The 62,829-nt window shown below is 40.7% G+C and overlaps 2 protein-coding genes across 2 annotated transcripts; both read left to right on the top strand.

Annotated features, from left to right (window-relative positions):
- The first annotated feature begins 21,362 nt into the window (after positions 1-21,362).
- LOC134439923 (uncharacterized) lies at positions 21,363-26,528 on the top strand. Its single transcript, XM_063189849.1, has 8 exons — positions 21,363-21,443; positions 22,941-22,970; positions 23,392-23,688; positions 24,385-24,687; positions 24,778-24,903; positions 25,290-25,308; positions 25,748-25,785; positions 26,479-26,528. The coding sequence occupies exons 1-8, from the start codon at positions 21,407-21,409 to the stop codon at positions 26,526-26,528; spliced, it is 900 nt and encodes a 299-aa protein (XP_063045919.1). The 5' UTR covers positions 21,363-21,406.
- Positions 26,529-38,215: 11,687 nt separating this feature from the next.
- Positions 38,216-41,633, top strand: LOC134439728 (uncharacterized). The gene is made up of 7 exons (XM_063189637.1): positions 38,216-38,284; positions 38,541-38,588; positions 38,896-39,192; positions 39,769-40,071; positions 40,528-40,560; positions 40,666-40,776; positions 40,907-41,633. The coding sequence occupies exons 1-7, from the start codon at positions 38,260-38,262 to the stop codon at positions 40,987-40,989; spliced, it is 900 nt and encodes a 299-aa protein (XP_063045707.1). The 5' UTR covers positions 38,216-38,259; the 3' UTR covers positions 40,990-41,633.
- The last annotated feature ends 21,196 nt before the right edge of the window (positions 41,634-62,829 follow it).

Raw genomic sequence — 62,829 nt, 5'->3', positions numbered from 1 at the left:
AGTTTAAAATCAGACTGTTAGATAAACATGCATTTACAGAATCACAATCTTATCACAAGACACTGAGTAGTAGGTCAACTAATGTTGTGCTTTTTGCTTACAGTTAACATTATGCTACAAAGTATGCGATTTAAATTTCACATACCGGTTTGAGAGGACAGGTCCAGTGTACATGTAAAAACTGTTTTGAAAGAAAAATGTAAAATTTTTGATAACTCATGCTTTGTGTTAATAAGAAGCAGTCCTGTTTGAAGTAACAAAGTAAAAACATCTCCTTGGCCTAACAGTGAGAATTCTGATTGCATTCATTTTTGATTTTTTAATTAATAGATATGTGCATACAGCATCAATTAACCCAACCTTACATTACATTATCCTGTAAAGTGCAAATGCAGTCAATACACTCTGGTCATGTGTGTATGGGGAACACAAACATTCAGTTGCCTTCACTACAGGCAGGTTAAATAAGATTTGTTTGTGAAGCTAAGAAATGAAACATACAATCAAGACTCTTTTCCAAACATGCTGTTGAATGTTGGAACAAAGCAATGGGTGGAAATTCAGCAGGTCACCAAGCTGTACACATAAATAGACAATATGAACATTTCTATTTTCACTTTCACTTGAGCTGTTAAGTTTAGCCAATAACTAATTTTAGATCTCTTATTTTGCACATGCATGTTTCGCTCTACCTGATTTGCAGATAATTAGCCATACTTTTAGCCACAAACACAATCAGTATTTCATTGCAATAGAACATTTTGGCCCAAATGTGCACGGTAACATCATACTCACCGATCATCATCAGTAGGAGCTCCATTTCAAAGAGCTGATGAGCTGAAGATGACAATGACCACAGGCCTCAATGACCAGCACTGAAGAGGAGCCAGTTCTAGCCAATCATGTTACAGCATTAGAAATAGTTCGGACAGGAAGAGGTTCAGAGAGGGTTTGTTTGTGCTATTAATAACACCAAGTCTACTTTTACAATCTCCTTTATTAAAACGTTTGCATCTATGTAAAAGACCTCTTCCAGTGCTCTCTGGGGCCTTCACCGATTTCTAAGGTCCCTTCAAGAAAAGCATCTAACCAAATATTGCTTCAGGCAAACTTAACCTTAAAGGTACTCTGTGTGAGATTTTTAGCTGTTTATTTCCAGAATCCATGCTGCCCATTCACTAACGTTACCTTTTTCATGAATACTTACCACCACGATCAAATTCTAAGTATTCATTATGACTGGAAAAATTGCACTTTTCATACATGAAAAGGGGGATCTTCTCCATGGTCTGCCAGTTTGAATTTCCAAAAATAGCCATTTTTAGCTGCAAAAATGACTCTACTTGGATCATACTAGGAAATATTTGTTTATTACTTAGTAAACTTTCATGATCAAATTTGACAATAGGTAGCCCAGTTTCAACGAGCAGCATAGTTGCAGTACCCTTTTTGACCATTTCCTGCACAGTGTACCGTGTTTCAAAGCCCACCACACAGTACAAACATACAACACTTTAAGTGTCGATAAAAACATTATTTAGGGCCTTTCCCATTACTAATCTCTACCCCTTCCCTTACGCCTTCCTCTTGCCCCTCGTGCTTTCAAACGAAGCCGCAAGGTGTAGGGCTTGAAATGCAACCCCTATGGATTGAGATACCCCTTCAACAATCATGGAATGACACTCACAGCTGTCACTAATTTCATGCATTAGGTTGACGTTAATAGCGTTTTTTTTTTTCATGTGCGTTACACGCAGAAAAGGGCCATCACACATTAGGACAATATTAAACTTAGTACAATGGAATAATTAATACCACTTTAAAACCGTCAATTGCAGCAAAAATACTTAATCTTGTGTGCTGTTGCGGATGCCGCGGCTTGCCGACAATTTTAAAATGCATTCACAATGGATTCAGTGGATACACAATGGTCGTAGCCCTCCGTCCGTGGATTGTGCTGTCGGAAAATCTCCGCGCGGAGGGGTGGAAAGCCCTTCGCCGTACCCCTACCCCTCTGTCTGAACGTGAATCAAGACGACACTACCCCTACACGTGGACGCGCAAAACGGAGGCGAAGGGGAAAGGCGTAGGGCTAAGGGGTGTAATGGGATTNGATCTTTACATGAAAGTTTACTAAACAAATATTTTCTAGTACATTAATTAAGAATATAGGCCTAGTAGAACTAGGACTATATTTTAGCGATGGAGCTTTCATTTAACACAACAGAGCAAAATGACAGCCAGCATCACAATGGTTGAGACTAGGACCGTTACGATACACCCAACTCACAAGTCAGTTTGTATCACGATACACCGGTTCGATACACCCCACGATATCCACAATATAATTTTTGTAGGTCTACTAAATGATGCAGCAGAGCAGATAGTAGCCTACGACTGCAACCTGTTCCCCAGGTGTTGTGGAAGACAGTAGGTGAATGGAATGGTCTCTTCTGACCTCTTCAGACTCGTCAATCAGGTCCAGTCGTATCAAATCAGAACAAAAGTTAAGTCTAACCATTGTTGAAGATTTATTTACTCAATATGCACAAAAGACAACACACAACGCAGAGTTGCAACCCGGAAACCTGCCCTGAGATGTTTCAAATCGCACACCCAAAGCAAGTAACACAGAGGGTCTTATTCCTGTCTCTTGCTATCATGTCAGGCCCTTCTAGCATGTTCCATTTCCTCAGTCAATCAGTGTCATAATGTCATGGAAACTTTTACTATTGACACATAGTTTTTGTCATCTTACTTATTTGTGTGTGTGTGTCTTCATGTTGAAGTTGAACTATAAAACGTATGCTTACTGATTTGATAATGCTGTGTTGATGTTCATGTACTTACAGAATGATGATTGGCCTGCACCCCTGACTTTTGCTGTCCATCTGAGTCCCACACTATGTGAGGCGTGTGTAAATGTCCAGGAGGAAACAACAATCCAACTTCTCAGTATCCTGCTGCTAAATGGTGAGGTGAGGTTTTAGAACCATCTCCAAGGACACATCATAATGACATCACAGACAAGTGACCCTATTGGAATAGAGTGGCCGACATCACAGACAAGTGACCCTATTGGAATAGAGTGGCAGACTAAAGCTAGATTTATGCTACGGATGCCTCTGCGTCTGTCCGTTTTCTGTCTATGCGAGTCCACGCCCCCCTCTCAGAGGCTCTGCACCCGTCGTCGAGCGCCTCGAAAAAATTTAAACTATCCGTCGGACGGACGCGGAGTACGCAGACAAAAAGGCGCTATGATTGGTCGTCTCGCTACTTCCTTGTTCTGTTCTTGTGGCAGTGCAATGCCACTAGTTTGCGAGAGCAGAGCTGTATTCTGTTAAAAACCTTGTGCCTAATGTAGCGTACCTAGTGTAAATGTGTGTAAATACACGAAGCTACAAGCTAAGTAACAAACAATGCATCAGTTGAACACTCGTGGCACAATGCCTGCGGTTTTACTACCGTTCCTCCACCGAATGTAAACACACATCGGCAGAATCAACAGTCTTTACATGCTTGCACTTTCTGCTCGTGAAAACAGACTGGGTATGTCAAATAATAATACCAGTGCATTGCCTTTGCAATTTGTGTGAAAATACCTAGATAACCGGGATAGAAAGCAACCTTGCTTAATAATGACCGCAGTGCTTACAATGTAGTGCAAGTAGCCTAATCGCGCAATTTCAAATGTGGCTCGCGACGAGACCTCGGACCTTGCAGAACTCGCAGATGCATGAATACAATGTTGGTTCGTGGCCACTCCCACGCGAGTTTTGACGAGCGCAGTTGCAGAAGTCTAATCTGACCTTAACATGTATCTGTTCAAGAGACTATCATCCTAAGGTGAATCTGGTTTGAATCCTTTGCTGAGCTTATACCACTTGTAGGGTAGTATAAAGTTGTAGGAGCTCTGGAACATTGTCTCTCCCTGTCTCTCTGTCTCTCTGTCTCTCTCTCTCCCTCCCTCTCCCTCCCCCCCTCTCTCTCTCTCTCTCTCTCTCTCTCTCTCTCTCTCTCTCTCTCTCTGTGTGTGTGTGTGTGTGTGTGTGTGTGTGTGTGTGTGTGTGTGTGTGTGTGTGTGTGTGTGTGTGTGTGTGTGTGTGTGTGTGTGTGTGTGTGTGTGTGTGTGTGTGTGTGTGTGCATGTTGAAGTTGAGCTATTAAACCTATACTTACTGAGATGATAATGCTGTGTTGATGTTCATGTACTTACAGCATGATGACACCCCTGACTTTTGCTGTCCATCTGAGTTCCACACTATGTGAGGCGTGTGTAAATGTCCAAGAGGAAACAACAATCCAACTTCTCAGTATCCTGCTGCTAAATGGTGAGGTGAGGTTTTAGAACCATGTGTATTCAGGTGATTTTTTAGAATCATCTCTAAGGACACATCATAATGACATCACAGACAAATGACCCTATTGGAATAGAGTGGCAGATATCACAGATAAGTGATCCTATTGGAATAGAGTGGCAGACTAACATGTATATGTTCAAGAGACTACCATATAAGGTGAATCTGGTTTGAAGCCTTTGCTGAGCTTATACCACTTGTAGGGTACTATAAAGTTGTTGGAGCTCTGGAACATTGTCTCTCCCTGTCTCTCTGTCTCCCTCCCTTTCTCTCTCTGTGTCTGTCTGTCTGTCTGCGTGTGTGTGTGTGTGTGTGTGTGTGTGTGTGTGTGTGTGTGTGTGTGTGTGTGTGTGTGTGTGCGTGCGTGCGTGCGTGCATGCATGCTTGCATGTGTGTGTGTGTGTTCATGTTGAAGTTGGGCTATAAAACCTATGCTTACTGATATGGTAATGCAGTGTTGATGTTGATATACTTACAGCATGATGATTGGCCTGCACCCCTGAATTTTGCTGTCCATCTGAGTCCCACACCATGTGAGACGTGTGTAAATGTCCAGGAGCAAACAGCGTGTGTAAATGTTCAGGACGAAACAACAATCCAACTCTACTCCTCAGTGTCCTGCTGCTAAATGAGTGTCTGTATACTCAGGTGAGGTTTTAGAACCATCTCCAAGGACACATCATAATGACATCACAGACAAGTGACCCTATTGCAATAGAATGGCAGACATCACAGACAAGTGACCTTATTGGAATAGAGTGGCAGATTAACATGTATCTATTCAAGAGACTATCATCCTCAAGTGAATCTGGTCTGAATCCATTGCTGAGCTTATACCACTTGTAGGCTAGTATAAAGTTGTAGGAGCTCTGGAACATTGTCTCTCCCTGTCTCTCTGTCTCTCTGTCTCCCCCCCCCTCTCTGTCTCTGTCTCTGTCTCTGTCTCTGTCTCTCTCTCTCTCTCTCTCTCTCTCTCTCTCTCTCTCTCTCTCTCTCTCTGTGTATGTGTGTGTGTGTGTGTGTGTGTGTGTGTGTGCGTGCGTGCGTGCGTGCGTGCGTGTGCGTGTTTTTGTGCCTTCATGTTGAAGTTCAGCTATAAAACCTATGCTTACTGATATGATAACGCTGTGTTGATGTTCATGTAGTACTTTGTACATACAGCATGATGATTGGCCTGCACCGCTGACATACTATGTGAGACGTGTGTAAATGTCCAGGAGCAAACAGCGTGTGTAAATGTTCAGGACGAAACAACAATCCAACTCTACTCCTCAGTGTCCTGCTGCTAAATGAGTGTCTGTATACTCAAGTGAGGTTTTAGAACCATCTCCAAGGACACATCATAATGACATCACAGACAAGTGACCCTATTGGAATAGAGTGGCAGACATCACAGACAAGTGACCTTATTGGAATAGAGTGTAAATGTCCAGGAGGAAACAACAATCCAACTGTACTCTTCAGTGTCCTGCTGCCAAATGAGTGTCTGTATACAGGTGAGGTTTTAGAATCATCTCCAAGGACACATCATAATGACCTCATAGACAAGTGACCCTATTGGAATGGAGGGGCAGACATCCAAAAGTAGAACAAAAATAACGACAAAAATAAGAAACACATCCCCCCAATGCCTAATGAACAATATACAATCTTTCTATAATTTAGTAATAACCCAATGCCTACATGAACAGTGCAGTCATTGTATAATACAGTGTAGTCATTGTAAAATTCAAAATTTAAAAAAAAAAATGAAATATTAAACGATTTAATCTTAAACAGTACCAGTAGGCCTATTTTTTTGTTTAGAATGCGACTGACAAAGGGGGACATGCAGAGCAGTGTGGAAAGGTAATGAATTTTATACTTGCGCGCCATAATGCGTGCTTCCACCAAGAGACTTGGTGTCCAAGAGACTTGGCTCCGTACTAGTCTGGGGATTGTTTTCTGGGGTGCGATTTCAGCGGCAGGATCTTGCCGACCAATCCTCCCCAGAAAACAACTAGGACTGAGTACCGAAATTCAATTCTTTGATGGAACCGAATTAAAAGCTAAGGTTCTACTTGGCATCGAAACGTGCCTTGTCTGTCGGTTCCACATTTCGGTTCCTGAAGTCTGACTGTCAGAGCCATCAAATGTGTTTTTAAGCACGCGGCCATTTCAGCCAACCACAAGTGTCACAAACTGACCACGCTCCTCCTCTTCCCGTTTCGCACCTCATTTAAACGATTGATAAGACAGCTGATTTTCATCCAGCTGATTGTACTACTTGAGAAACAAAAACATGCCGTCGAAAGTGTGGCTATATTTCAGGAAAGTAGATAAGGAAGGAGCGCGCTGCAATATCTGCGATAGACTAATATCATGCAAGAATGGCTGTTCAAACACTGCTCTTGCATTCGATTAACTTGCGTGCAGAGAGTTGCAGCATCTTTACAACGGCAACACCGTCAACCTCAACCATGACCTCGACTCTTCAGGAAGATGTCTCTGACTCCTTGGAAACATGTTTTTCCATGAAAAGAGCTAACTTAGAAATAACTGGTCTTGTGTTGGGGACGTACAAATGTAGCCTATTTAGACCGTTGGTTAAATTCGAGGGAACAAAGAACAGCGACAAAAAAGATTTCCTCTCTATCCGGCTGGAGAATAACGCCATTGTTTACTTGAAGTAGCGGCCGCTTAAGGTTAAATAACTGTGGATTGAAAGAACATAAAAACGTTCCGTAAAAAAACTGTAAAAAGCTAAGAATCTCAGCTTTCGAACAAGCCCTAACACATGTCTGTAGGTCTAGGTTAAGGAGATCGCTGGCTGTTAGGAAAAAAAATGACGAGATAAAAAAAATGGTTGGAAAGCGCTATTTTTTCACTTGCAACAGCGGCCGCTTACAGTTCAATAACTTTTGATTGAAAGAACATAAAAACGTGCCGTAAAAAACTGTAAAAAGCTAAGAATCTCAGCTTTCGAACAAGCCCTAACACATGTCTATAGGTCTACGTTAAGGAGATCGCTGGCTGTTCGGGAAAAAATGACGAGATAAAAAAAAAAAAGGTTGGAAAGCGCTATTTTTTCACTTGAAACAGCGGCCGCTTGCAGTTCAATAACTTTTGATTGAAAGAACATAAAAACGTGCCGTAAAAGCCTGTAAAAAGCTAAGATTCGCAGCTTTCGAACAAGCCCTAACACATGTCTATAGGTCTACGTTAAGGAGATCGCTGGCTGTTCGGGAAAAAATGACGAGATAAAAAAAAAAAAAAAAAAAGGTTGGAAAGCGCTATTTTTTCACTTGAAACAGCGGCCGCTTACAGTTCAATAACTTTTGATTGAAAGAACATAAAAACGTGCCATAAAAACCTGTAAAAAGCTAAGATTCGCAGCTTTCGAACAAGCCCTAACACATGTCTATAGGTCTACGTTAAGGAGATCGCTGGCTGTTCGGGAAAAAATGACGAGATAAAAAAAAAAAAAAAAAGGTTGGAAAGCGCTATTTTTTCACTTGAAACAGCGGCCGCTTACAGTTCAATAACTTTTGATTGAAAGAACATAAAAACGTGCCGTAAAAACCTGTAAAAAGCTAAGATTCGCAGCTTTCGAACAAGCCCTAACACATGTGGTTCATGTGACTTCCTACCTGTGCTTGGCAGGTGTATATCATTAGGAATTCCTGTTTGAGCAGTTACCCTGAAGAAGGCTTGCGCCGAAACGCGTGGGTCTCTGCTCCCATGTTTTAAAACTTTTAGCCATGTTTCAATAAAGGCTTTTTAATATTTTTCCACAAGAAGAGTGCCTTGGACTCCCTTTTTTGACAAGATATTGTTTTTTCCCCAACACCAAAGAGCACCTTCAAGATTTTTTCTGAACAATTCCCTGAGCACTTCGGATTTTCTCTTCACTTGAAGCCCTAACACATGTATGTAGGAGAAGGACCGGTTGTTTTTACCACTAGAAAGGGGCAATCTTGGGTCTCTGTTTTGGTAAGCTGTCGACAGACTGGGTAGCGTAGGCTACATTAAAAAATCATGTCAGGCAGGCTTGACATAGGATTGGTACCAGAAGTGAAGTTGCACAGTACAGCAGAACCATTTTAATCAGACATGATTACATTTATCAGTATCAAAACCGTTTATTATACTTGCCAAGCCATGCCGAGAGGACAACTTGCAGCATGCAATTAATCATGAATGCTGTATAGAATTAAATGCCTTTAACCCGCCATTGCTTAAGTCACGATGAGCACTGCCTTGTGGCAGGCAGGGAAACTCATGATTTACAGACCCGTTACGCCATCTACTGGCCACTTTGGGTAACTGCAGGTTTAATTCAGGGTTTCTAGGAACCGAAAATGGAACCGTTCTGGTACCGGAACCGAAACGAAGGAACCGGAAATGGAACCGGAACCGAAAATTGTCAATCAATACCCAGGCCTAAAAACAACCAATAAGCGAATAAGTGCCCCACGTAGGAGGCGAAAGGGGGAGGACGCTCGTGACGATGACGTAAACATCTGCGCCAGAGCCATTGGTCGTGATTGGGTGAGAGCTGTCCAATCATTTCAAACCATAACTGAGTGCAAACTTCCTGCTTCCTGCAATCGCGTCAGATCACACAACCCCCAGACCATGAATACGAAATGAAATGGTAGTATTATGTGGTCAGGAAACCAGGCTAAATGAATTCTTGACAAAAAGTAATTGTCAATGTTGCTCATAGAATACAAGGTGACTTGTTAGTGACTTGGAAAAAATGAGACTTGGACTTGGACTTGACTTTGGTCCGACATGGACTTGGACTTGACTTGGTCAAATGTGTCTTAACTTGTGACTTGACTCGGACTTGACTGGAACGACTTGAGACTTACTTGTAACTTGCAGGATTGTACAGGTAGCTGTTAATACCTGCTGGGCATTGCTGCCTGTCCCACCTCCTCCGGTGCCCATGGGTCAGTGAGGGAAAATAAGACTTATGACAAAAACATCTTTATTGTATCAATTACTAGACAAGCATAGGGAATACATATTCATAATGCATGCACAGGATGTGCCTTCCTCAACCACCTTCGCAGGTAGCTGAAGCCTTACGCCAGAAGCAGATGTCGTCAGGTGGTGTCCAGCCTTCTCTGCGGTGTTTCGGCCCTGAACCACAACACCGCCAACTCCTGCTAGTGGGCCAACAGTGAGTGGCCAGTCTCACTGCCCATCTTAGACCAGGAGCCCAGAGGGGTCAGCCTAGTTGGGAAGGTTACCAATTTTTATTGGTACTACCATGTCTGGCATGGTCCCCAGATAGAGGAACGGCACGTCTGCCGGGTTCCCTCTGGTGGGTGTGGCCAGGGGGGGTGTAAAACTAGCACCCCAAAAATGGGCTAGATTAGTTGGTGAGGTTACCACTTGAAACCTGTTGCAAATTGTTTGCCATGGTCCCCTGATTGAGGAATGGCCACTGCCAGATGTTTTTAGTGGTGGGCCGGGCTTGCCAGACATCATTAAGTGAGGGGTGGAAAATGGGCTAGATCAGTTGGTGAGGTTACCACTTGAAACCTGTTACAAATTGTTCATCATAGTCCCCTGATAGAGAAATGACCACTGCCAGACATTTTTAGTGGTGGGTTACCCCCGGCAGACGCCCCCGAATGATGACACCCCCATTATGGGCTAGATCAGTTGGTGAGGTTACCACTTGAAACCTGTTGTAAATTGTTCATCATAGTCCCCTGATAGAGAAATGACCACTGCCAGACATTTTTAGTGGTGGGTTACCCCCGGCAGACGCCCCCGAATGATGACACCCCCAAAAATGGGCTAGATCAGTTGGTGAGGTTACCACTTGAAACCTGTTGTAAATTGTTCATCATAGTCCCCTGATAGAGAAATGACCATTGCCAGACATTTTTAGTGGTGGGTTACCCCCGGCAGACGCCCCCGAATGATGACACCCCCAAAAATGGGCTGGATCAGTTGGTGAGGTTACCTATTCAAACCTGTTTAAAAAAATGTCAATATGGTCGAGACGAAATATTGGGACGAGACGAAAGCGATTTTTACCGGCGGTGGAGAAAATGGAAACAGAACTTTGCTTTTATTTTTATTTTTATTTTATTTCAAGTTATTTTAGTTTACATAATGTTTATCTTACTTTACTGTACAGCACATTGAATTGCATTTATGTATGAAATGCACTTTACAAATAAAAATGCCTTGCCTTGCCTTCCACACCAACACGATGGTAGACAGGACGCGGGAGCTGCTCTGCATTTGGAAAATAGAGCTTGAGCAGAATTTTGACGGCAGTGGCAGGTAGTGTCCTGTTGAAATGAATGGCAAAGTAGCAAACTAGCATTGTATATGGGGAGATTTTGAACAGGACTGGCTGTGCCAACACTGTCGGTGCGAAAGGCCGAGTAACACACCGCCTGATACCCGGCTGTCTTCTCGCTACTGACACGCCACGCTCTTGTGTGTATCTGGCCCTATATCCCAAAAACGGGCCACAAAGCTTGCCCAAAAACTTGGGCGCACACAAAGCGACTTCATGTATTATAGAGTACAAACTCACAAGATTTATTGCAAAAAAGGTTGACCATCTAGACAGTGAATTTCTCAAGGACTGGTGAAAATTCGAGCACTTCTTTAAATTTAATGAGCAAAACATAAAGTCGCCTGTATTAAAAGTCGGTCATTGTAGAAGCCTTGGCCTCCGAAATCAAATCTTTTTATGTACCAATTATAGACCATTAGCACACAAAATTTGGTGCAAATCTGTCCACTCTTTCAAAAGGTAAAGTATTTACACAAAATACCTTTCTGAGTGGCCAGCAAAAAATAATAATTTCAATCAAAAAGATCCATGTCACTTTTTTTCTAACACACTGTACGGGATAAAGGATCTGATCCATGCCACATGTACAGTAATATCCCATCATCTGAAGGCCTCAGATCACCACTCCAGATTTTTTTTTCAAATCTAAAGTGGCCAATTGATGGGATTGGACTGTCATTTGGATCGAGCTGAAGACTGCTGAAGGTTGGTTCAAACATTTTCTATTATCATTTAATATCATTTTATATCATTATATAGTCCTATCTTTCTTTGCCCCTTATTGTTGAGCTCTACATTTATGTATGTATGTACGTGTGTACTAGGGCCGTAATGATATTGTATCGAACCAAGAAATTGTGATACACAGATTCACAATACTGTATCGCGATACAAGGAGGCAGCATCATGATACGCCCTTTTAACGTTTTGATACCGGTCAGGCCAGAAAACAACTACATGATATGAAGTGATAGTGCTTCCAAACAATCATTATTATATAGAAACTTTTAAAAAGTAACAGTAGCCTCTTGTAACCTGTTCTACCTATAAACTATCATAGTTTTTATTCATTAAGTTTATAATGTTGGCAAATGTGAAATAGTGTAGTGTATCGAACTGTAGCTTATGAATAGTGATTCAAACCGAATCGTGAGTTGAGTGTATTGTTACACTTCTAGTGTGTACATATCTCTGTATATCAGAAGGTTGCAAAATCACTGCCTGAAAAAAACCATTCTTCCAGATGGCTTAGGATCTAAGAGACTAAGTATTTGAATTGATAGGCCTGAATATTCAATTCTGTTGGTAATTTGAATCGTTATCTTATCATCATCTATCTTGCTTCAGTGTGCTGAGATGGACGGTGAAAACGAGGTGGGAGAAGAGCCAACAGAAGGCAATGGCTTTGAAGAAGAACTGGCACAACAAAGTATGCCACTTATCATTGGACATAATGAAAATGCAGAGGTGAGTACTTTATTTGACCACTGGCTATTCTTCTGTGCCCTCATTCTGTGCCCTCATTTATTCACAAAATCATAATTAATTAAATGTACATATGTTGTATCTGAATGGGAAACATTCGACTTCACTTCAGCCTTTTTCAGGTAAGTTTGTAAACATGTGGAATGTGTACATTTACAGTATAAATAGCAAATACTCTGTTTGTACATGTTTGTGTGTATACAGTAGTGTGTGTGTGTGTGTGTGTGTGTGTGTGTGTGTGTGTGTGTGTGTGTGTGTGTGTGTGTGTGTCAGGGATGTGAATATGGGAATAATTATTGTCAAAAATCTATTTCAGAAAAGGTAAACTAAAGCCACTGAACATCATCGAGAAAGATGACACCGACTTATTTGTGAAGTTCTTGATCAGCCTGGGCAACAGAAGTAGCCATGTGGATATTGAGACAGCTTCTGAATTTGTCTGCCGCATATATGGACAGAGAAAAACACGAGACACAAACGAGGCACGCTACCTGAAACTGATGGAGATGAGTGGAAACATCAGTAAGGTAAGTTCAGTTTTCTCAGTACCAGTTCCGTACATGCACAACACCCTGCCCAACCCCCATCCTATGCAAAAAATATACCCCTCCAGGTACCCCTTCACTGACCATGTTCAGAAAGCACCTGAAACTGATCTTTTGTCAGAGGCATTTGACTGCTAGTTACCACAAACACATGTACTTACGCATGCACGCATGCACGCACGCACGCGTGCACACACACACACACACACACACACACACACACACACACACACACACACACACACACACACACACACACACACACACACACACACACACACACACACACACACACACGTTGACCTATTCCTCTCATTTGAACAGGAGAGTCCACTGGCGAATGTGAAGAGGGTTGATTGTGCCTTGCTGCCACCATCACGACGAGCTCTGGAGATGCATGTCCTTAGAGCACGTTATGTGAGTATTGTCTGGACAATGGCAACACTGCCATGTCCGACAAATGGCTTGTCAGTGACCGACTATGGGTGGTGTGTGAAAGATGGACTGTTGCAGCCAAACTGGTTCAATGGACCATCTATTCCACAACACTTATTCTCAGTGGGTACCAAGTCACACAGTCAGGAGGACAACACAGAGGCAGAGTCCTCAGATGAGGCTTGGAGTGAGGAGTCTGAAGACTCAGACCAGGAGGACTAACACTATGGTTCACTGTCTCATACACACCTCGATTTAGAGGTAAATTAATATTGTTATATGTTGTGCTGTACTGCTATGTTACACGTTATGTGTTCATACTGTTTGTTAGTTTTACTTTCTATGGTTAAGCAATTTACAGAAAGCAGTTCCAATAATAAACTGATTGAATTGAACAATAAACTCACTGTCAATGTGTTCATTTGTCAAGTTTGTCACTTTGACTGATGTAACCATACACTCTGTGGTCACGGGGATACTCATCTACTGGAAATGTCAGAGGATCATTATTGACAAAAGGTTTCAACTGGTAACCCCACCAGTAACCCCACCAGAATTTTACCCATTAATCGATGTCTGATGAGCCCCATCCACCAACACAAATGTGTGTAAGTCTGCCCCACCAGCTGATGAGCCCATTTTTGGGTGTCGTCATATGGGGCCGTCTGCCGGGGGTAACCCACCACTAAAAATGTCTGGCAATGGTCATTTCTCTATCAGGGGACTATGATGAACAATTTACAACAGGTTTCAAGTGGTAACCTCACCAACTGATCTAGCCCATTTTTGGAGGTGGCATCATACAGGGCTGTCTGCCCGGGGGTAACCCACCACCAAAAATGTCTGGCAATGGTCATTTCTCTATCAGAGGACTATGATAAACAATTTACAACAGGTTTCAAGTGGTAACCTCACCAACTGATCTAGCCCATTTTTGGGGGTGTCTTCATTCGGGGCCGTCTGCCGGGGGTAACCCACCACTAAAAATGTCTGGCAGTGGTCATTTCTCTATCAGGGGACTATGATGAACAATTTGTAACAGGTTTCAAGTGGTAACCTCACCAACTGATCTAGCCCATTTTCCAGCCCTCACTTAACCCTATCCAGACTGGGGGGGGAGCTAAAAGTGCCCGCAGCAACTTTGATGTTGTATAATTCCTGAACGACTTAAGCTATGACTACGAAACTTTGTGACTTTTCCTAACATTTAGTTGGCTACAGTTAGGTACCGAAAGATTAGGTTTATCATTTTTGCCGTTGCCATGGCAACGGTTTTCTGACAGGTATGCCTGACCAAAAATCACTTAACCATATCTATGACGCCATATATTTTCATATTTTTTTGTTATTCCCATTAGCATCAGATAACCTAGTGAGCATTTAAGTGGTTTGAAGCATAAAATCATTAAAATTTAAGTGCATTACCTAAATTTGTTGGAAAATCCATTCTGGCGAGATTTTGGGCATAATATGATAATGATGTCATAATGACGTCATAATACCAGATAATTACACAAAAATGATGTCATTCATAGATGTCCATATGTAGATCATCTCCCCCAAGTTTCGTAGTCATACTGTATTCCGTTCATGAGTTATGAGGGGGGGGTCAAAAGAGCCCCCCCCCCCAGGCCCAGGAATGCCAAAAAAGCCCAGTCTGAATAGGGTTAATGATGTCTGGCAAGCCCCGCCCACCACTAAAAACATCTGGCAGTGGCCATTCCTCAATCAGGGGACCATGGCAAACAATTTGCAACAGGTTTCAAGTGGTAACCTCACCAACTAATCTAGCCCATTTTTGGGGTGCTAGTTTTACACCCCCCCTGGCCACACCCACCAGAGGGAACCCGGCAGACGTGCCGTTCCTCTATCTGGGGACCATGCCAGACATGGTAGTACCAATAAAAATTGGTAACCTTCCCAACTAGGCTGACCCCTCTGGGCTCCTGGTCTATCTGCTTCTGGCGTACAGCTCACACCAACAATACATACGTTTCATACATTTGATAAGCATAAAAAAAAGGAAAATAAGGCAGTTGAGCTGTTTGGTGTTCGTTGGCTGCTGGCTTTAACCCCTTCCAAGCAGCTGTGCTCGGGTGCGTTGGTTGCTGGGGCGGCAACAGTGTTGAGTGAAGTGCCGAATGCGCAAGCCGGTTGGGAGATAGGCTTGCTGTTCCCTGCAGCTGCTGTCTGGGGGTTAGGTGTTCTTCCCCCAGTTTCTGTCCTTCCTCCGCAGCCAGAGCCAAAAGCTCTCTTTTGCCGTGTCCAGACCAAGAGCGAACTACGCTGCCTGGTAGTGTGGGTAGCAGAAGAAGTTTCGCCTTGAATACGCTGTATTCGCTCCAGACGCAGCATTGACATGTTTGATTCAGCTAATCACATAACGGCTCTGGCTTGACAGCCTGGGACAATCGGAGATATGCACGTTCCGATTGGTTGTCGGCGAACAGCGTCAGAGCGAATTTGCCTGCGATTAGATTTAGTTTAATCTTCAAAATTCGCTCTGGTCGCGCAAGAAGCTTCGCTACTGGCGAATTCGCTTTGGTAGCGCAGGTCGCGTGCCCTCCATAGAGAAATAATGACTTCCGTCGCTTCGTTCGCTCCGTTCGCTCTTGGTCTGTACACGGCATTTCTCCGCCTCCTCTGCCAGTTCCTTTGTTGCCTTCTTAAGCCTTCTTCCGGTGACTCCCACGTCCTTTAGGAGGCGTATAGTCGACAACCCCATAAAGCCTCTGCATCCAACCTCCACTGGGTAGATGGTAGTCTTCCAAACCACCTCTCGGCACTCAGCAGCCAGCTCAGAGTACTTGGCTTTTTCCGCTCGAAGGCAGTCTCGATCCCTTCCTCTATTGGCACGGTGAGCTCAATGAGGGCCACCGCTCTTGCCTTTGTGGACCACGCCACTATGTCTGAGATGTGGTGGTAATCTCTGTGGGAAACAGAAGCTTCCTGTCCAAGTCGACCTTCATGCTCCAATCCTGGCCGGGACTGAAGGGCCTTGATGTTTCTCTTTGCCTGATGCTTCTGATCCCTCCTTTCGCGACAAAGGTGGTGGGGTCCTCTGTCGGCTATTCTGCTATCCTGTCTGCACTCCTCCAGTACTTCAGCTAGCTTTCTCAAGACATAGTCGTGGCGCCATCTGTAGCGGCCTTGTGATAGCGCGATTTTCATGCAAATTAGTGACTTGGTCCCATCTCTGATAATTTTCACGACACACCAGATAGTCTCTCACAGTACACTAGTGTTCCCCGGCACGGTTGGTTAGATATAATGCACAGACCTAATAGCTCAAGTGTTGTTGGTTGCAACTCTTTGATCTCTTCAATCATGCAATCATCCACACACAGTACTTTTAAAATCAGGTCTTAAGAAATGGTAACACTGTGTACAATTTAGTCATTGATCTTGTGTTTTTTCATGTCCTTAATCCCCTCATAGCATGTTTTGTTATACCCTATATCTTTATTCTAATCATTTTCCTTTTCAATGACAATTCTTGTCCAATGACTACAGATGAAAAATACCCTTATAGTTGTAATCATGCGTAGTGGTATGCTATGCATGTTATACATATTTGCATCCGGTATATAATCCTTGTCAAATAAAATAAAATAAAAGTATAGGCCTATGTGACCCCCTTCACCCCTCTCAGGGTCTAAAAACAAACTGCCCCTGCATTGTGGTTTTCGCACCCTAGTTTCACATAGTTCTCCATTTCTTTGAAGCAACAGCGGTAGGCCTATGACATCTTATCTCTGCTAGTTGCACACGCCTTTACCCTAGAACATCTTGTTTTGTCTTTCACAGCATCATTTTTTTTAAAAAAAAGCAGCTTAGTTTGGAAACATGTACAATTCGTACATCTGAGTGGATTCCATCATGAACTCCTCACTCTCCTCCGGCACTGTCCCCTCCGCCTTCAAACAAGCAAGGGTGACACCACTACTGAAGAAGCCTACACTGAACCCTGCTCATGTCGAAAACTACAGACCTGTCTCACTGCTTCCCTTCCTATCCAAGACGCTAGAAAGGGCAGTTGCAAAGCTGGTCACCAACTTCCTAAGCCAGAACGGATTACTGGACCCAAAACAATCTGGTTTCAGAAGTGGACATTCAACTGAAACTGTGTTACTCTCAGTGACTGAAACTCTAAGGACTGCAAGAACGGAAGGACTATCCTCGGTCCTCATACTACTAGACCTGTCTGCAGCCTTTGACACAGTCAACCACAAGATCCTCCTGAGGATACTCAGAGCCATGGGAATCACAGGCGTTGTCCACTCATGGTTCAACTCCTACCTCTCTGGACGCACCTTCAGTGTGTCATGGCAAGGGAAGCTGTCTACGACTCACACCCTCTCCACAGGCGTACCCCAAGGATCAGTGCTGGGACCCCTTCTGTTTGCAATATACACCTCCTCCCTGGGACGTGTCATTCAAACACATGGGTTCTCCTACCACTGCTATGCTGATGACACCCAGATGTACCTGTCGTTCCGTCCAGAGGACACCACGGTTTCGGAACGCATCTCTGCCTGCCTCACCGACTTGTCAACATGGATTAAGGACCACCACCTACAGCTGAACCTGGCCAAGACAGAGCTCCTGGTGATCCCAGCTAAAGAGTCGCTCAGTCACAACATCAACCTCAAGATAGGCTCCACCATCGTGACCCCAAACAAAGTCGCCAAAAACCTCGGCGTCATGATTGATGATGAGCTGTCATGCTCCAACTACATCAACTCGGTCACCCGGACCTGTCGAATCCAGATGTCCAACGTACGGAATATCAGACCTGTGCTGACACAATATTCTACACAACGACTGGTCCAGGCCACGGTACTGTCCCGCGTTGACTACTGCAACTCACTCATGACAGGTCTACCTGCTTGTGCGCTAAAGCCTCTGCAGATGATCCAGAATGCGGCAGCACGGTTGATTTTCAATCAACCCAAAAGGACCCATGTTACTCCTCTATTTATTGAGTTGCACTGGTTACCGATCGCCGCCCGGATCAAGCACAAGGCATTGACCCTTGCCTACAAAACCATCACAGGAACGGCACCAGCATATCTGAAGGACCTACTAACGCCTTATGTTACTGGAAGAGAACTGCGCTCATCCAGCACAAGCCGTCTGGCTCTGCCATCCAGTCGCTCTAGGTACTCCCAATCAAGATTGTTCTCCGTTGTGGTACCCAAGTGGTGGAACAGTCTCCCAGAGGCAGCAAGACTGAGCACATCTCTTGCAGCTTTCAAGAAACAACTAAAGACATTCCTCTTTCGAGAGAATCTACTAGACTAATGCTTGAACTGGCCTTGCCCCAGGGCAGACTCCTGACATGATGTTTAGTTTAGTTTAGTTTGTGAGTGTGTGTTTGTGTGTGGGTGTGTACTCGTTATTTACTCTTAAAAAAAAACAAAAAAAAACTAACCCCTCTTTGCAACTGCACTTGTTCTGTATATCTCCTGTGCACTTTGTATTTGCTTGTGATGTTGGCTTGATTATGTCCTCTTTTGAAAGTCGCTTTGGTTATAAAGCGTCTGCCAAATGCAATGTAATGTAATGTAATGTAATGTAATGTAATGAGTGTCTGCTGGACATGAAGCTACCTGACTTGCTTTCTCGAGTGTTGCTCATAAGGGAAAATGGTCTTGTCTGTGAGTCTGTAGGCCTAATAAAGAAAGCTCAGTAATTTTCCACCTATGCCTCATCCTTACTGCTCTTCTAATAGTATTTAGGCCTATGTCTGTTTATTCTGTCACATGTCTGTTTGTGTTTTCTTTCTGATACAACAACAAGTTTTTCGTCCTTTTTTATACAGTAGGCTATGTGCTTTATACATGCAATTTAACTCTTTTTACGCCATCATCACCCCAAAAATCAGGTGTTGACATCAAAACACAATAGTGAATTAAGGGATAGTAATTCATGAAGGAAAAATACAAATCATGCTGAGATGCTGATCCTGTGTGTGAGAGAGAGACAGAGAGAGAAGGGTCAGGGTACCAGTAGGTAGCCTATTGACGGCTGTCTCAAATTATCATAAAATCCAAACATTAACTGAAAACAACACTGGCCATATGTCGTCAGGAAACATGCTGTTTCAATGAAGTATGATTCTTACAGAATGATACTTACTGAAAGGCAAGGCTTAATTTTGATGTTTAATATTTTCTTATCTCAATTTCGATCGCGTAGCAGCGCACGCCCGCTGCCTATACAATCGTTGGAAACTTTAAATGAACCTCAGTTAGCCGTCCTCACTGTAATGTAAATGTCAACACACACATCGTCCTTCTTTTAAGAAGGCTTTGACTCAGACTCCTGTTATGAGCTTTGAGCGCCATGGTGTTGCTAAGTACACCAGTCGTGCTTTTATTGTACGAAATTGAACCACTTTTTCACCTGGGAATTTCCAAAACATCATTGGATGCAGTTTATAGTTAGTGGAATTGGCAAATAAAATCCATGGACTTACAGTTTTTCTCGATTGGTTTGGCCAATTTCTTGAAACCGAGATGACATTTCTATAAATTTTGGGCCATTTGGCTAAACATTCTTACACTTCTGCACAACAGTTCAGATAACTAGCAAAATGTCATATACCTCCCAAAACAGCTCATTCTTGCATCAGCACTAAAACGTCTCCCACATAAATACCATAGTACCATAAAAATGGCATATATCCTTCTCAATTGGTTTGGCTCATTTGCATTCATTTAGTCATTCTGTCAAAATAAACTGGATGGTTCAGCATAACGCCATGGATCCTCATCACTTGCTCATATCACTCCAAAAACAGTTTACCCGTGTGTCGAAACTAAATTCCTTCCACATAATGCCGTTTGAAAAAATGTCAAGAAATTAGCCAAATAACAGAGGAAACTGTAGTATACACTGTTGTAAAATTATTTTTTACAAACTAGTAAAGTTACAATACCATCTGGCCTGTTGAACACTGTCATGAATTTACTGTTTACAGTAAAGAAAATCTTAAAATATTCCTTGACTGTTTTGACAATTGTGTAGACTACTTTGCATATGATGACTCACACAATGAAATCATGCTGACATGTTTTGGAGAGGGCAACCATTAGACTGAGAATTGTCTAATTCGTTTAGATAAGACAGGTCAATTTATTTGGAAAATGTGCTAAATGTATGCTCAATGTGTCAACTGTAGGGTACTTGTATATACGTAGCCATCTGCCGAGATGTACTAAACATTTGAGAAATGTACAAAGCATTTGAAATTTGATGAAAGCAATGAAAAATGCCATTCTGTTGTGGGAAATTGTAAGTTGGTTTGGAGATTTGTCCGTGTTGTTTTGAGAATGTCATCTCGGTTTTGAGAAATTAGCCAAACCAATCGAGAAAAACTGTAAAAGCGTAGCCGAATCGTAGAATGACCCATGATAATCTGAAACATGGTGTCAGATGCATCATTATCAGGGCAGTCATGGGTAAGTGGCTAGGGCATCAGACTTGTAGCCCAAAGGTTGCCGGTTCGACTCCCGACCTGCCAGGTTGGTGTGGGGAGTAATTAACCAGTGCTCTCTCCCATCCTCCTCCATGACTGAGGTACCCTGAGCATGGTACCGTCCTGCCGCACTGCTCCCTTGGGGCGCCATTGGGGGCTGCCCCCTTGCAGGGGTGAAGCATAAATGCAACTTCGTTGTGTGCAGTGTTCACTTGTGTGCTGTGGAGTGCTGTGTCACAATGACAATGGGAGTTGCAGTTTCCCAGTTGGGCTTTCACTTTCACGTCAAAGAAAGGCCCAGGACTACTGAGTTACTGTGAGCACTGAGCAGTATGTTGTGGTGTTGCAATGTTATGCAATTAAGTATACATGGGTTCTAAATTTTAGTTTTCTCCTGACTGCGCCAAACTAGCTGCGCACAACTCAACCTCTGATTGTTGGAAACCGCTGTCGGTAAAAAAAAAAAAGCTAATGTAGTTGGCTGCCAGTGTCTTATCCCTCCTCACAACACCGTGTTGATAAACAAAAAAAACATATATACAGTACTGAAAGGCTCTAAGCTGAATTGTGGGTCCATTTCATAATAAGAGTCTGGTCTACAACAACAGTCTTGAAAGCTATCACTGTTTTCATGCCACATGACACACTAAAAGGGATGTATGATTAGCAGCACAAGCAGGAAATGTGCAACTGACTCAACCTGAGAATGTGACTGGCAGTGACCATATCCTCCATCGAGCCAATGCTTTCAACGACCACTTTGTCTGCTGTTTAAATATTCCATTCTCATGGGCTCTGTAATTTGCATCTTACTGTTCTTTCTGGGTAAGTGTGGGCAGTTTTTTAGTATTATTATTTGAAGAGTTATCGCTAAGTGATGTGCTTTGATTAAGACATCAACGTAATTTGGTCACTGGCCCTTGTTGAGTATGGGCAGGAAATCTGCAATACGGTAACTTGCTTTTCACCTACATCTCTCTCTCTCTCTCTCTCTCTCTCTCTTTCTCTCTCTCTCTCTCTCTCTCTCTCTCTCTCTCTCTCTCTCTCTCTCTCTGGGCTACTTTACTATAATGTATTTGGTTTAAGTTGTACAGTATTCATACAGATGATTGGTGTTGCTTACAGTGTAGCTTTATGCAAAATCTATAATGTTGATATTATTATTAGGCTTACAATATTTAGCACCAGTCTTTGTTCAAGAAGGTGCCATCTAATCATATCTGGACTAATCCCTTTCATGTCATGCTAAGAGTACAGAATATCAATAGGTGTGTTGAGTCTGTGTTATATTTGTGTGGGAAAAACTTTGAAACAACTGAACCTGCCATAAAACCAATCAAAACTGCATGGAAACACACAAGAAGTCGACTGTCTTTTTTCTGTAACATTTTCCCAGCACAGTTCATCACATCCTATTATGCCTCTGGGCATTCAATGAAATCATTCATCTGCCATGTGAGTCTTTGGTACTGTCCAACAAGTGGAAATGATTAAAAAAAAAATGACCTTCAAAAGGTTTAGTTCCACATTTCACTTGACACAGTTAATGCTCTCTTCTCCTGGTCATGACATAGCTCAACCTTGGGCGCTGCCGGCTTGCTCTGGTACCCTATGTTTTTCATAGCTGTTGTTTTACCATCACCCACAGGGTACGTGTATCAATTGTGGACAGAATTATACAAGCTAAACATGCTGGCGATCTGAAGCTATTTTGGTGATCTGATCTACACAATGCGTCGGTCCATTACATTAAAGGCTTGTGCAGTGTGCCTTTGGAAATCCTTGGCAAGACTTAACAACAGCAACCACTGATGTTACATTTTACCATATTGTCATGTGACTAATTTACTTGAGCTAAAGAACACCTGCTTTTGGCAATAGATAAGTGATGCGGCACTCCTGAGTGACCACCAAATTGATGGATCTGATTTGAGCCATTCACTCCAATGTAAATAGGTTGTCAAAGTGGCATCTAGTGTATATCAGGCAGCCAATACAATAGAAATAGCTCACACGTCGTCACTAAAAGTTTATAAATACATAGGCTACTTTTCCTTGCTCTTGCACTCAGGGAAGAAAATTGGGTCTCCATTATATTTGCATTTGGGGCATTTTCAGATGATATTGCTCTGGGCCTGGTCAAACCTGTTAGGGACCTTGCATGCACAGCCATTTTACATGTGCATGTGCATGTGCCAGGAAATGTAGTGCATAGTGTTTGTAGCCTATAATTCTTGAAAGCCTCTGAGTTCAGTCAGTCCTTTGGAATGGAAATGAATTACTGAGTTGTGTTTGCATTCATGTAATGTGCTCTTTTTTCAGGACTAGTAACTAAAACCACACTGCAAGCAGGTGGGTATTTAAGTGAATTTCCTTAACGAAATACACATGTTAATTATTAGGTCTACTGTAATGTTTTTGTCTTTTGTTATTTGTTTGTTGTTGTTTTCTGTTGATGTTTTTATGTTTGTCAGACTTTTCATTATACAGTACTAGATACATACATCCTGTGTGATTAAGGACCAAGCATGCACGAAATAACATGTTACAGTCAGTGGTGTAGTCTACTTTTTTGAAGTGGGTATACTGTATACTTGAGCAGTTTTTGAAGAGGGTATACTGTATATATTTCTGCTATTCAAAACAATGGATCAATCAATTTTAAGTATACTGAAATCCCTGAAATTTAGAAGAGGGTATACTCCGTATACCCGCGTTCTACGTAGACTACACCATGGGTTACAGTCTAATTGTGTGTAATTTATGCATGCAGATACAATCCACGCTGCACGTATTTTCGGGTCCTCACATGTTAACTTTGGGGATACCAAAGATATAAAGTGCAGTGCTTTTGGATACAAGAAACCTGAAGAACGCGTCTACGTTTACCTGTGCAAAAATGGAGCCGGGATAGACAGCATGGAAACCGAATGTCCGGACTCCATTTTCCTGATTAGAAATGCCAAGAAAGAAGACTCTGGAAACTACAGCTGCATGTTCTCCAGAACAAAATATCACCCCAAAGATGTAAAAGGACAGGGAGAAAATGCAATCTTCCTCCAAGTGATTGGTGAGCCCTCATCACCGTTTCAGTGTGCATCATGCTGATGTTTCAATAGCACATAATGTATGTTGGGGGAATTACGTTTTTGGATTCATTCAGTTATATGTAATAGCCTAGAGATACACATAGCATTAGACAGCCTTTGTCATTATACACAGTATAATTACATTTAAAACATCCCTTGAATGGAAGCACAAAAAGGTATAAAAGGATGGTAACACTTTACTTGATGCTGGTGTCATAAGCATGTCATTACAGTGTCATGGCACAGTTATGCAAGTGTCATAAACATTATGTCCATGTCATCAACATGGCTCAATAATGACTGCTGGCCTGAAGTGACATTCGGTTATGGCAAAGACAACGAATGTCACTTACCGGTAAGGCCAACAGTCATGACACTGTTATGACATGCTTATGACACTGACGTCAAGTAAAGTGTTACCAAAAGTATTCATAATATACTTATTCTAAACTTCAAATCTACTGAATGACACAACTTCACACTCAAGTTCTCAAACAGACAGCAGATATCACAGAGACTTAAGTGTAAAAATAGAGGTATTATCAGCCAAAAGTCTTGGGAGTACAAGAGATAAGCTGCATACTGAGTGGTAGAAATTCATATATACATAGACGTTTCGGGGTTTAAAACATGTCATATGGACATTTTGACATTGAAGATCCTTTATTGCCTTGCAGACAGAGTGTATCCAGCGGTCATTGCTGGAAATGGGTCTGAGGTGAAACCAGACGCAGACGTGGACTTCACATGCATCTCAAAAGATGCCCCAGACACTCCCGTCCTGCTGGCGTACCTCTGCCTGAACGAAATCATCATCCGTGTTGAGATGTGGGACTCTCGGAGGAAAGAGGCTGTCTTCCGTCAAAGGAGAGTGCGGGAGAGCGACACGGGCAACTACAGCTGCGTGGTTTCAGCGCGTCCCCTTAACACAACAGAGTTGAACATGTGTGGGAACAACTCCGTGTCCCTGCGGGTTTCAGGTGAGACATTTAGATTGGTCAAAAAACGTTGAGAACCAATAATTTTGAACTACTGACCAAGTGAAATTGACACTCTTTTCCTGTTGTTAGGAAACCACAGTACTGAATCTCCTCCCGGGGTCACTTCATCCTCCACTGAAGTGGCGTTGGCGCCTCTGTTCCTGCTGCCTTCGCTGGTCCTGCTTCTGCTTCTGATGATACTGCTCTGGAAGAATGGTATGTAGCTGGTTTAGACAAAGGATTTTCATACCCCTAAATGACCATTTCCCCCCAAGGACCCATAACCACATATATGTTTTGACAGTTTGACCACCACGTTGAGAACCACTGTGTTAGGACAAGGCCTCTGGCAGTTATTGGTGTCAAAAGAATAACAATGACTAAGACATAATGCATTACTAAATGTTCTGTGTAATATAGTGCAGTACTGTGATAGCTAAGTCTGTTCAACAACTATTACAGCATCTCACTGGCAGAGCACTGTGCACATTATTAGGCTACTGTCTAAATTTGGCTCATTGTTTCACTTCCACACCAGTTTGCTGCCTTTTCTTTTTTTTCTGTACATGTCTCTTTTCATTTCAAACTTTGTGTTTTCACAGGAAAATGTACGTGTAAGAGGTTAGTGGTATTGTTATATATATATATATATATATTTTTTTTTTTTCTTCAAGGCTAGCCAGAATATTTTTTTTGGTGACACTTTATTTTAGGGATACATCTATTAGCACTAATACATACAATGTTAATGCCTGCATAAGTACCTTGTAAGGCAAATGCTAAGGCCTACTAAGTCCTCACTAAGGTTAAATTGGTAATAAATCCCTTATTGTGCATGAACAAGACATTTGCGAATACATGCCTAGCAAATGTTTTATTTTGCTTTGTACATGCCTTACAAGTTACTTATACAGGAACGTTGCATGTATTAGTGCTAATAGATGTAGGCCTATCCCTAAAAAAAGTGTCACCGTTTTTTTATTATTATTGTTGCTATCACATTACTGTTAATTTTCTATGTGACCTGAATATCAGTCTTCCATATTTCTCCATCTTACAGGTCCTGGACAAATATGCCCGATGATAGCGTCTATGAAGGTGAGGCCATCTGGGAGAAAATAGACTGTGCACTTTGTCATGTGTTCTGACAAGTACTATGACACGTGTCATGACATTTGTCTTCAAACATGCCATGACACAGGTTGTGACAGGTGATGGGTGTCTATGGGGTGTCAAAGGTCACAGGGCTTATTTCACAATTAAATTAATGTTCCTTTTCCATGAATAAAGGGCATCATTGTGATTTTGTGACACTTGACATCGAGTAGGTGTCATGACATGTCGAGAAATATCATTACAGATGCTGAGTCATATCATGCTAAACAAGGATTTAACCCATTAAGACACCGCGTTATACATTTGCTGTTACCAGAATGGCAATGACGAAGTTGTAGTGCATTGCTAAAAGCCCTCTGTGATGTCATAGTATTGTAGTACTTTGGTACAGTAGCTCACTTTTCAATGACTATTACAGCGTGCCACTGGAGGCTACATATGCCTCTTTTCCACTGCCAGTTTTCTGGTAGGCCTATACAACTCAACACAGCGCGACTCGGACGCCAGTTTATGCTTTTCGAATAGGCACGACACAGCTCAATCGTAAAGCAAAAAGTGGCGGCCGAGTCGTGCTGTGTCAAGCTGTAGCCCTACCAGAAGACCAGCAGTGGAAAAGAGGAAAAAGTTACTTTGGGGCCTAAGTAAAAAGTTTGGAATTTCTTTTTTTGAAAACAGAGGTTATGGTATACGACACCAATGGACAGGACCAAGTGACACCAAGGTAAGGTAGCGTGTGCGCACTGTAATTATGCATCTTTTTATGTCTAAGTAAAGGGGTGAAATCAGCCACATAGTTGTCAAAGATACAGTATAATTGCCACAGATATAACAATATGGCCCCAGATATGGAATATCCATTCATACAGTACCTGACCTGTTAATTTTTAAATGAATCGTTTCACCCTATATAATATAATATAATATAATATAATATAATATAATATAATATAATATAATATAATATAATATAATATAATATAATATAAAATATAAAATAATATAGGCCTAATATACATTTTTGTAACCTTTCTTTCTGATGCAGATCCAACTGATTCAGTCTTTTACAGAACCATGATTTAAAGGTAGTCTAGAAATCTTTAGTCTTGCATAGTGACTAGTGATACTGAATATCTTTGGGCCTATGTATGATTATGAAGTGCATATTATTAACAACTATGCATGTATTATTTACATTGTAAATAAATATCTGTATTATTTTCTCTCCACACGCTCGGTGTGTGTGTGTGTGTGTGTGTGTGTGTGTGTGTGTGTGTGTGTGTGTGTGTGTGTGTGTGTGTGCGTGCGTGCGTGCGTGCGTGCGTGCGTGCGTGCGTGCGTGCGTGCGTGTGTGTGTTTGACTTTGATAAAGTATTCAGTAAAGAAATGATCACACACAGACTGCATGCTCTTTGACTTTTGTTATTACATAGATAAATACAATCTACGGTAGTCAGATTCTGCACTCAAAGTTTGCTGCTCCATTGCTCCAGCAGAGTGTTACCAGTACCTGTAGGGGGCAGTGATGCTGAAGAGTAACATGCAGTGTGATGTCTACCATTATGAAGGATTGCCAATCTCTAAGGTTGCACTGTACACGCAGTATACCCACTTCAAAATTTCTGGGATTTCAGTATACCGACCTAAAATTGATGGATCCATTATTTAGAATAACACAAATATATATACAGTGTACCCACCTCAAAAAATGCTCAAGTATACATTTTACCCAGTACCCAGGTACATAGGTCTGCTCTGATTGACTGAGCTGGATAGGGCAAATTGGTTTAAATGTGGTGTCTGAAACGAAAAGGATGCAGTGGGGCTATTGGATGGAGGTCTATCTACTGTGTAAACCATACGAGGGAGCCCCAGGATCAGTGACCACAGTGTCAGGGACCCTAGTGACGGGTGCAGCACATTTGTCCAGATCAGCTGCACAGCCTGGAAACCATGGCCAAGCGGTTTTCATGAGTTTCAGAAGATAAAGATACAATAATATATAATATTAAATATATCTATATATCTATATATATATATATATATATATTATATGATAATTATACAATGTGGTGTGTAGTTCCTCTTGCTGAACAAAGGGAGGGACCTTTGTCTGTCCAAAAGACCTTTCCTGTCAGGCCCCAGTCTCATTACTCACAACCCCTTTTTCTGTTCCTGCATGACAGGGGTCGTGCACACACACACACACACACACACACACACACACACACACACACACACACACACACACACACACACACACACACACACACACACACACACACACACACACACACACACACACACACACATTTCGATTTGTTTAGGGAAGACCAATAATTATTGAGAAAACAATACAGTGCCCCTAACAATGTTAAAGAAGCAATCATGTGTCTTTTACATCAATACCAAAATTATAGTGGTCTACAGCCTCTTCAAGGATATAGTGGCATATCCTTCTCCATACAGTACATGCAAACTGCCTACAGTATAACTGCAGAAAGTGAGCAATACTCAGCTAGCTGCTTTGTTTTTTTTCTTATTTAGGCCGGTTATTATACACACAGACACACACACACACACACACACACGCACACACACTCTCTCTCTCTCTCTCTCTCTCTCTCTCTCTCTCTCTCTCTCTCTCTCTCTCTCGCTCTCGTTCTCTCACACACACACAGACTCACTCACACACACACACATGCACACACGCAAACACACACACACACACACACACACTCACACACACACACACACACACACTCACACACACACACACACACACACACACACACACACACACACACACACACACACACACACACACACGGGTGCATCAGTCATAAAATCCTTTCCTGTAGAGCAGTGTTGTGCACAGGCAGGTCACACACAGACACGTGCACGCACACACACACACACACACACACACACACACACACACACACACAGCTCATTTCCAGGTCACGAGGCCATCAGTGTAGGAATGGATAAAGAACTGAAATTAGTGGCTTATGTACCGTAGACGAAAATGTTTGCGACCATGTCATCAAAGCCAGTTTTACCAATAGGCTGAGTAGGCCCCAAACCAGCAACAATAAGTCAAGAGGGCCCTATATGTGTATCTTGCCAAGGGCTCCTAAATGTGTAGACCCACTGCTGCCTTTGATCTGTTTCCAGTTTGCATCATTAGTCAGCCTGCCACCAGCAGCTAAGGTGCTTAAATAAACTTTTGATGGCATCATTTTTTTTTAAAAGTTAGCAACCATGCCAGAAGTTATCAGCATGGGCTAAGGTTTCAGAATCACCTGGTTGCCAACATGGAACTTGACCTTTAGGGTCAAATCTGAAGGTCAAAAGGTCAAACACGGTTAAATAACAGTACCAATTTGTTATTTAGTTAAAACATTTTTTAAAAAAAGATGTCAAAAGTGGGCAACCATGCCAGAAGTCATCAGCATGGACTAAGGATTCAGGATCAACTTGTTGCCAACACGGAACTTGAGCTTTAGGGTCAAATTTGAAGGTTAAAAAGGTCAAACACTATGTATTTTAAGGTTTGACTTTTTGTGGGACTGTGTTCGTGGAAATCTTTTTCAAAAGTTAGTAACCATGCTAGAAGTTATCAGCATGAACTAAGGTTTCAGAATCACCTGGTTGCCAAGAGGGAATTGACCTTTAAGGTCAAATATGAAGGTCAAAAACAATGTACAATGTCTTTTTTGGTGATCTTTATATCCATGGAATTATTGTTTTCAAAAGTTGGCAACCATGCTAGAACGTATCAGTATGGACTAAGGTTTCAGAATCACCTGGTTACCATATGGAACTTGACCTCTAAGATCAAATTTGAAGGTCAAAAGGTCAACCGAGATCAATAAAAAATCAGTTTTTTGGTGATGTGCTTTCAGGAAATAGTTGTTTGCATGGTACTGTATATTGAATAATTAGTAGGCCTATAATTTAATGTTTGATTTGGCTTATCATGGTGGGGCTCTGGCCTGTCATCCTTGGACATTCATCATCGCTCATTAGCATGAAATTAACTTAAACGTGTATTTTTAAAAATTTTCATTCTGGTCATCTCAATTACTTTATTCTTCTTTGTGAAGCACATTAAGCTGCTGGTATGAAATGGGATATGCCTTGGCTCACCAGTGAATTTGCTTCTTTCCATAGAAAAAATAATGACTTCAGTTATTTCTGATGTGTTTCAAATGGTTATAGCAATGAAGGATACTTGCTGATTTGCTATGTCATATCATGGTTAGGAAATAACCTAGAGTAAGAGTAGAGCAAGTATTGCACTCTTGATGTTCTCATGACTACTGTAGAATGTTCTGTTGCAATTTCCCAGGCTTGAGTTTTTTGTGTCACCTGTACAAAGCACCATGCTTATCTTTGGGTATTGATTGACTATTTTCAGAAGACAAAAAGGCAATTGATATGTTACCACCAAGAGATGCATATGGATTGCATCTTGCACAAGCAAATCAGCAGGCAAATGTATGGCTGCAGTCTGACAAAGTATATATTAACAAAGACACTGAGGAGACAGGTGGTTGGAAAGTTGTAGACCAACACTTGATGGCTGTGTGGTAAAGGAAATCTCCAGTTCCACATAGTAGCTTAGGACTGATAAGATGTGGTTGTAGAACCAAGTGGGCAATACATGCCTGCAGTTGCCTGAGGAATGGACAGCCCTGTATACCTGCATGTGATTAAAATGTAGAATGTTTAAACGCTGTAGGGATAGAACATGATCTGGATGACACAACCTTTTTGTAATAACAGCAACAATAGCTCCTTTTAAATACATAAATATCCAGTATGTACTGACATCACATTTGAATTTTAATTATTGTTTTAATTATTATTGAAGTAAAGAAACAATATGATCAATTACATTCTTGTTATTGACAATTTGCAATAATCACTTTCACTCATACCCTAATAATAAAAGACTATAAAACTTCTAAATATACAGTCCCCTAAAGTATTGGAACAGAAAGGCAAATTTCCTTGTTTTTGTTGTTCACTGAAGAGTTGGTTTTAAAGGGGCTCTAAGTAGAATTAAAAGGTTAATTAATTACTGTCCAGAGTCATTGATACAGGTGAAGGGTGACTCTCGCGACCACTTCCACAGCCCCCTGTCAGAAAACCCTAAATGCAAATTTTGACAGCGCTGTCCGCTTCGGGAGAAACCTCATCAAAACAGTGTTTTGTTTTCTTTAAGATTATTTGTTCCAAAACTTTCACTCGCCTAAAATGATTTAAATAATATGAAACATCTCCTCCAGGTACTAATTATTCAATACATCATGCAAACAACTTGTATTTTATGAAAGCACATCACAAAAAACCCAAAACATATTTTCCTTTTTTACCCCGGTTGACCTTTTGACCTTCAAATTTGACCTTAAAGGTCAGGTTCCATGCTGGCAACCATGGACCATGAAACCTTAGTCCATGCTGATAACTTCTAGCATGATTGTCAACTTTTGAAAAAGAATTCCATGAATATGAAGCCCTCCAAAAAAGGCAAACCAGAAAATGCATTGTTTTTGACATTCAAATTTGACCTTTTAAAGGTCAAGTTTCCATGTTGGCAACCAGGTGATTCTGAAACCTTAGTCCATGCTGATACCATCTAGCTGGTTGCTTACATACATTTGAAAAAAAGAATTCCATCACTATACAGTTCCCAAAATAGACTAACCAGGAAAATACATTTTTTTGACTATTGACCTTTAAAATTTGACCTAAAGGTCAAGTTCCGTTTTGGCAACAATTTCATTCTGAATCCTTAGTCCATGTTGATGACTTCTGGCATGGTTGCCCACTTTTAACATCTTTTTAACACTTGTTAACTAAATAACACTGTTATTTGACTGTGGTTGACCTTTTGACCTTCATATTTGACCTTAAAGGTCAAGTTCCGTGTTGGCAACCAGGTGATTCTGAAACCTTAGCCCATACTGATAACTTCTGGCATGGTTGCCAACTTTTAACAGAAAATGCCATCAAACGTATATTTTGGGGGCTTGGCAGGCTGACTAAATGGTGTGCAGTGCCAGAATTCATCTGAGCACGTCAGTTAACATTTTCTGCATAATGAGCCACAGCGACCAAAGCTCTTCACTCGTTTACCAAATTTATTCTGCTTTCTTGCAAGAACACATGTGGTTACACACAAGATTACAGTGGTGGTCAAAGTATATGTCAAAACACAGCCTAACTTAAAACAAAACTTAAATGGTGAATGTTACATCCAGTTATAATTGCAAGCTAGATAGATACACACACACACACACACACACACACACACACACACACACACACACACACACACACACACACACACACACACACACACACACACACACACACACACAAAGGAACAATATATTGTAAAGTAGCTATTTACATAGATGTTGCATACAGTTTTTGGCAGAAAGATGATTATTCTATTTTTCTGACAAAATACAAAATTTTGTGTTTTGGTGCATTCAATAATAACAACAACACAATTTATTTTTAGTTTTTAATCATCTGTTTTCAAACGAGTATCTTAAAAAACCTCACTTTATAAGTTGTAAATGGTTTTGTTAGTTGAGAACATTGACGAGGAGAAGATTAATTGAACATGAAATGTGGCTGAAGTGGTGACTGAATGCAATTGTGTGACCATTCAAAAGAGAACACGTTTTCACTCCAATGGACGGTGGTTGGTGGAAAAGTATTAAGAATTTTGAAAACGTAGACATGGTAGTGCAAAGCGTGTGAAAAAGGGTGGTAAAAATTATATAACTGTCATAACAGTGTCGTGATGCAGTCATTATAAACATTATGTCCTTTGCCATAAATGCTTTATGACTTGCCATTAAGTGACTTTTGGCTATGGCTATGACAAGTTGACTTTGTTTTGACTGTTATTATTGTTATTATGGCAAGTTGACATTAATCAAAGTGACATTACCAGACATAATCAGAAATTGCCTTTGTCATGACAGCTTAACCCCTTAGCGCAGCACTATGGCTCTCTGTAATGTCACAGCAATGTTGTTGTGATGTAGTTAAGCATTTTCAGCAAGTGAATAGGGTCGCCGGCGACCCCTGCTGCAGTAAGAGGCTACCCTTATATTTGTTTGAAATGTCAGGTGAAGATTGTGCACATCCCAGGAAAAGGTACAGGACAAAGGCTGACTGTAGTTTTCAGAGTGAGAAGTTTGACACTTAAAATCCTTTTCGCTGTCTTATTATTTCACGGATGGATTACGTTTCAACTTCAACAGTCTTCATTAGAATCTGATGAACAAAAAGTATTTGAAGTGTAAGGACTTGTCACTCCGAAAACAATGTCTTTGTTATGACATAGCCTATTGGCAATAACCAAAAGCACTATTATCTGTCTTCATGGCAAATTGTAATAATGATCATAACAATTATAGGGACATGGTTACAGACCAATTATAGCACTTGGTCCTTCATGTTTCATAGGGTATAGCTGACATTGAGTGTCATACCACGATTATTAAAAAAATCATGAAGCTGTTCTTTGACCTGAAGTGGCAGAATTTGTGTTCAATTAATTATGATGGTCAATATTTAAACTTTCCATAAGACAGATAATAGAGCACCTTTTCTGGTAATTACATTTGTGATAATGTCAAATTATCATAATTACAGTCAATTGATTATTGGTTCTCATGTTGAAGATGATTTCTGGTAATGTCACACTGATCCATAAATTGTCATGAATGAGGCAACATCTGTCTCTTTCATTCATGTCAACTTGTCATAACAACTTGTCAGAAAAGCACACACAATATCAGCTTGTCATGACTATAGCCAAATATCACTTAACGACAACAGTCACAAGAGGTTTATTGACATGTTTATGACACGTCACAATAATGTTATAAAACTGTTAAGACACTGTAATGCCATATGACGCTGTCAAGTGTTACCCATTTCTCTGACAAAGTACAAAATGTGTTTTGCTTCAATGAATACATTTTGTTTTAGGTTTTGACCATAATGCACAACTCTTTTGAAAAACGTATCTGAATGCCTGAAACCTGAACTCAAGCTGTACATGGGTTTTATGATTGTGAACATTGACTGACACTGAGGGAAGATGGTGGAAGTGGTGACTGAATGCAATTCTGTGAAAACAACGCACAAGGGAACACGTTTTCACTCCTTTGGACTGTGGTTGGTGCAAAAGTCAGATGAGTAGATATGGTACTGCGAAAGGGTGTGAAAATGTGTTGTAAGAACCGTTTTTCAGAAAAGACATTGGCCATGTTCCAGATCACAGTCCAGGGCACAGTAAGAAGGCTTGCATGATCGACAATTTCAATGCGTGCTGATGAATACTTCAGAATATGGTGTACGTATGTGACAAGTAAATATCCTTGTGTGCTTATAAGAGGGGAAAAACTTGACCATAATGAATAACTTTTTTGCAAAGAGTATCTGAATGCCTCAAACCTGAGCTCAAGTTGGACATGGGTTTGTGGGTTTGTATGGTTATGAACATTGACTGAGAGAAGATGGTGGAAGTGGTGACTGAATTCAATTCTGTGAAAACAAAGCACAAGGGAACACATTTTCGCTCCTTTGGACTGTGTTTGGTGCAAAAGTCAGATGAGTAGATATGGTACTGAAAAAGGGTGTGAAAATGTGTTGTAAGAACCGTTTTTCAGAAAAGACATTGGCCATGTTCCAGGGTGCAGTCCTGGACACAGTAAGAAGGGTTGCATGAGGCTGTCATGGTACATGTATGCACTCCCTTCCAACCGTTTTCAAGACAACACTGGACATACACTTGCTTAAATTTTCTCCTTGAAAGTTGCTTTGGTCAAAGGCATCTGCTAAATGATGTAGGCTAATGTATTGTAACATACAGTAGGGGTATTTAATTAAAAGTCAGGGTCAGTTTTCCCAATCCCTCCCAGTAAGTGTGTGTGTGTGTGTGCGTGCGTGCGTGCGTGCGTGCGTGTGTGGTGTGTTTCAAGAGGACATTCTACTCTTTGCTGAATATGATGGTGTGCCGAAGCCCCTGGCAGTATTTTGGCCCTCTGGCAGTATTTTGGCCCTCTGACATTTACAAACTAAGTGGAGATTAAACATATATTAATCACATTATTAAATATTAATCACAAATTCTGAACATTGTTTATCGCGACATATGTCATGCAGAGAGGTTGAGTGACAACAACATTTGGGTAGGATCTGACCCAAATTTTGAAGCTGCGGTGAACTCGCAATATATCTGTTCAGCTGAAGGGCCATGAACAGACCAGTGAAAGCAGGAGGGAGGAGGGGGCGACTGAGAGATCTACACAGAAAACAGAACAATCCTCATATCCTAGGTCACCTGTGGCTGGGACAGTGGGTTGTTCTATTTCCTCTGTACCTGTGGCTTAGCCACATCTTCTCGTCTCTTTTGTCTCCTCTCCTCGCTCTCCCTTGCTTTCTATAATGAGTAAATACATCAAGTTTCATGAAAATATTTCAATCGGCTAAGGATATATCAACAAATACCAATGTATGGTATTGTGCGTTTTTGGTCAAAAAAGTGAATGTAACATGCTCCTGTAATTTGTTTTTCTGTTCCAATCTGTTCTGTAGGCACCAAAAATCTGCAGAAAACGACGAATCAGATGATATTTCACTTTATTTACTTCCACCTTCAACCCTAATTCGCTCAGACTAATTACAGGAATATTGCACGTACACATGCACGCACACACACATATGCACGCACACGCATACGGTATGCACGCACGCGCGCGTGCACACACACACACACACACACACACACACACACATACACGCACACGCACACACACACACACACACACACACACACACACATACACGCACACGCACACACACACACACACACACACATATTCCTGCCATTTTGCACCCCCCAGATAAGCTACATGCCCACCCGCACGTGATAGTTTTGTCACACCTCTCCAGTGTTCCATGATGTCAGAGAGCCAGGCAAGTTTCTCTGCAAAAAAGTGCGAGCGAAAAAAAGAATCACCAGTATATCACTTCCCTTTCCACAATGACACAGAGCTCTACTTCCAGTATCTCAATACCTCAAGACAAATTTAGATCAGAATTCTTTAAACAACTACAGACCTATATCAAACCTCCCCTTTATAAGCAAGGTACTAGAAAAAGTTGTATTTAAACAGCTTAATCAACATCTGGCTGGGAATGATATCTTGGAAAAATTCCAATCAGGCTTTAGAGCCAACCATAGCACCGAAACAGCACTAACCAAAATAATAAGTGATCTTAGGCTCAGCACTGCCGCAAACAAAGTATCAGCACTTATCCTCCTCGACCTCAGTGCCGCCTTTGACACGATAGACCACAACATACTAATTGACCGCCTTGAATCTTGGGTAGGCTTGTCCGGTCACGTCTTAGAGTGGTTCAAAACATATATTACAGGAAGGCAGTTCTTTGTCACCATCGGAGAACACGTCTCCAACAAGTATGATGTGCCTTTTGGAGTTGCTCAGGGTAGTTGCTTGGGCCCTCTCCTCTTCTCTCTCTATATGTTGCCCCTGGGCTCCATCATCAGAGAGCACAATGTTGATTTTCATAGCTATGCCGATGACACTCAACTATATATCTCTGTCGAGCCTAGCCAAACCACTGCCATTCATGCCTTGACTAAATGCATGTCTGCCATCACAGATTGGATGAACAGTAACTTCCTAAAATTAAATGAGGATAAAACTGAAGTGTTGCTCATTGGGCCTAAGGAAAAACGTGCAAAACTCCACACAAGCCTAGGTGACCTAAGCATACACATTAAAGATAAGGTTACTAGCCTAGGTGTGGTCATAGACTCGGATTTGAGCTTTGAGCCTCACATCAACAAGATAACAAAATCTGCTTTTTTCCATCTTAGAAATGTTAACAAAGTGCGCGGCTTGGCCCCCCAACAAGACGCTGAGAAACTTATTCATGCCTTTGTCACCAGTAGGATAGACTACTGCAATGCTCTCTTAGCAGTCTCCCAAAAAGTCTCCCAAAAAAATTAATTGACAAATTGCAACTCATTCAAAATTCTGCGGCAAGAATCCTAACAAGAACCAGAATGAGAGAGCACATCTCTCCTGTCTTGGCAGACCTGCACTGGTTACCTGTCTCATACAGAATCGACTTTAAGATTCTGCTCACAGTATTTAAAGCATTAAATGGACTTGCCCCTAGCTATATCTCAGACATGCTCTCTTTTTATGCCCCTGCTCGAGCTCTCAGGTCCACTGATGCCAAGCTGCTAAGGACCCCCACCCCCCCGCAGAAGAAGATCGGCGACGCCGCGTTTGCCTGCTATGCGCCCAAGAGATGGAACGCCCTCCCCATCGAGATCCGATCAGCCACCTCCGTCGACTCCTTTAAGAAGCAGCTGAAGACCCACCTCTTCATCCTTGCCAACTCCTAGCTGCCAAGGCGTCATAGTGTCCCAGCTGCCGCAGCGCCCTTACTACTCGCAACCAGCCCTGGCAGGGGGCTCCCCTAGGTGGCCGCTGGTCTCTGCCTGAGGTTTCTTCCTGACTATAGGGGGTCTTTTTTTTCTCAGACTTCACTGAGTTTTTTTTTTCTTTTTTTTTTTTTTTTTTTCCCTTACAAACTATGAATCAAGCGAAAGGGAGTTTTTCCTCACCCCTGATGCCACCAGGGGCCGCACCTGAGTGCCCAATCTCTGTGTGACTATCTATGACTTATGATACTTATGACTTACGATAGGCCCAGCCACTATGGACCTTACACATCTAAGAATCCTGGTCCTATCCTACGTTGACCTTATGACTCTACATTCTCTGTCTATCTCTTCTTCCTCTGCCTTCCTGCTTTTTCTGCCTCTCCTCTATACCTCACCTTTTAAATCTATCTCTAAAAATGTTTTTTTTCCTTTTGTTAAGCACTTTGAGTTACATGCCTTGTATGACACAGTGCTATACAAATACAATTATTATTATTATTATTATAGCAGTCTTATCAGGTGGTGGTGGTGTAATTTTGGTTATTTACTTGGTCATTGTCTCTTGCAGTGCAACAGCGTTCACATATGCATTGCACTGAATTCATATCTGCATTCACATCTGCGTTAATGCATTCCCCTAAAGCAGTACGACTGTCAACATTGAGCATCATACTAACGCCTTTCGTGCATATGAAGACATTGTGTGCATTTGGAGTTGCTTATACTGTAGGCCTATTTTAGCTGTTGCATGGTGAGGAAAAAGTCCAAGGTTGCAGAGCATTAGTATAGTTTGCAGTTTGCAAGAGTGTTTATTTGTTTGGGGGTTGGCTGCTTGACACCACACTCTTAGTTTTAGTTCTTCTTTAACTTCCTTACAACGCAGAGTGGATTGAAGGTCAAGACACTTCCAGCTTTGAATCGCAGAGAATGTCACGATGATCCCAAATCTCTTCCTTCCACGTACGTACATTCAATCTTTGTATGCGAATAGCTTTCGTAGCCTCTTACTGCAGATGGGGTCGCCGGCGACCCTATTCACTTGCTGAAAATGCTTAACTACATCATAACAACATTGCTATGACATTACAGAGAGCCATAGTGCTGCGCTAAGGGGTTTTAAGTTTCTAGATAGACTGGAGAACTGCAGAACGTAATTGTCACCTTGAACTGTATGATACCACAGATTAATACATGGATGGATTTTTTTTTTCAACAGTGATTGGAGTGGTGTCATTGGCAAACTTGGTGACGGGTCAACAAGCAGGCAAGTGTATTGTTTCTCATCACAAGGAGAATAAGATATTCTACAAAATGTACAGAGTTATACTTCACTTTACTAACCTTGTTACATTCATTTGGTACAGTTTAGTGACATATGTAATAGCATGTGACATTACAGTATGCCTATGTAGGCCTATGCAGATATGGTTAGGTCTAGAATTACATTACAGTACAGTACAGTTACAGTACAGTACAGCATAAGTACATGATATTAAATATTGATGGGCCTACTTATATAGATACAGTATAAACAAACTGTATAAACATCAACTTGTATACTTTTTCAACAGGCATAGAACCTGCTAGGATCTATGGTCTTGTCTCAAATGTGAAGGTAGGCGAGGCATTTGACCTCAAGTGCAGCATGTTTGGATTGAAGAGACCAAGTGAGATCGTGCATCTTTACCTGTGCAAGGATGGAGTTGGAACAGCGGCCAAGGCCACCTGTGATGACGACTACTCCTTTACAGTTAAACCATCCACTTTCGAAAGCGCGGGGAACTACAGCTGCGTCTTCTCAAGTAGGAGATATCGTCCCTCTGACGTGAGAAGCCATGGATCCACCTCAGTCTATATCACCGTGATTGGTATGTCGGCTACCTCTATACATTTCACATAGTTTTAAAAATTACTGCCCTTTCTATGACAAAGCAAGTTATTGTTTAGCATAGATTGTGGCTTTAGTGGTCTTCTAAATGTTGTTCAATGGTATGGAGTACATCAACACCCGTGATTTTTTTTAAACTAATACAAATCACACATGCCAAACTTATTTAATGGATTATTGGCTTGATTTGTTCACTATTTTCTCCATTGTCATGTGTTTCGGTCATATGACTCTTTTGACACAAAAGCGAGACATGAGGTTTAATGGGCCTATGGTTTGGATATTAGCAGCTTTCTTCTTGTCATACTGAACTTGATTCACAATGATTTACCATGAAGTGATGTGTCATAAACAATCCTGCACACTGTCCATTACACATGCATTTATTGCTCACAACGTTTCATTTGTTCCGACCTTTTCCTGGTGAGATTCTTCAAGGTCTGAATTAACCGAGACTTTGTGAACCAGAAATGCACATGTAACGGATGATGTACAGGAGTTTTGTCTCCTACTGACAATGACACAGAAATATTCTTAACTGGATCTCGTCACACAGATTTTCTCCACCCTGCACTGATAGCTGTGAATGAAACCCCAGTGAGGCGAGGGACAGACGTGGAACTGAAGTGCACGTCAGAACATGCTCCTGACAATGGCCTCCTCCACGCATACCTCTGCAGAAACCAACAGATCATTGACGTCCACCTATGGAACCCTCGGAAGAGGCAAGCCGTTTTCTTTCTGAGACGCGTCCGAGCAGATGATTCGGCCCACTACAGCTGTGTGCTGTCTGAGAAGCTGCTAGCCACTAAAGCCTTGGAGATGTGCAAAAACAACACTGTGTTCCTGGAGGTTTATGGTAAGTGTGTCTTCCTCTCTCTCTCTCTCTCTCTCTCTCTCTCTCTCTCTCTCTCTCTCTCTCTCTCTCTCTCTCTCTCTCTCTCTCTCTCTCTCTCTCTCTCTCTCTCTCTCTCACACACACACACACACACACACACACACACACACACACACACACACATACACACACACACACACGTCCTAATTATCACACCCCTATAGCCAGGTAAATGGACTAATTTAACATATGTGAGTATCTGGAAGGACTTACTAAATATCCAGTTTGTCCTCCCCTGCCACACACACACACAGAGAGACACACACAGGGTGTGGTAGCTTAGACACACTGTAGAGGGCGGGTGTATTTCAGTTTAATTTCAGATATCCTTTGTTTTAACAGATTCAAATAACACAAAGAGACATAGGCCTACTTAATACACACTGTTGGGTAATTGAATGTTTATGTCATCTTTAGATAGCCCAACAGCCCCTACAGTGATAACTATCAGTGAGTAATTTCCGCCTAATTATTACTTTTTTAGATTTTCCAGACAATTCCGTACCTGCATGACCTCATGAACCGATTGGCATTTCTCTGTGCTGTTTGTTTCAGGGCCTGAACCAGAGTGCAATGAAAACTTGTTTCGTATCTTTTGTTCTGCTGCTGTGGTTATTGTGCTTGTGGTTGTGGTGTGCAGTGGCGAGGTGGTCTGCCGACGAAAAGGTACAAGCAACTAAAAACATCATGAATAATTCGCTTGAGACAAACCTCCAAAGAGATATTGATTTGAAATACAATTATCATTTCCTGCCCCCAAAATGCATGTTTACTTACCAGTATTTCTCATTTTCAGACATTGCTGAAGAGGAGGACGGAGACCAGCACTCCATTATGATGGTTGTTATGGAACCTCAGGCAGCCAAGGGGCATGATTAGAAGTGCATGAACAAATAGGGTCCTTTGATATGCAGAAAGTACATACTTATATGGCAGTTAATTGCATCGGTTTCCTTGTTTTTTTGTAAATAAATACGGCGCCATTTTCTTTTTAAATTATATTTTGGGCATTTTATGCCTATATGTGGATATGACAGTGCCAGTTAAGACAGTGGGACAGAAAGTGAGTGGTAGAGAAATGAGAGAAGGATCGAGAAATTACCTCAGGTTGGAATCAAACTTCGAGATGGAATGGCACCATAGCCAACTGAGCCATTTTCAAGGAATGTTAATTGTTTATTTTGTTATCTATGTTGCTAAATCCAACTTTTCCATTCAAATGTTCAAATAAATGTTTTTGTAATTGTTTGTATTTCTGCTCATATATTGTTGGCCTAATGCTTAGGGAAGGGCTTTTATGAATAATCATGGAATGTTCAGTGGAAGAGAGCCTGCTGAAATGTAGCCCCATGTAAGCTTAAGTGTGTGACGTAATTCCAAATGTAGGGTTATTGTATTTTACTGTTGTGTAATTATGTGAAATTGAAAGGCAATGTCTCTACGCATTAAACTAGAAAGGACAGAGTCTGGTCTTGCTATGTGAATGTGATATCTGAAATTGTTTTACAAAAATATATGAGCTAATTATTTTGTGTGGTATTCATTTCATATGAAATTGCACGGCATAGCCTTTTCAATAGTCATATGTCTCTGATACTAGTCAACCCCTCATCCACCCTGATTAACAAATGTTTTAGGGGGAACATTGCATTTACCTGTCTTTTCAGGGTTTATCATTCAGTATATGCAATGGTTGTCTATTAGAGTAAGATAGAGGTAGATAGATTTCCCCATAGATTTCCACACCAAGTTTTGGTGCTTTGGTGGTTATGGACATTCTAAGGTGCTGTTTCCACGTAGCTGGATATTTTTATATGTGGATATTTTTTTCTCCTGCTTGTATTGGTTTTGCATTGGTTTTGGCCTTCCGTTTCCACGTAGCAGATATTTAAAAATCCAGGTGCAGGAGAAAAAAATAGCAGGAGAAAAAAATATCCTGTTTAGGGGTCTGAAACGCATTTGTTACAATGGAGGATTTTTTTTATCCACATGTTGCATTTCCACGTAGCAGGAGAAAAAAATACCCTGCTAAAAAAATATCCTGCTACGTGGAAACAGCACCTTATTTACCAGAAATGAAATCCCATTGGAAGTCAATGGAATGTTCTGTCTGGTGATCTAGAATGTCCATAAAGTACCTAAGCGTGGTATAGAAATCTATGGGGTACAATGAAGAGGGAAGTGTGGGTCACCAGATCAAAGAACAAAAAACAGCTGACAGCTAAGCATAAATGATATCATCTGGGCTTCCATAACCCTCATGCAATGCCACTGCCATTGACTTCAATGTTAAACACTGTCAGGTCAGCAGTCTAACCCATGACTGGTTTTGAGTAATGAACCAGCCTGAGAATTTTTAAAGCCTCAGGAAGCTTTTACCAGTGTTTAGAGTTAATTCGTTGATTCAGATGATTATGTTAATAGCTTGTTTAGACAATCTTTTCACGATATGCTAATTTTTTGAGATAGGAATTTTGGGTTTTCATGAGCTGTATGCCAAAATCATCAATATTAAAACAATACAAGACCTGAAATATTTCAGTTGGTGTGCAATGAATCTAAAACATAAGTTTGGTTTATATCATTACATTGTGGGGGAAAAAATGAACTATATGCTAATTATTTGAGAAGGACCTGTATGTGGTCAGTTTATTACAATCTTAGTGTCACCACTAGATGTCACTCAACCCTACACACCACATTTAACACGATTCAACAGCAACATTAACAAATAAACACAGTGCCATCTTTGTACCAAAATAATAACAACTGCCTCATTGCAGTCTGACTAAACCACATAACAGACACGTGCATACATGTTTTCTCTACTTGCCATTCTAAAAAAATCTATGCTCAGGAACAGTGGTGTCAAAAGTAAAAGTAAAAGTAGGCCTACATTTGTGGTGTAATTACAACACTAGCACATGACATTACATGTTACACCATTTACTCCATATTGTGTTGTTGCTGAAAAACACTAAAAACCTAACAAGGACCCACCCAACCAGTGCAGAGTTAGCTGATCGTAAGACAAGTTCACATGTCTACTGGTTACTCAGATAAGTAACTTGTGTTGGAAGGAAACTTTTTTTAAACTTTTACTTTTACTTTTGACACCTCTGCTCAGACATCAGTAAACACCAGACTTTCAAAAAGACCTGCAAAATTGCGCCCCTGCTTGGTGAGAAGGTGGGAGTTTGCAATTCTGTGGCTGTGGGTATAAATAGTGTGCTGCAAAGTGAGCTTGAAAGTTTATTTAACACAGGGACAGCATATACACTGTATTAATATTAATACAATTATATAGGCAAAATATACAAGACCGTAGACCTAAGGCTGATTTCCATCTTTAATCCCAGGCAGATTGATGGTCTTTTAAAAAAAGACAAAGGCATTGACTTTCCCAAATGAGGAACTTGGGTGCCAACACTTAATTTGTCAGTGTAGTTCTCACCAAACTATCCCATTGCTTTATGGCTTTGCAAAATGTCTGTGCATGCAATTGTGTGTCCATCCTTGGAACTGTAGGGTTTTTTTTCTTTTGGGAGAAAATGTGTTGTTAGATCTTAGAATGGCATGTACTACATCCACTTGAATTTCAACCTCACGGCCCATAAAAGAGGATCACTTCCAACTTTTACATTTCTTCGTTCAAACAGCTGTTTGTTGTAAAATAGAGTTGAGAACAGAGAAACATTGTTAATCCCATGGGCAAGCAAAAGAGATTCTACGTTGTTTTTTTTTTGTTTTTTTTCTCGTGAAATTTGTTCTTGGGTAATGTGATGCCACATCCCCTACATCCTTTTCAGAAGTGATATATTTGAGTTAATTTGTCAATGTCAACAGGAGAGGAAAGCAGAGGGGATACTGTTTTGTTATTATGAATGTATGGACTGCATTTCAAGTCCCAGTGAAAGTCACGTAGTTCGACATGTGATTAGCCACAAGTCAAAAGTAAGTCAAGCTGCTTGCTACTACATCTCTTTTGTCACATCGAACTCAAAATGACCTCTCTCATTTTTTTAATGTGTAAGTCTTTTAACACTTTGATCATTTTATACTTGTCATCCGATATTTAATGTATTTGTCATGTTGTGTGACATACATTTTTATACGGTATATACTGTATGCTATATATGTCCTTAGTGTTGCATGCTGTGCAGACGAACACAGTGAATTCAGGTAAGATTTCTTTGTTGAGAACACTTAGAGAGTTGAATTTATCTCTATTTTGAGCTTATATGGCATCACTGCGTTTATGCACGTTAAGAGTTAAAAAATGACTCTAAAATCAAGTGGGACCATAGGTGCTCATAATAGTGTTGAATTAACACAGCAACATTTACTGTGTACATCAGATTAACTGCATAAACCATGCAACTTTATCTAGCGGTATAAGAGAATGGCTTCGTTAACATGACGTTTTCAATTCCGAATTAATAATTCAGAATTAAATCGTTCCGTCAAGTTTACTTTGATCTTGCATTTAGTTCCGAATTGTGAAGTGTGTACATGATGTTTTCAAAGTGGAATTAAGCTTTATTCAGAATTAAAGTGAGTTCATTCTGAATTAAATGTCTAATGTAAACAAGACCATTGAGTGTTTTAGCACCAGACTGATGCACATCATATACTGTATATACTCATGCCAATTACTGCATGAATTTATCCAAAATTGTGCTCTTGTTTCTTTGAAGTCATAGTGATCCACCAGGCTGCCATACATGTCCCAAGGACATGGGTGAAAAAAGGAGACCCCCTGACTCTGGAATGTTTGATATCGGACACAACAGGAATGTCAGACGGACCTCGTCATATGTACCTCTGTAAGGGCGGCACTGGCATTCTGATGAACGTGCTCCTGAAAGACATGGTGACTTCTTTCAAGGTGGAAAACCTCACCAGCCAAGACTCTGGAGAATACAGCTGTGTGCATTCACCCCAGAAGATGCTACCCAGGGAAGTGAATGCCACTGGAGAAAACGCTGTAGTGATAACTGTTTACGGTAAGAAAAAAACTGTTTCGTTTGCTATGGTTATACCTCTGTTGAATGGACGAGGATGTCGGCATGAGGCAGATGCATGGTTAATTTTCAATTGTTTTTTATTTTATTTTCATTGGATAGTTGCCTCACTATACATCACAATCACATTGGCCGTAACATGATGGCCTTACATGGCATGATCCAATAGGATTGCAAGATGACCATTATTATGTTGTAGCATCAGCTGGTCATAAAAACTATATAAAAATGTGTTTAAAATAAGTGATAATCTGATTAAAAATGATATTGTTATACAGTAGGCCTATATATTCTTATCTGGCACACACACACACAGGTCCTCATACCATCCATCCTGCCTTGATTTCTGGGACCAAGAAGAATTCGATAACAGAGGGGGACACTCTGCAGCTGGGGTGCAAGATCACCAATGGAGATCTTCCCAAAGACCTCTTCTTCTATCTATGTAAGAACGGAGTGGGCAGCCTTGTGAAGTCAGTGATGGACAGCAATCCTGCCATCTTCCGGATACGGTGCGCCACAACACAAGACTCTGGTAACTACAGTTGTGTGGTTGCTACAGAACACACTCCCATTGAAGTACACGGCGAGGGGGTAAATTCATTATACATTCAGGGTAAGACTGTTTTATGAACTGAGGATTGTTAATGAACTCTCTGTGTCTTAAGAAATACAAATATGGAATAATGCCTGTAGGCCTACATGAACAAAGTGTTGTCATGCTTAAATAAGCAACTAACCTTGAACATTACACATAGTCCCAACTGAAGTAAGCACGCACATTGAACTAAACCAGTGATAATGCTTTGAAAAACAACATTAGTAAGTTGTTAATAATAGTATGGACAATTTGCTTGATGATATAGCCTATAGTGATGCCACGGCCTGTGTCTGTGTTTGAGGTTTTGGCTGAGGCTGTTAGTCATCGGCCTATTTGGATTTAAATGGCTACACTGTCACCATAGCAACGCCCAACCACATGGAAACTCACTCTCACACACATCAACTAAAATACATGTCTGCCGTGTGCAGGGTATTGTGCTGTGAAGGCTATTCTGGTTGTTTCAGATGAGCGTGTGTTAGACACACACTGCTCAACTACTGTCTGATATGTCACTGCTCAAAGAGACGAGAAGAGTACTGCAGATTTTCTATATTTTAAATATACAGTACAGAGGACCTTTGAACATCAATCCAAAATCAGTCCAATCCAAAACAATAAGTTTCAAAAAACATTACTTATTGTTACTTGTTCACAGCTTCAGTTTGACCGGCACACAATGTAGATGTAAAGAACCAGTTTGAAGCACATACTTTATGTGTATCACAGTGGTGTGGGGAGAACTTTTATCATCATCAGAGGTCAACAGTGAATCTAACATAATTGTGAAATTCTTTGGCACAAATTAAAAACAACGAAAAAGTGACCATTTGTACTTTGCATCCATAGTGTTATCGGTGGATTCCAATGAAATGGATTCAATTACAGGAGATGGTGAGTTCATAATAATCTCGATGTGGGCATCGCTGTGGGTGTACTTTCGTTTGTGCAAGGTTTTGAAGATGACATGATCATTTAATTTGTGTTTTGCACCCATACAGTGTCATCCACTGATTCCGATCCCAATCGAGAACATGGTGAGGTTAATTGTGTGTGTGTGTGTGTGTGTGTGTGTGTGTGTGTGTGTGTGTGTGTGTGTGTGTGTGTGTGTGTGTGTGTGTGTGTGTGTGTGTGTGTGTGTGTGTGTGTGTTTGTGTCTGCGTGCAATGTGTGGACATTATCTCATTCCCAACTGCCAGCCATCACTGCAGAAATTCACCTTCATGACAATTTTTCTTCGTGTTGTGTTCCAGAGACAATGGCACCAGGGCTCTAAATTAACTTTTTCCACCACCAGCCAATTTGGCTAGTAGACATTTTTTCTTACTAGCCAAATGGAAGGTCAACTAGCCATTTTTTTCTCACCAAAATAAACCATGCGTTAATTATTTTATTAAACTAGGCTATGTCCTCAACACAGATAAACAATATAAATATTATACTCAATATAATTCAGTCTATTCTATAATTATTTAGTAATTATATTTTTATTACCTGCATTTCATTATTTTTCATTCCATTTCCATATACTGCTCAGACAGCCAAACACTAGCCTATTACCTCACACACCATCACCCAAACCTCAAACAGTATAGGCCTACAACTCACACAAACACAGCATGCCTTCAACACTAATGTCACACACATACCAGACTTTCAATATACACTAGCCAAACACACACAACCAAACACTGCAAAACCACATATCCCCTACACAGCATCACTTCACACACAGTGGGCCAAATACCATGGACAATGCACAGAAGACAGGTGAAGGGGAGAAGAGATGAAGGGAGGAGAAGGAGACGGAGAGGAGGACAGGAGACACCCGCGCGCGCGCACGCGCACACACACCCACACCCACACCTACACAGTGCGTGAATGATGTCTGCATTGTGTGTTTATGCTGCTGCTGCGTGACACCTTCAAGTTCCTCCAGGTCAAATTAATATTAGCTTTACTTACGATGCGCTTGGAATGACAATTACCGTTACGCTATGTCAACTAGATATCCAATAACACCACGGACACCATGCTTACTTTGTTACTTTCTTCGCTAGTTTTTGTTATCTTTTTTTTTCACTTACTCGTATATCCATGTCAAACTTGTGCAGGGTCTTTGCGATGGCGTGGGCGTTATTAGGAAACGACAACTCCATCGTTTGTAGTTGCGAGGACCTCGCAAATATCGGACGGCTGTCAGTTGTCCTGTCCCTCCACTCCTCACGCCGTTTTCGCTCCACCGATACTCTATTTCACCGTCACAACAGTTACGCTGCTATTACTTGCATTCATATAACTGTGCTTTAACCACTGCCACATTATTTTTCATCTGACCAAAACCTACAAAACCAAAGTAATCCGCGCTAGTCCGCTCATTGAACATTTTATCAACACTAGTTCCAGCGCGCGGGTATCAAACACGCAGCCAATGGATGTGAGGCTGCCTTATTGTGATTAACGGTCAGCCAATGGGTGTGGGCTACATCATGACTGTAGGACTAATGTTCATGGGTAATGTAGGCGACGTTTTAACGTTCATCAGACGGCAGCTACAGATCTGTGCGGGCAGCTGTTTAACGTTCAGTCGGGCGCGCGCTACCGGCCAATTTGGCTAGTGGATGATTTTTTCTACCAGCCAAAATTATTTTTCACCCGCATTTGGCGTGTTGGCGTGCGTTAATTTAGAGCCCTGAATGGCACCATACAGTGGAAATGTGTTTCGAGTTTCGTATCATGTGTGCGATCGCAGTGTTGCTGAAATTCGCTTTCATGACAATCTTTGTTCGTATTGCGTTCCAGAACCAATGACACCATACAGTGGACATGTGTTTCGTATCATGTGTGGAGTTGCAGTGCTAATCGTGGGTGTAGTTGTGCTGTTCAGTGGCTGCATTTGTCAACAAAAAGGTAAAGAATCAAACATATGACTGATGATTCACAACTGTAATAGCCTGGGTCATTACCATATACCCTTTTCAATATATACTGTATGTTCTTGACTTTTAGAGACTTGCGAAGAAAAACCAGAAGGAAGTAAAGGCTTGTCAAAGCCTTCTGAGGGATCCAAACCAAGCAGTATCTAAATGAAAGTGACCTATCAGTGTGCATGTGACTAATCTGCTTTACATGCTTTGCTGTTAACAATATCTGTAACTCACGAGAGATAACAGTCAGTTGTGAATGCTGTATGTTTGAGTAAATTCATGCAGAATGTGATGAATAGTGTAAATATGCAAATAAAAGTTTCTTTTACTCTCTATTTCTGGTTTGGATTTGGACACCAGTGGTTCTTAACTGGGGCCCAGATTGCAGGAGTCCAGTCTACAGTGCTACCAGTCCACTATTTATAGTCAACAAAATCGCCACTAAAGGGGAAAAACCCTTACATTAACTGCGTAAATACACACACAACACAAAGGAGGAAATCATTCTGCTGAGTCATACATTAGGCACACCTCTCTGGCAAACCTCATATGGACAGGAAGATGTCAGAGTCGCCATCAATGGGCAGCTTTCAAATGCCTCATTGTACCAAAGATAATTGATAAGGAAGAGAGAGTCCATAAGAAGTTTCTTCCGGAATCAATATGATGTAAGGTTCTAAGCTGCCATCGTATGGCTGCCATGCCCCTTGAGGAGACTAGTGGAGGTTCAGAATGAATGGTTCTCAATGGAAAGTAGATGAGCACTTTATCTTGGTTTCCATGTTGAAAATCTTTGATTGCACTACGTAACAAGATGCAAGATGAAACCAATCAGACCATGGATTGCGATGACATATGCAGATCTTTCTTTTTTCATTGGTTCATTGACAGGATGAATCAGGAAGAAGCAGGTTGGGGCTTGGCCCTGACTATGAGGGTGGTGCAAAGAGAAAGAAATAGTGCAAAAGACAACACATACAAAAGGAACATCACAGGCCAAAAAAGGGCACACGGCCAAAAAAAAACCCTCTCAAGCTCACAAAAACTCTTAACCTACAACAGGGGAAATTTTGGAAACGTAGTACAAATGGGAAAAAGACCCTCTTTCCATTCTTACTCATCAGCTGCTGTGTAACTGACTGTACACTGACAAGGACTTTAAATCCCTGACCTCAATTAGTTTCCGAAATGCTAGGAGACAACGCCTTTGTTTATAAACCACAACACGGTTACCATGAGAGACGTGAAAAATTAATGAAAAAGGACAAGGACAATGCTTTAATGGAGCACTATACATGGTCAAACATGTATTACAAAAAAAAAACCTGAAATATCTTCAGAAACATTATTTTAAGTTTTTAAACATCATTTAGTCTGGCTAACATTAACGTAACATTAACGTACATGTAGGCAAAGCACCATGAACCTCTTTGATAACTAAGAAAAGACATCCTGTCACCGTTGCACAGCCATTGCCTATTTACAAATGGAGATGTGGTTAACCACAAAGAAGAGGCTGATCAAGCTCTGTGTGAAAATACTTAGCTGTAGTCTCACACAGAAGGCAAAATGGCTTCTCTCAGGATAATTTGTAAGTTGTTTATAATATACGTACTTGTTACACTATGATGTTCTTGTATATTTATACAGTGTTATGTGTGGCTTTGAATTGACTATGCTAATGTTTAAATTAATGAAGTACTCTGTTTTTTTGTCATTACTTGTCCATGTGCTTAGTGATGCTGGTTGAACTGATGGGCATTTGTACTCTAGGTAAGTTCATACGAAAGTAGATAAATATCTGTGATGTTAATTAGTGAAAACGACAAAAATATGACAGATGCAGACCAAAAGGAAAGACATTTACCAACATCTACAGCTATAACTGTTTGAATTTACTGAACGTCTCTTTTTGTCCAGTTGAACTTGCCGATTTTTTTCCTGGCGTCATTCACACATCAAACAAATGGGTGAAAGAAGGAGACAGCGTGACACTGGAATGCTCCATGTCACATGAGGACATTTCATCATATACTTCAACTATTTCAGCACATCTATGGAACATGTACCTTTGTAAGGATAGTGTTACACTCCGCTTGAAGAGGATGGACAATTACACATTATCTTTCACATCTTTCACTGTGCATAATTTCACCAAAAAGGAGTCTGGAAATTACAGTTGTGTCTACTCCAAAGACAAAATAGAAAAGGGTTGTGTAAAGTCAGTGGGAGAGAGGGCTGTCATTGTGCAGGTTGGCGGTAAGAAAGATCTGTTTCATTAGCATTCTTACAAATTCTTTACATGTTTATGCCTTGCTTTGAGCACTCAAGCTACGTATTAATGTCAGCTCTGTGCAATGTGGGCAGTATCCAGGAGGATAAACACAATAAAATGTATTGTACCATAATGTCACTTAGGTAATCCAACAGAGCCCAGCAGACCGAATCTCGAGCCACCAACCTCACACCAAACTACAGTAGGCAAGGTACACACGACACCAGGTGAGCTAAATCTCAAGGCGTAAGCTCAGACAGCCGTTTTTATTTTATTTATTTTTATTAGATACCGTTGGCATTCCAAACAAAGATTCTATGCACATCCAACTTGGCACGTCCAAGATGCTTGACCGGTTTCGCAGAATTAGTGGTCAACCTATCAGCCAATTCGAAAAGCGAAATCCGTTTTGAACGCAGATATGAGGATACATGGTCCCATTCGATTTTCATGTGAAATTCAACTCTGAGTGTTGAGTTAATACTGTGAAGCTATAAAACAGTGTTACATTCAAGTATCTAAGCGACATTTCCACACACACAACCAGTTGAGTTGAGTACTACATCTAAAGGGACCATACTTTATATTTTTAGTATAGTGTTGAATTAACACTGCATTTTTACAGTGTATTGTTCTTCCACTATTTTTTTGTTATTTTATATATGGTTTTGTTTTCAAATGGATTGTGTTACATTCACAGAGCAAGAACCTAAACTGAATAAAAGTGGTGTCTCCGAAGGGGTTTGGATTTTAATTGCAGTCCTTGTGCTGCTACTGGCTATTTTGGTTGCCTTTCGGTTCAGAGGTTTTATCAAACGCAGTAAGTATGACCATTACAATTATAATTCCTTAATGTAGCAGATGATTATAATGTGTGACACGTAAAACAATGCTGACAATAATAAAAAACAGTACTGTGGACAATAATTCTCAAAATAATGATGAAGGCATTACCGCAACACAACTCAAGTCAACAGTCAGTAATAGTCTGAGGCAGGGGGTGCAAAGGGTTCAGTTGTCCCGGGCCCAGAGAGAGGCTCATATTTGTGTCGCCATTAGGCTATGTACAGTATTTCCCCTGCCTTTAAGATGACTTTGTACTGGGCCAGGCCAAAGCTGTCAGTGGGCCTGCACTGAGGTGAGCATTACTCCAGCCCCCTCCAGGGCAGCACTGTTACCACTGCCCTGTGCGGGGTGGGCTCCGCTCACAGTTTTATTTTTTTGCTGTTTGCTTTATTGTGGTCAGTTAAAACCTTCACTAAACTGCAGTGTTGACAAGTGTGATGTGGTGTAATGCACTTGCTGTAATAGGATAGTAATGTCATTACCATAATCAGGTTGAGTGGATTTAATTGGTTAACACGTTTCACTTTTTTGCAGTGATATGGTCAAAACAAAGACATCAGAGACAAGGGTATATTTACACTTAATCTATTATTCGGTTATCTAATTACTGACATAACTCTGTGTTTCATGGTAATCTCCCCCCGCCTTTTCTCTCCCACCCCTTTGCAGTGCTACTCCAGTTGATACCACAGGTAAGGTTCAACTGTACAACTGCATCAATAGTTGTTATATCAACTGCCATCACAAGTAGGCCTATGTAATTTTCTATTTCAATGTCCCACGATGACTTTAGTACTGGTTTTTATATTAATCATCATGCCATGACCACAGACTGAAGATACTGAGAGGGTTTGCATGCCGAGAAATTCTGTACATTGACCATGGAGTACAGTTCCATGAGCGTTGCCATTTTTGGGGGAGTCAGACTAAAACGGTTTACGTCATAACGCGACCTCCATTCCCTCTAAAATGGTGTCATAAATGACCTCTGGCCGTATACTACACATTTATGATGTAAACAAGCCCTCTTTGTATCAATCGGTAGGCTGACTCTGCTTTTTGGTGAGGATTTCTTGCAACTTAACTTTTTTCTTTTCTCTCTGATCAGCAGGAGGCACTGGAGCACAGAGCCAAATGTAAGGAAGGGTGTGTTAGAGGCAGTGGGATGGGGATTTGGGGATTTGGGAAAGGAGATCAGACAATCCTTTTGCACACAGCAACAATGAGTAGTTTTGTTAACCCTTTGGTGACAGTTTAGATTTATTTTACTGTATTAACATGCAATATTATGTACTTATACTATATTGTACTTGACACTAGCCAAAGATTTACAGTGTAAGTAGGCCTTCTGTTACATGTTGTTACATGCTCTCCATTGTTACACTGTTCCTAATCATTGTAACAAAACCCTCAAAATACAGTGTAGCCACTTAATTTGACCAAAATCATTTCAGTGGTTCAACAACTTGTAGGGTGGCTGTTCTTGATTTACTTTGCCTATATCTATGGGTTGTAACAGTACTAAGCAAATTCGATTATACTTAAAAATACGCTTCTAATACATGCCTAATTACTGTTGGTATAGTGACTTGTAACCGGGAATATATGCCGTCCGCGACAAGATCAAGTGATAGAGAATTGTTGGACTGTGCAGCAAGAGTGATTCAAGCGATTGACGTGACAAAGTATGTCCGTTATGCAAGCAATTAGGGCTGTAACAATATGGTATGAAACCGAGAAATCGTGATACTCAGAGTCACAATACTGTATCGCGATACAAGGAGGCAGTATTGTGATATGCCCTGTTTTTTTATTATTAGTAGTCTCTTGTAACATATTCTACCTGTAAACTATCATAGTTTTTATTCATAAAGTTTATAATGTTGGTAAATGTGAAATCATGGGGTGTGTCTAACTGTAGGTCATGAATCGTGATGCAAACCGAAATCGTGAGTTGAGTGTATCATTACAGCCCTACAAGCATTCCAACATTACCATTGGCTGTGGCGGCTGTAACCGAACCGCTTCATAGCTAAATAGCGTAATATTAGCTCAAGTCGAACTACAAACTGGCACTGAAGTTGCGCGAGTTGCTCTATAGTCGCCCGAATCGCTTTTGTGTTGTGCAAAATCAAGGGCCTTAATATGGTAGGTCCTAATTACGATTATATCAACAACAAAGGCGTTACTGGCAAGACATTTTTAGTACACAACTAACAAATGATTGATTTGGCAACACATGCCTTAGGAGACACTTGTACAGACAGTCATGTAAGTGTTATCACAAGTTTGAAGTGTTATCTTTCATTAGTTCAAATAAAAAACAATCAGGCTACCAACTTTTGGACAAAGAAAATCTACCATGTGTTCCTTAACAATAAAACTGAATGTATTCACTTTTGTATGTCATTCACGTATACCTGTATGCAAAGAAATTAAATGTATAAAAGCTTCTCTATTTTGTTAATTTCTAATTTTGATGTTTAATTACAGTGTTTACAATGCATACCATTGCAATAACAATTCAATTTGTGTCTGGCAGCTTAACAGTGTATGGCGAAATGCAAGATAATGCCACAGAATCTGAGACGAGAGGTAACTGCATGTTTTCTTCAGTTCAGCAATTGTACGGTTTTGCTAAAATGCCCATTTCTGTTGTGCAGAGGAGATAAAATGCTTGCATTACCCAAATACAGTATATGTACAGTGTGTTCACTTGTGAAACATTTCAATTGTTTTGTTGAAGTTATTAAAAAGCTGCTCTTTTTTCCATGTACAGGTGGCAACAGTGGGGCAGTAGATAGGCAAGTGTATGTTACATTACATTACATAGGCTACACAAATTTACAGGGCACTGGTTACACTTCCTGGAACAATGTGGGGTTTGTTGCCTTACTCAAGGGCACTTCAGCCATCGATGTAGGTCATGGATCGACCACCTTGTAAGAACCCAAAACGTAATAACTGCCCATAACGTAATAACTGCCCATAACGTAATAATTTGGGCGTAATAAAACCCATAACGTAATAACTTGCCCATAACGTAATAAAAATTCCTTACCCATAACGTAATAACGTTCTGCCCATAACGTAATAAGTTATTACGTTATGGGAAGGTTATTACATTATGGGCCTTACTCTAAAAAAAAGCGTTGATAATGTAATAACGATGCCCATAACGTAATAACTGCCAGTAATGTAATCATGTGGGCCCATTTGAAACATAAAAAAGCCAATAGCGTCAAATAGCAACAATGGTAAATGTGTAGCCAAGTGTTTTAAGTTAACATTAGCTAAGGTTGGTTGACAGGTATTGCTAACCATGCTAATAATACTAAATTGTTAACTATCTAAATTTTATTCAGTAAATAAAATGTAACTAGAAGCACTCAGAGAGCGCAGACTTCCGCCAAGGATGCTGCTTGATACATTTGACCATGTTACACCCTAAATCTTTCTGCCTTGTTTAAGTGCTGTTCTCGCAATTCAATTTCTGGTCACGAGGGGGCGTCTAGATAGTGAAGAATCTTTTGAAAAGTCCTGGTTCCGGTTCGTGATCCGGATCACCACCAAAATTGAATCACTTGTTCCTTGGGTCATTACTAATAGCTCCACAAAGTTTCGTCCAAATCACTTGATTTGTTTTTGAGCTATCCTCCTGGTTCCGGTTCGTGATCCGGATCACCCCCAGAATTTAATCACTTCTTCCTTGGGTCATTATCAACAAACCCACAAAGTTTTGTCCAAAAATGTTTAGTTTTTGAGTTATGCTGCTGACAAACAGACAGAAAAACAGACGCGACCGAAAACATTACCTCCTTGGTGGAGGTAATTAGCTAATGTTGTTTTTATGCCCTGATGGAACAGACATCTATAGGGCTGTGACAATGTAGTTTAATGATGATATTAAACTACCAATTATGGTAATATTGCTCATTATGTTATGTCAATGTGATATAATTAAATATATATTTTTATATTGTTTCTAAACTGAAGCAGGTTAGCTGATATGATTACTATACAAACTATCTTAAAAATGCTAATTATGGTACAAAATGAAATGATTAACTACGACTCTAGTCTTACTCAACAAAAGTAGGTTAACAAAGATACTAATAAGGTTAATTATTTTAAGATGTTTTATTGGACTGTCTGTTAGGCTATTTCAGTTTTCAATGCTATATGCAGTAGCTCAGAGTAGATTTATTCTAAATATGCTAGCACTCAGCACACACGGCATTTTTAGCATTTTCTGTGGGAATGCAGTCTCGTTATAACTTGGGGAATTCCATGCTGCCTTGTCCAATCGTTCCAATGTGAAAGACCTCATGGAAACACTATACTTGTGTGCAGTTTGTACCATTGTACCAAATTAAATTAACTTCTGACAACATCTGAACATCAAATAGTATCTTATTGTGATGCATTGTAAAATACATTTTACAATTTATTTGATTAATTTTTTTATTTTATTATTTATTTGAAATGGGCCTATATTTATATCCCCAAAACGCGGAGCGTCGGGGATGTAATGGTGTTGCGGCGCCGCCGCGTTCACCGCGTCCACGTCCACGTCCGCGTTCGCCGCCACCGCCGCCACCACCGCCGCCGCGTAAGGTCTTTCGTGTTAACGCGATAACTTTTGAACGGATGTTTGGATTTGTCCCAGATTTTTTGGGTGAATGCTCTAGGGCAGGTTCATGAACTGATTCCAGTTTGGAGGTCAACACTTTCAAGATGGCTGAATTCAAGATGGCCGAATTTTTGTTTGGCCCTTAACTTCTGACTGGGTGGATGGATTTCTCCCAGATTTGGTGTGTTAATGCTCTAGGGTGGGTTCATGAACTTATTCGAGTTTGGAGGCCAACACTTTCAAGATGGCTGAATTCAAGATGGCCGAATTTTTGTTTGGCTCATAACTTCTGACCAGTCCGATGGATTTCTCCCAGATTTGGTGTGTTAATGCTCTAGGGTAGGTTCATGAACTTATTCGAGTTTGGAGGCCAACACTTTCAAGATGGCTGAATTCAAGATGGCCGAATTTTTGTTTGGCTCATAAATTCTGAACAGTCGGATGGATTTGTCCCAGATTTGGTGTGTTAATGCTCTAGGGTAGGTTCATGAACTGATTTGAGTTTGGAGGTCAACAGTTTCAAAATGGCGGAATTTTTATTTGGCCCATAACTTCTGACTGGGTGGATTGATTTGCCCGGTACTACCTTATTTTAACAGTGAATCTACCATATTATTTAGGTGCAGTGTAACAATATTTAATACCATGTAATACTAGTGTAATACCAGTGTAACAATATGCAATACCAGGTACAGTGCAATAACCAATGTACAATATTTAATACCATGTAATACTAGTGTAATACCAGTGTAACAATATACAATACCATGTAATACCACTTACACAAAAATACATGATGTAGTACAAAATTGGTACATGGTGTTACACTGGTATTACATGGTATTAAATAGTGTTACAATGGTTATTACACTGTTACCATTTGCCCCATTTTTTGCTTCATTTTCACAATAGTCATTTGGTTTTAAGCCTATGCACGTCATTGATCTATGTATAGATATTAAATATATTTCTTTAATATTTTGTATTTATCATATACGTTTATGAAAAGGTGGACGGGAGTGGTAGGAATGATGGGGGACTGGAAGCGTTGTGTTTCGGGGATATACCTTAAGCAGTCGAAGGCGACTGCACAGGCAGTCTAGTTTACATTTGAGATTGAAGTGGATTAAGAGAATAGATTCATTAGAATAGAGGGGGCTGTTTTCCAGCAGGGGCCATTTTACTATTTTGCTTGAAAATAAAAATAGAACACACTGAAAAGAGTCCTCACAGGAAGTACAAGAGTCCTCATAGGAAGCACAATTCCCTTTTCAGTTTTTGTGAGTATATCAAACAGTTCGGTCCGGTTTGACGTATTCAGACCTAAAGGTCTTGGCCTTAGCTGAAGCTGCCTCCTTGTCTGATGGTGACTCTGCCTATATATCTGATGTTGATCCTGCCCCTGTCCCTGATGGTGACCCTGTCTCTGTCCCTGATGGTGACCCTGCCTCTGCCCCTGATGGTGACCCTGCCTCTGTTCCTGATGGTGACCCTGCCTCTACTCCGAATGTTGATCCTGCCTCTGTCCCTGATGGTGACCCTGTCTCTGTCTCTGATGTTGATGATGCCTCTGCCCCTGGTGCTGAAAAACCCATGTGTCATGGAGCTCCGTATTAACCTTCAGAGGTTTTACAGAAAAGTATTGGTTTTGTCCTTGAACAAGATATGGCCATGCTTGGGGCATTTAAAGTGATGGTTCGGAGTAGTTTTCTGCCATGGTGCTGAAGCTGCCTCCTTGTCTGATGGTGACTCAGTCTATGTCCCTGATGTTGATCCTGCCTCTGCCCCTGATGGCAAAGCTTTAGTAGGACAGAATCTATTCAGCAGAGTCGATAATAATAAACTCCAGCACTATTTCCAAACTTCCAAACTATTTCCAAAAAATGCTTAGTTTGGTGAATAGAGACCATATTTGTACTACTGTAGAAGTTTGGTGTCATGACATGTTAATTTTCTGAGGTAGGTTTGGAGATGTATGTGAATGCCCAATAGCACTTAAGCCAAGCTATTCGGAATAGCCATACAATAACTCACCAGAACTCGCCAGAAAACACTTTGGGTGGACTACTGGATGGATGTCACGGTTCAAATGGCATTAGGGTGAATCTACTCTGAACCATCGCTTTAGTGTCACACCTGATCCGTCAGCTGTGCACCATGTTTAATCAAAAAAAATATATGAGATGCTCTTGTGGAGAGCCTACTTGAAGGCGACTGTGGAGGTGACATATCAATAAGCATCATGAAGCTGTACAAGGCTGCTGGACGCAGCAGCTTTCTCAGCACACGACTGAGAGGCTTATTATGCGAGAAAAGCTAATAGATGAAAGCGTGGATACTTCTTAGTCATGTAGGCTACGGAATTTACAAGATCAAGGACATTTACTGGAAAAAGTAAAGTCAGTATTACAGTATGTGGATGTTATTCTACCTTATGTTTATGTTGAGTATGCATATTTTGTTTGTTTACATTTTTTACATTTAAAAATTTGAGTCAGAACAAAGCAAGATCACAGCACACTCCAACACTTTAGCCATGATATTTATGGAAAGTAATGCCAATTTTATGTTGAACTCATTTTACCTAATGTTTAGGATGCTACAGTATGGATGCTACAGTATGTGTGTGTGTTTTACATTTCAATATGATGAAAAGTATTCTGGTAAAATAGAATTTTATACAGAATAGCAGTCTGTCATTTTAATTAACATTATTTTTTGTATAACAAACAAAAGACATTTAATTTCACTATTTGTGTAGTTCATGTATGAAATTTGCAGTTCAAATGTTTGCATTAAAGGAATTGAAATTTTGAATACTGTAGGCTATGTATTTGTCATTATTATAATAGCTAAAAACTTCGTAGTTAGACAATTGGATTGAACACATAGGAAATGCAGAGGATAAGGATAGATTGCATTCTCACAGAAAATGCTGGAAGCTGGCTTGCCTTTTGGGGCAGAGATGAAACAAAGTACTATTGAGAAAACAAAGCTAAAAGAAATGTTGGGAAAAAATCCATCTACCAAGTCAGAAGTTATGGGCCAAACAATTCAGCCATCTTGGATTCAGCCATCTTGAAAGTGTTGTAGCTCTGCGTTTTGGTGATATACTAAATGACATACATGGTATTTTAAGTTGGCTATGGAACACTGCATATGATATAATTTTGAAAATCAACATGGCTTCGAGTGGGATTCGAACTCCCAACCTCCATATCTCTAATCCAGCACCTTTGTCATTGATACTAAATGACACACATGGTATTTTTTAAATTGGATAAGGAACACTGCATATGATATAATTTTGAAAATCAACATGAGTCCGAGTGGGATTCAAGCTCCCAACCTCCATATTGCAGGACTATTACCATTGGGCCAAGCAGCTGCCTATGAAAAACACTTCAAGTAGGCAATATTACATTGCATTGAAGAGCTGAACAATAGACTTCTAGAACTACAGGGCAGTTGCTCTTTAAGAATAGAATGTTCAGAGAAAGTGACAGTTGAGATGGAACCCTATATTGGCTGCACCTGTTCTGATTGACTGAATGGCAGTTAGTATGGTGCTCTAAGGCAGAGGGCAGAATCAGAAACAGTTTTTTTGTCTTTAGCTTGATGTTGCTAAAAAAAACTAAAAGGAATTGGCACGTGCCCTGCTTACAGGTCGGAGTCATACGTGTGATCTCTCTAACAGTCTCTGAATGAAGTTTATAGGTTAAACGGTTCAGTCACAAATAGACCTCTTGTGGGACATGCGCTGACCTCTTGAAAAAGGCACTTCAAGCCTCAATGGGAAAACCAATGTAAAATCCCTGTCGTTTTTACACACCTGCCATTTAAAAAGTAATGGGAGTTGGGAGATAAAACGTTGACAATTTGGAGACATCCCATAGAGCTCGCTAACAATGCATCAACTAAACTTCTAGGTGAAAGTGTTGATGTTTTATGAACGAAAAAGCCTCCTACACTCTGATCTTTAGTGGCGGAACCTTGGTTCATGAAGGTTCTACCATTGTTTTCAATGGGGACCCAAACTTGCACAAAATCGCCAAAAAGCGGAAAAACGACAAGAGACACGGACACGCTATAGCAGAACAAATGATCTACAAGCCGAGCGTCGTTTTAGTGTTTGAACGGTGTCTCTATCTGGAAAGGCCTAGGAGGAGATCCATTTTCTATTTTTACCGCCCTGCACAAGAGAATAAAGCAAGCAAGCAAGCATAAACTTTACTTAGAGATTACTAGAATCTGGCCTTGCTCTGCAAGCCCGCTTAAATATCCAGTCACTGTTATTTGCTGCAACAATAGAGGTCAGACGAAATATGAACAGTACAATAGTAAAGTGCATTGCAAATACTGAAGTCATCTGTGCGTTACTGGCAGTTATTACGTTATGGGCATCGTTATTACATTATCAAAGCTTTTTTTTAGTGTAAGGCCCATAACGTAATAACATGCCCATAACGTAATAACTTATTACGTTATGGGCAGAACGTTATTACGTTATGGGTAAGGAATTTTTATTACGTTATGGGCAAGTTATTACGTCATGGGTTTTATTACGCCCAAATTATTACGTTATGGGCAGTTATTACGTTATGGGCAGTTATTACGTTTTGGGTTCTTACACACCTCCCTAACCATTAGGCCATGACTGCCCCAATGTGTCTCCTCATGAACTCCACTGGACACCATGAGATCCTTTCAAACATGTACTAAAGTCACACTATGACAAATAATGCCACTAAGCTTATCACCCCAAAAAAAAAAAAAAAAAATCACAGAATAATTCAAAGTTGGCATATGTAGCAGTACTTGTTGTTCTTTAACTTTTTGTGATATGAAATATATATATATATATATGTATACAAATGAAAATAGGCCAACATTTAATCTCATATAGCTAGTAGACACAGTGTTTGTTTATTTTCCCACTTTTTTCACCAAGTATTAACCCATTCCTGCTCCTGTCTTGGTAAAATAGTGGCCAATGTAACAGTGCTCTACTTTGGAAAAAAAAACGTGTCATAATTATGTGCATGTAGGCTATTATATAAAATATATTCATGTTCAAGTGGTTATGTAACTAGTGTAACTATGTAACAGTGATGGGAACGCTCTGTACAGCCTGGTACAAACACAAGGAAGTGGTGGCGATACGCTGTACAGCTTAGCACAAGGTAAAGACGCATCTATTTTTCACACCTGTTTCTGAGATACTCTGTGGCCTGCCGTGTGTTACTGCATGTGTAGCCTTCAGCATGTAGCCTAACCAGAACTGAAGAGCATTCAAGACCACACAGCCAAAGTTAAACTGTCAGTATGAGTGACCTATGAATAACACCACATTGTGCAGACACCACAGGAAAATAAGTGTGACTTTTTTTCCTTTTCATATAGGCTGCTTCTTTTTTGTTTATGCTGTGCACAAATACCCTCAACGTTTACGCACACACGAGACACATGCAGATCATTGTGGTGTACCAGATTAGGAGAGATGTTGTGGTCGTGTTCAAGTGACTGCAAGGCGCAATATATAGATGCACAATGCATGTAGGCCTACATATACCTGACAAATGATAACTATAACTCTCGAGCCTAACGACTAACTCATTTGTGTGTTAAATGCAGAGAAGCCATCTCTTTCTTGAGTTTAAAGCCATCTCTTTATTTTAAGCCATTACTTTCTTTGACTTGCTCTGTGTATAACAGCTATCTTTTGGTCATCTCTTAAGATGCATAACAACAAAAACAACAAAGGCCATGATAGTATTACTGTACCTTTAAGAATTATTGACCAGAAAAAGAGCGACATGTGTGTGTTGTGTGTAACACATGTGAAACACAAACTTACTTAGCCCCACAAAATTCCACAGAGTGAATTTCACTTTTTCCTGATAAAGAAAGACATACGACATTACTTTTGACATTCTAGAAAGTATGGGAGCCCAAAACAACTTTGGCAACATACTTTTTGTATGAGACTGACTTGTTGTTATACTTATAAACATTGTAAATAATATGCTTCCATTTTACAGGGGTAGCATCATCAAGCATGCTGGCTTTGCCAGTGTATTGCACAGTAGTCAAAAAAGGGAAGAAGAAAAGAAAAACAACTGAACCCCAAGGAGATCCAACGGTCTATACTCTGATTGGTCAATCGTGATTCAGATTCCACTGGTGTAACTCACTTTTTAGAGCAGGGGTGGGGAACCTATGTCTTGAGGGCCGTTTTATCTGGCCCTCGATATGATTTTAATGTTATGCAGCTTCACATGAAATATGATATATTTTGTAAAGGAATATTAGAAATTACATTTGCAATACAATTAGGTTATACTCAGGGGGCCTAGAGAAGGTGGGGTCTGGAAATCCTGGTTTGTGTTCATCGTACGGCCGTCAGAGTACTT

Source organism: Engraulis encrasicolus, chromosome 23 (assembly GCF_034702125.1).
Source record: "Engraulis encrasicolus isolate BLACKSEA-1 chromosome 23, IST_EnEncr_1.0, whole genome shotgun sequence".
NCBI lineage: Eukaryota > Metazoa > Chordata > Actinopteri > Clupeiformes > Engraulidae > Engraulis > Engraulis encrasicolus.
Note: the sequence above shows the minus strand (reverse complement) of the source record. Positions and strands in the feature narration are given on the sequence as shown.

What these genes read in the sequence shown, in the direction of transcription:
- LOC134439923 (XM_063189849.1), top strand. Translation starts at nt 21,407, where the DNA reads ATGGGCTCTGTAATTTGCATCTTACTGTTCTTTCTGG. An exon ending in CATCTTACTGTTCTTTCTGG is followed by an intron (nt 21,444 to 22,940) that starts GTAAGTGTGGGC and finishes CTCTTTTTTCAG; the next exon opens with GACTAGTAACTAAAACCACA. An exon ending in AATCTTCCTCCAAGTGATTG is followed by an intron (nt 23,689 to 24,384) that starts GTGAGCCCTCAT and finishes ATTGCCTTGCAG; the next exon opens with ACAGAGTGTATCCAGCGGTC.
- LOC134439728 (XM_063189637.1), top strand. Translation starts at nt 38,260, where the DNA reads ATGATCCCAAATCTCTTCCTTCCAC. An exon ending in CCCAAATCTCTTCCTTCCAC is followed by an intron (nt 38,285 to 38,540) that starts GTACGTACATTC and finishes TTTTTTCAACAG; the next exon opens with TGATTGGAGTGGTGTCATTG. An exon ending in GGTGGTCTGCCGACGAAAAG is followed by an intron (nt 40,777 to 40,906) that starts GTACAAGCAACT and finishes TCTCATTTTCAG; the next exon opens with ACATTGCTGAAGAGGAGGAC.